Source organism: Mobula birostris, chromosome 17, assembly GCF_030028105.1.
Source record: "Mobula birostris isolate sMobBir1 chromosome 17, sMobBir1.hap1, whole genome shotgun sequence".
In the NCBI taxonomy this organism is placed as follows: domain Eukaryota; kingdom Metazoa; phylum Chordata; class Chondrichthyes; order Myliobatiformes; family Myliobatidae; genus Mobula; species Mobula birostris.
In genome coordinates, this window is record NC_092386.1 from 15,078,251 (window position 1) to 15,150,339 (window position 72,089).

At 42.6% G+C, this 72,089-nt stretch overlaps 1 long non-coding RNA gene across 2 annotated transcripts; it reads right to left on the reverse strand.

Moving 5' to 3' along the window:
- Nucleotides 1–1,030: 1,030 nt before the first annotated feature.
- LOC140211370 (uncharacterized) lies at nt 1,031–43,953 on the reverse strand. 2 transcript variants are annotated; one of them, XR_011889437.1, is made up of 4 exons: nt 43,899–43,953; nt 42,976–43,166; nt 38,306–38,390; nt 1,031–1,084 (listed from the first exon to the last, which is right to left on the reverse strand). It is a non-coding gene; the product is annotated as an uncharacterized lncRNA (long non-coding RNA). The 2 variants fall into 2 exon arrangements; XR_011889436.1 differs by lacking the exon at nt 1,031–1,084 and having other exon boundaries at nt 38,232–38,390.
- Nucleotides 43,954–72,089: the final 28,136 nt, after the last annotated feature.

Consider the following 72,089-nt stretch of genomic DNA (forward strand, 5'->3'; position numbering starts at 1 on the left):
TCAGCCAAGAGCCATTGAATGACAAGGATACAATACTTGTCCCGGCAGCAGTAGTAACTGAGAGTACCAGACGGGTGTGAATACTGTTTGGTTTGCTGCAGCACTGTCTCACAACATATGTGTGGAGATTTTTAATCTGTGCTAGAACTTTTTGTCCATTCCCAATTGCCCCTGAATCGATGGAGCTGTTAAAAATCAACTACACTGGGGAGTCCGATCGCTAAACAAGGACCAATAATTAGAATCAGGTTTAATATCATTGACATACTGTAAGTTGGGAATTTGTTGTTCTGCAGCAGCAGTACAGTGCAATACATAAATATGCCATTAATTACAATAAGATATACAGTATAGACACGTGTAGTGCAAAAAGACAGCAAAATAGTTGTGTAGTATTCATGGGTTGGTTCATTGCCCATTGTCATTGTCCATTCAGAAATTTGATGGCAGAGGGAAAGTAGCAGGAGATGGGATATTATGTTGAAGACATAAGACATTGGTGAGGTCTAGTTTGGAGTATTGTGTGCAGTTTTGGTCACCTACCTACATGAAAGAAGTAAATAAGTTTTGAAAGAGTACACAGAAAACTTACAAGGATGTTGCTGGGTCTGGAAGACCTGAGTTATATGGAAAGATTGAATAGGTTAGGACTTTATTCCCTAGAATGGAGAAGATTGAGAGGAGTTTTGATAGAGTATGCAAAATTATGAGGGGTATAGATAGGGTAAATGCAAGCAGGCTTTTTCCACCGAGGTTGGGTGGGACTATATGTGTCTTCAGTATCTGTACCTCCTTTCTGATGGTAGTAATGAGAAGAGGGCATGCCCTGGTCAATAGGGATCCTTAGTGGTGGACGCCACATTTCTGAGGCATCACCTTCTGAAGGTGTTCTTGATGATGGGGAGGCTAGTGCCCATGATGGAGCTGGCTGAGTTTACAACTCTCTGCAGCTTTTTCCGATCCTGTGCGGTGACCCCCTCAATAGCAGATGATGCAAGCAGTTAGAATCCTCCAGTTCATCAGTAGGGTCTTCTCCTAGATGTCATCTACCACTGGATTCCTCAATCATCATGCTCTTCTGAAACTACAAAGCGATTAATATTAACTTCAGAGGAAGTCGTACAACAGTCTTGGAACAATAAAGTAAATATAATGTCAGAATAGACATTTATAATCAATAATCAAGGGCACTGAGTAAATAAGATTTGTTATTTAAAGAGGTAAACATAACAAGGATTGTCTTTGAAGAGCTATTATCCAGCTTTGCTCAAGCAGTTTTTCAAATCACTCTCTGAAACATTTCTGTTTACTGGGAATGAATCCTAACAGAAAATCCACAGGCAAGCTGAAGCACTTTGCAAAGGGGATCTTATGAAATTAAATATTTGAAGAGTAATACTCTCAACACTGGAATACCTCTTAATGTAGTGAGCAACAATTTAATAGGACATTTTCGTTAGGAACATAGAGTAGAGCCCTTGTTTCAATTTAACAACAATGAGAGATCTCACAAGCTGGGGGTGAGCGAATTGGAGGGTGAGGTGAGGGTGCTCCAAGGGTCTTCCCTTTGTCCTTGGTTGTACAAGTTGTGGATTTGTTGGGCGTAGTTAGAGAAGCATGGACAAGTTAACGATGGCGCATTTTGCAGATGGTATCCTCTGCAGCCACTGCGCACTAGCGATGGTTGGGGAGTGGAATCCAATTAATCAAGATGTCCGTGTTGAATTATTTAATTTTAGTTAGTGATACAGCATGATACAAGGCCCTTCTGCCCCAACGAAACCACGCCACTCAATTAAACCCATGTTACCAATGACCTACTGATCCGTATGTCTTGGAACGTGGCAGGAAACAGGGGTGCTTGAAGGAGCACTATGTGGTTACAGGAGAACGTACAAACTCCTTACAGACAGTGGCAGGAATTGAACCTCACTCGCTGGTGCTGTAATAGCATTATGCCAACCAGTACGCTACTGTGCCTTATTTAATATTGATCCTCATGGGTGCTTTTGGAGCAGTGCACATGGAGTCTGTTCTGTCACAATCTTGGACTTTATCATGTAGATGGTGAAAACACTTTGGGAACTGAATTATTCACCTCAGTATATTCAGCCTTTGAGCCTTGATATTTAGCTGGCTAGTAGGTTAAGGGTGAAAGGTGAAAAGTTTAAGGGGAACATGAAGGGAAACTTCTTCATTTGGAGGGTCATGAGAGTGTGAAATGAGCTGCCAGCACAATTGAGCATGCGAGCTCGATTTCAACGTTTAAGAGAAGTTTGGAGAGGTATTTGGCTGGCAGGAGTATGGTCCCGGTACAGGTCAATGAGAATAGGCAGTTTAAATTGTTTGGTACGGACTAGATGGGCCCAAGGGCATGTTTCTGCCCTGTGCTTTTCTATGATTGCATGACTAACTCAATAACAACCACTATCTGCTCAGACATCTTGAGATAAGAAACAAGAGCAGGTGAGGAACCTTTAGTGAAAAGAAACTGAAAGAATAAAAAAAACACAAAGTCAAAAAATGAAAAAAGACATAAATTATGCTTTTATAGGGGAGCCATAAACGATGAATAAAAATTAATGATTTTATTCGACATTTGTTACCATTATAGCAATAATCTGGTAGTCTCATAACTACTATTACTGAGATAAGCTTTTTAAAAATATGTTCGAGATTTATCTAATTGCTTGAATATTAATTCCTGCTTGCCACAGTGAGATATAAACTCATGTCTCTGAATTCACCATCAAAAACTGCAGCTGGGCTCATTGATAACCATTGTGTAACTATGGGTGTGCTGATAAATGGTTACCTGAGGGAAACCATGTTGGCCCTTTTATAGAATAGATTTAATTCCTTGCCCCTCTTTACCTTCATCAGCTCCACTTTATCTGAAATAATGTGTTACTTCTCCGGGCACCAGGACTTGTAAAGGATTCCCATGGAAATGAACACATGAATAGTAACTTGCAAGGTTGAGCAAGGATACAAAGTTCAAAGGAATTTTACAACAGCTTTTAATTTCTTTTATTTTTTTAGAGATACAGCACAGTAACACGCCCTCCTGGCTCAATGAGCCTGCGCCATCCAAATACATCATGCGACCAATTAACATACTAACCCGTACATGTGGGAGGAAACCATGTGGTCACAGGGGATGGAACTGGACTCTCTCACGGTGGTGTCTGAAAAGAGGATGCTGTCTAAGTTGCATGCCATCTTGGTCAATGTCTCCCATCCACTACATAATGTACTGGGTGGGCACAGGAGTACATTCAGCCAGAGACTCATTCCACCGAGATGCAGCACTGAGCACTGAGTGTCATAGGAAGTCATTCCTGCCTGTAGCCATCAAACTTTACAACTCCTCCCTTGGAGGGTCAGACACCCTGAGCCAATAGGCTGGTCCTGGATTTATTTCATAATTTCCTGGCATAATTTACATATTACTATTTAACTATTTATGGTTCTATTACTATTTATTATTTATGGAGCAACTGTAACGAAAACCAATTTCCCCCGGGATTAATAAAGTATGACTATGACTATGACTATGACTACCAGAGCACCTGGAGGAAATCCATGTGGTCACAGGGGAATGTACAAACTCCTTACAGACAGTGGTGGGAATTGAACCTGGGTCGCTGTAACTGTAGTGGCATTACGCTAACCGCTATACTACCATGCCACTTTATGGAATATGACAGAAAATTTAGAGGTAAAAAACTATCACAAGTCAATTCATGGAAACATCAGCAGACAAAAATCAGTGCCAGGCTTTATGGAATAATATTAGTTATGTTTTCTAAAGCTTGGTCAAAGGTAGCCTTTAATGACCATCTTGTAGGAAAGAGAGTTAGAGAGATGTCAAGGTTGAGAAAATTAATTAAAGAATTTAGAGCCTTAGTGTACGAAAGCAGGACCCCCAGATAGCGCAATAATTAAATGTCACAATGATTAAGAGTTAAAATTGGGGGAAGTCAGAGATCTTGATGGATTATTCAATTCTGAGTGTTCTGTTACAGAAAGGACGTTGAATCTATTGGAATTTTTCAGGGCAGACTTACCAACTTGCTGCCAGAAAAAGGAGAAGTTGAATTCTGGACTGGAGAAAACAAAGCTATTCATGATACAGAAAAGAAAGCCAAGAAGATAGCAAGGCACTTGCCCACACATTGCTCTGCGACGACACCGGTGCCAAGCTGTATCAGCCCTAATGCCCTTCCCTTGGACAACATCGGTGGCGTGGAGAGGGGAGACTTGCAGTATGGGCAACTGCTGGTCTTCCATACAACTTTGCCCAGGCCTACGCCCTGGAAACCTTCCAAGGCGCAAATCCATGGTCTCATTATTATTATTATTATTAAACAGAAGGTATTACAATTATGATGTGTTTTCATGTAGAGAGTAGAGGAAAGTTATTTGTTAGAGATTTGGTGATGATCAGCCATTAAGTTAAAATCCTTAGGAGCATCAGAACTTTGGAGAAATTATTTACATTTAAAATGATATGCGTTACCAAAGGAAATATTTGAGGCTGAGAGCATTGCATTGAAGAATAACCAATTGACGTTCTGCGCTGAGACTGACGAAGGGTCTTAGCCTATAACGTCAACTGTGTATTCGTCTCTGTAGATGCTGCCTGACCTGCTGAGTTCCTCCAGCATTTTGTGTGTGTTGCTCTAAAGAAGTATTTGATGTCTCTTTAGAGATATTCTCTCTGCAGCTTTTTATAAACATCATTTCAACTTAGAAAGCATTTATTCACATGATACAACACTTGAAGAAGTAGCAGCCTTAAAACAGCAGTTTATTTTTTTAAAATTACATCATATTCCAGTTGATGCTTAGCCTTTAATTTGCATTGAGAATGCACAGTTGGAGGAAACAGACCAATGATCAATGACTTTGTATAGGTTTAGTTTTAGTTGACTAACAGCATATTTTATAGTGATCCTGGCCTATGCAGCTGCTAGAATGTGTTTGATCCAGGCAAAACCCTTTGCTCATGCTGATATCATTTTGTATGCAGTGCATGTTTGGACTGATAGGTCATTGTATGTAAGCATTGAAGAGCAAAAATGGAAATAAAATTCCCAAGATTAGGTTATTCAAATTTGAATATCAGCTCTGTTCTTTATTGTGAGTTCACTGCATCTGGATCATATGGACCAGCTAAGGGTTTCTCATCATGGCAAGGGACACAAGAGACACAGTAGGAGCAGCAATGTTATAACTTGGTCAAACTATCACCATGCATAAGGCTAAGTTAACTGAGGGAGGCTTGCTCTACTCTTGTAGACATAATGAATCGGTATGTTAGCTTCAACGTGAGAGTATACGCTAATTGAAAGAACGAAGATAGAAAGCACAAAATCATAAACACAAGAGATTCTGCAGATGCTGGAAATCTAGAGCAATGCACACAAACTGCCAGAGAAGTTTAGCAAGTCAGGCAGCTATGTAGAGGAGTAAACAGTCGACATTTCCTCTGAGACCGCAATAAGGACTGGAAAAGAAGGGAGTTGTGATGAGAGGCGTAGGCAAGGATGGTAAGGACCCAAGTGCTGGGGTATCTGAGACTAGAATCGAGACAGTGATGAGAACAGGGTTCTTCACTAAATGCTAGATGAGAACAGACAAGAATCCAAACAGGACAAACCCTAATTGAAATCGCAGACTGAACCCCCAAAATTGAGCTGAACCAAACCTGAGCTCAGGTGCTCCTTAAATATCCAAATCTTGACACCAAAACATGGTCACTAATTAGCAGAGCAGCCCAGGATCTTTAAAGGGACCACTGCAGCTATCCATACTCTGAGAAATGGAGGGGCTGAACTCCGCTAGCACAGTCGGATGTGCACCGCAGAAGGAGCAGAAGACACAAAAATTATGCTTTAGATTGCCAACTCTACTGACCTACATTACTGTTGCTGAAGTTACAGGGCATTATTTGCAGGGATGTAAAAGACCAGTTTTCAATCTTGATAGACTTCAGTTTCTCATTGGATCTAATTACTGTTGGTTCTATGATCCAATTTACGATCTGATTTGGCTTGTGGTTGTTGAAATTTTCCTCTAGTGTACTGAACTGCTGGGATAATAAATAAAAAGTGTAATTAGAAGGGCAGCACCATTAGCACAACACTCCACAGCGCCAGTAATCACCTATTGGTGGTAAACTCCCGCCTTTCACTGTAGACCGTATGTACGTTCTTCCCCGTGACCGCGTGGGATTCTTCCCGCATTCCAAAGACGTACTGTATGGTTGGGGTTGGTGAGTTGTGGGCATGCCATGTTGGCTCCAGAGGCTGTGCGACACTTGTGGGCTGCCCCCAGCCCAGTCCTCAGCCTTGGACGCAAAGTGGCGCACTTCACCGTATGCTTCAATGTTTTGAAGTACACACAACAAATAAAGCTAATCTGATATGAAGTTTGCAAGTGTAGTGAAAATCAGGTGTATATGTTAACAACATTGGGATTAATTAATCTGCTTGTAGTCCAGAAAAGCTGGAAGAAGACAGTTAACCTGTTGCTGGTTGCAGGTCAACGACCACTGCGTACCTTCAGCCAAGTATTCATTGTAATGTACGGTGATCTTCAACGTGCCAATGAACTGTGGGAAATATGTCAGCCGAGCATGATCCTGACCTTATCTAAAGTACACAACTGAATAACTGCTATTAATAATTTGAAATCAAGAGTAAGCATTAACGGAGAATTTTCCTTCGCCTCACCTTAGGATGTTATGGCCAGTGGCTTTACCGACTTGGCTAATGTTTATTAAAGATTAAAGATTTGCTTTATTTGTCACATGTACATGGAAACATACAGTGAATTTAACTGTACAGATAAGGCTTTTGTGTTTTATATTCTGTTTTCGATCTTTCTTTTGTTGCCGTTAGCGCAATTTTTTTTGCGCATGGGGGAGGGGGTTTGATGTTTTTCTTTGGACAGGTTGTTTCCATGGTTCTTCTTTGTTTCGTGACTGTCTTGTGGGGAAGACAAATTTCGGGGATGTATTCTGCACACATACTTTGATAATAAATGGACTTTGAACTTTGAAATGTATTGTCTTGTGACAATGTCCATTACAGTCGGTGGATCGTACAGGGGGCAGCCCACAAGTATCGGCATGCTTGCAGTGCCAACACAGCAAGCCCACAACTTACTATCTCTAACCAATATGTCTTCGGAATATAGGAGGAAACCGGAGCACCCAGAGGAAACCTATGTAGGCACGGGGATCGTGAACAAACTTGCTACAGACAGTGGCGGGAATTGAACCCAGATTGGCAATTTCTGGTCCTGTAAAGCAATTGTGCTGACTGCTATACTACTGTGCTACACTTATGCTCTGTTCAGTCCAGACACTGAAGCCTGTCATTTTTGTTTATTTTGCTTAAAACTACGTGATGAATTTACCTCCTGTGTCAAGCCCCAGCCTTAAGCTGAGGGAATGTTTGTTGACATTACATTGTCTTTAGTGGAAAGCGGAAAGAGAGAAAGAAGTTGCTATTATTTTACTAGGTCAGAACTGACAGCTGGTTTGTGACAAAGGCAAGATAGTGGACAAAATGTTTGAAGGTAGGCACGAGATTCTACAGATGCTGGAAATCTTGAGCAACACGCACAATATGGTGGAGGAACTCAACTGGTCAGGAAGCAGCTATGAAGAGAGGAATAGTTAACATTTTGGAAGACCCTTCCTTAGGACTGGAAAGAAAGGGGAAGAAGCCAGGATAGACGGTGGGGTGAGGGGAAGGAGTACAAAAGTACAAACTGGCAGGTGATAGGTGAAACCAGGTGAGGAGGAAAGTGGGTGGGTAGGGTAGATAAAGTAAGAAACTGGGAGGTGATAGGTAGAAGAGGTATAGGGCTGAAGAAGAAGAAATCTGACAGGAGAGGCTAGTGGACAATAGAAGAATGGGAAAGAGGAGGGGGACCAAATGGAGTGATGGGCAGGTGAAGAGAAGAGGAGTGAGGGAGTAACGAGAATGGAGAATGGAAAAAGAGAGAAGGGGGGAGAGAATAGAAATTACAGGACGTAATTGTGCATGATAACACTGTCATGGATGGTCCCAGGCCCAGCAGTGAAAGGAGGTAGGTTGGGCAAGGGTCTAACAATCCTATCCCATCAAAACCCAGAGCTACATAAATGCCAACAGAGGCTCCAGGGGCCTCATCCCTGGGTGAGGAAGTATCTATACCTAGAAGATGTATGAAGTCGTGTGGTGAAAGCAGAAGTCACAGGGCCGATTAACCTTCCACTGACCCAGGAGAGAGGACTCCGGCAGTCTATTCCCTAGTTGGCTAAAGGAGAAGAAGAAATGCACATGATTGTACATGATTGAAGATACATGTGCTACCTGGCTGAAGATTGGTTCACTTCTTCCTTAATTGTACAGATATTGTGTGGAGTATTCTAAAACTGAGATGGTGGAAGTGTGTAGGGAGAATTAAATAAAAAGGAACTTACCTGAACCAACCCCATATCCATTTTAACACCAAGACTCCATACTCACATCCAGACTTGTGCCGTCCTATTCAATCATCACCTCTGCACTCATGGACTTCTATTGGATTGTAGTGCGGCAGTGCCTTGACTTGTAAAGTTTCTCATGTGTATGTTCAAGTCTATGAACAGCCTTGCTCCATTACTATTCCCTGAGTACATACCTTACTGCAGAATTTCAACCCTTTGAGATCTTTCTAGCTTACTGCATATACCTGACTTCCAGTGCTCAGTTATGGATGGATGTTCATGCACCCACTCAAGACCTAGGTTCTGGGATTCCTCTTGAAATTACTTTGCATCTATCAATATCCTCAATCTGTTAAGATGTTCCCTATATCTTGTTGATCACCCTTTTGGTCATTAGGTATTCTGGCCCCCATGTGGCTCAGTGAATGATGTGATTTGATGATCACTCCTATGTGGCTGGGCACATCACAAATGCCATCTATAAATTTGATGACGACAAAACTATTATTGGCAGAACTTCAGATAGTGATGAGAAGGCACACAAGAGCGGGATAGATCAGCTGGTTGAGTGGTGTCATAACAACAACCTTACACTCAATGTCAGTAAGACCAAAGAATTGATTGTGGACTTCAGAAAGGGTAAGGCAAGGGAGAATGTGCCAGTTCTTATAGAGGGATCAGAAGTAGAAAGGGTGAGCAATTTCAGGTTCCTGGGTATCAACATCTCTGAGGATCTACCCTGGGCCCAACATATTGATGCAGTTACGAAGAAGGGTGGCAGTGGCTATGTTTCATTAGGAGTTTGAGTAGATTTGGTATGTCAAAGGCACTCACACATTTCTTCAGATGTACTGTGGGGAGCATTCTGACTGCATCACCATCTGGTACAGAGTGGAGTTGGGGGGTCCATTGCACAGGATCGAAGTAGGCTGCAGAAAGCTGTAAACTCAGTCACCTCCAATATGAGCACCAGCCTCCCCAGCATCCATGACATCTTCAAGGAGCGATGCCTCAGAAAGGCGGCTTCCATCATGAAGGATCCCTATCACTGAGGACGTGCCCTCTTCTCATTACTGTCATACTGTCATACAGGAGCCTGAAAGCACTGATTCAGGAACAGTTTCTTCCCCTCTGCAATGTTCTGATTCAGCACAACAACAAATTGTATGACCTATGCTAGTGATAGTAAGCCTGATTGATTCTGATTCTGAAGGGCCAGATCAGTTTGCTACAAACGACGCTTGTTTAGAACATTCTGACAAAGGAAGGATGCTAGGCTTCACGGGTGCTGATGCGAGAGCAAGTCAAGAACTAGAAGGAAACACGGTTTGGAACTGAAAGGTTTTAAGGTCACCATCACAATAAAGTGGGAAGGGATTATCAAACGAGTCTTGACATAAGCGAATGCAGATACTGGAATCTGGAGGAACACGCTGCTGGAAGAATCATTGGGTCAAACACCATGGACTGTTTATTTCTCTCCATTCACGCTGTTTTTTTTCCATCATCTATGGAGGGAAATGGGTACTTGATATTCAGATTGAGACCTGTCCACATGAAGGATCTCAACCTTAAACACCAACAATTCATTTCCCTCCACAGACACTGCTTTACCTGCTGAATTCCTTCAGCATCCTGTGTGTTGTAATAAATGGGTGCATCTTAAGTCCAATACTTCATAACATTTCCATACATTACCACCAAACGTTTTTGACTCTTAATCAACTTCAGTACAAGGAATCAGCTACCTTGTGTCCAGCACATCCAACCATTTCTTCGTCAGCCCATTACACTGCTTCACGAGGTTCTCATTGATACCAAGGTAGTAATGTAATGCACTCCGTCTAAATGCCTTCCATGGAATGGAACTGATTGCTTCATCTACTTGTAAGTGCACACGATGGATGGTCTGCGGGCAGGGATGTTTTATATCTCAGAGTTATTGATTACCATGGTAATCATTCTGCTTCTCTCCTCTCTGGACAAGATGCACACGAGGGACAGGTACTGAAGTCTTGAGGCCCTCCGTTGGTTGGGCCAACCATGGATGTTGTGTCCCAGCTGTCTACGTGGTACGCAGGCCAGGGGTTACGATATGGAGAGCAAGCTGTTGCCCATGCAGCAGGCTGCCTCCCCGCCCCCCCCTGCCCCTGCTCAGCTGATGAATCCAAAGGAATGGCAGAGACCTCAATGTAGGACTGCCTTTGGGACAGCTCCAAATTTTTCCTCTGGTTTTACTCCTGAGGCCTTCGCCATGAGGGGCTATAGCTGCAAGGGAGTGAAAGGTTTGAGATCAGAGCTTTCCTTCTCCTAGATGAGCTGCCAACCACAGCTGATGAGCCCCATCTGCCTGAAGTGACTGGTTTTAAGGCGCCGGTAACCTGCCTTTGCCCCTTCTATCAGTAGAAACGGTTCTACTGGACTTAGTAGCTAAGCCACATGTGGAGGCCAGGAGCTGGACTTGGTTGATAGGCTATTTGAAACGCTCGGCATTGGGAGCATAGGTAGTGGGAGCTTCTCCCCACTATCTCTCCCGGCTATAATAACAAGAAGGAACCTACTGAAGTCTAACTTCCTCATATTTCTCTACTAGAAAGTGATCATTGATTTTCCCAGAAGATAGATTTGGTTGATTAAAAACAGAAGTATGAAAGCAAAAGCTGTCTGTAGTTTATATGTAGCAGTCTGCTATACCCTCTTCAAATCCACACTCCAAAATACCTTCGAAAACTCAGTGCTGACGAAGGATCTCAGCCTGAAACATTGGCTGTTTATTCCCCAACATAAATGCTACCAGACTTGTTGGAGATCCCCCAGAATTTTGTGTGTGTTGCTTTAGAGAACTCATTTTTAAAGAGTAGTTTCGCGATCTCTGTTCCTGCAGTAACTTCCTGATCTCTTTCCAATGTGCCTGAGGGAAAATATATAATCATTCTGGCCTCTCAGCTAGTTAAAATGCAGAATAAGATGAAAATGATAGACTATGTCCAAAGCAGCTGACTTTGAAAAGAATGCTAACATTTGACAAATCAAGTTAACATTGTTCAGGGTTCTTAGCTTTTACCAAGTGCCACAGTAATGTAGTGATTAGCGTGATGCCATTACAGCTCAGGATGCGCTGGAGTTCGGAGTTCAGTTTTGGTGCCATTTTGTAAGGCGTCTCCGTGGAATGTCTGTGTTATCTCCGGGCCCTCCCGTTTCGTCCCACAATCCAAATGTGTACGGAGTAGGTTAATTGTTGTGTGATTAGGTTAGAGTTAATCGGGTTTGTCGGGGCTGGAAGGGCCGATCTGGCGCCGTATCACTAAATGAATAAATAAACATCTCTTGAGTTTTGTTTAAGAGTCTATTTTCTATCTTCTGATCACTTAATTCGTTCCTTGCACAAAATATGGTCAGCAATTTGAGAATAAGATTACTGCCAGTTCCTGAGATAATGAATCTTCATTTCTTCAGTTTAGGACAAAATAGTGTGCTTTTGAAAATAACTGTTTTAAAATATTGAATAATGATCCATTAACTACTTAAATGTTTTATTTTCTGGCACTTCAAGGCACTTGAATAAAATCAAGAAATTTGATAAATCTAATTAATCGATCAGTTATCTGTACCAGGATCAAACTGGACCTTTTAGCTTGTTACGTTGACACCAGAGTAACGTGATATCATATTGAGCAGTGCGGGGATTAATAGATGGCTCCTAGCAAGCCGTCACTCTCATTTTCAATACTTCAATGCAAAGAAGAGTGGTGGAAAAGGATTGATGGGGAGGAGCTCATTTTGCTGTCCTAAATTAATGGAAGCAAAATTAAAGAGGCCACAATTTTGCTGTCTACAGCTCTGCTATTAATTTTCTTACCTGTAACACACCAAGGCACTGTTTAAAGTTTAAAATCAAAATTCAGCTCTTTTTGCTAACATTTTGATTGGCTCGACAAATGAAAACGATTGCAATTTACAATGCTGCGGAACCTATTTTTGCTAGTCAGTTTCAACACGAGCAGGTTCCTCTTGGCTTTCTCTGCCATTTTCTAATAGTGGCCACATCAGCAGAAACAGGGTGTTTATTTAGAGTGGAGTTGCTGCTTACAAGTGTTAAAAATGATAAATAAACAACCTGGAAAGCTGAACTGGGCAGTTATAAAATCACACTTTATCTGAAGACTTGTTCCGTGCAGGTTGGTAACTGAGCAACTTGTTTTCTCTGAATTCAGGATCATTTTCCGGTGGATGAAGTGCACAGAGATTACACACCTGGGGCTCATCTTCCTGCTGGTTGCATCGCTCACTTCAGAAAGTTATATCATCAAATTTAACGAGGTGCTGGTGGACATGTGAGAGTTAGTTACAGGGATACAGAAGAAAAGCACCAATAGGGTTTGCTCTACTTGGACCTGCATGTATCTGAAGGGTCTAATATTCTCCACGATCCTCTCCATCCTGATTGAAAATCAAATTACTTCAGGTGCTGATAATCTGGAATAATAACAGCAGCACTAAAAATCCTCTCAGCCCTGTTCTAGATTCTCTATACCAGCACCCCCCCTCCCGCAGCTTTTCATAGAAAAACATCAAACAGAACAGGCCCCTCAGCTCATAATGTGACCTTTTAACCGACTCCAAGATCAATCTGTCTTTTTCCTGCCACTCAGCCCTCCTTCTGCCTATCTAAGTATTTTTTAAATTCCCTAATGTATCTGCCTCTACCATCACCCTGGCAGGATGTTCCACCCACCCACCACTCTCTGAGTAAAAAAACTTACCAATGACATTTACCCTATATTTTCCTTCAATCACCTTACAATTATGCCCGCTCGTATTAACCATTGCCTCCTCGGGGAAAAAGGCGCCATCTGTCCACTCTGTCTGTGCCTCGTATTATCTTATACACCTCTTTTCAAGTCATCGTTCATCCTTTTTCGCTCCAAGGGAAAACACCCAAGCTTGCTCAACCTCACCTCTTAAGTCTTGTTTTCTAATACAGACATCAACCTGGTGAAAAGCTTCTACGTCCTTCCTATAATGAAGCAACCATAGCTGAACACAATGCTGCAAGTGTGGTCTAACCAGAGTTTTATAGAGCTGCTCTGTGTGATGTTTTCTGTGTCCCTACTATTGCAATCGTTCCTTATATCCTGCAATTTTCCCAATGTCCTTGATCCTCTCTATTCTTTTCCTTTATGCCCTTCTATCCACCTTTAGGTCAATCCATTTCACCGCCGGTTCCCCACTACTTCCCTTCTTCCTGCAATCTTCTCTCTCACTTCTCCTGTAATCTTCTCTATTCACTCCTTCCATGAACCTCTTTGACATGTCCTCTGCTGTTCTCCTTATCTCCCTTCCTTCATTATCCTCTCTATTTTCCCCTGAGATCCTCTGTATCTGATTGATCTCTTTGATTTTCTCTCAACCCCAGACCAATATGGATTCCTCTCCCATTTCACCCACAATGCCCCTTTCCCCTTGAACTTCACTCAATCTCTTTCTCCTTAGATGCTCTCTATCCCAGACCCCAACCTCTTTTTCTCCTTCTTCATATTTATCTTCAGCCACCTCGCCCCCCCCGTACTCTCCTTTTCTTCACCATGATCCTCCCTTCCTGGGTTTATCTTTTTTTCTCCCATTCTAACCGTTGTAATCACCCCTTCATTTTTGTCCTTTTCATTCCCCCTTGCCCATTCCACTTTTCAGGGATCTGTTCTAACCCCTACACTCCTTCATTTCCTCACTCAGTCTTTCTTTTGTGATATTTCCAATTCTCCATCTCCATAAACCTCACAATTTCTATTATCCCAGTTCTCTATTCCCTTCTCTGTCTTTACAAAGTTTCAGCCCCTCCCTCTCTCTTTCCAACCATCATCTTATCCCCCCATCCTCCTCATGTGGTGCTCTCCACTTCCACAGCAACCCTCTTTATTTTCTTCTCCTGTAAATCTTTATTTTCTTCTTTCCCTATACTTGGAGTATTATGATCACCTCATTACCAGAAGGACATGGAAGTTTTAGAGATGGTGCACAGGAGGTTTACCAGGATGCTGCCTGGAATGGAGACCATGTCTTATGTTGAGTGAGCGAGAACGTTTCTCTTTGGAGTCAAGGAGGATGAGAAGTGAGTTATAAACATAAGAGATTCTGCAGAGGTTGGAAATCTGGAGCAACACACACAAAATGCTGGAGGAAATCAGCAAGTCGGGCAGCATCTATGGAGAGAAATAAACACTTGATGTTTCAAGCCAAGACCCTTCATTAGGACTTGATAGAGATGTACAAGGTGATAAAAAGCATAGATTGTGTGAACTTTTCCCCAACAAGAGAAACCATGCAGATGCTGGAAATCCAAGCAACGCACACAAAATGCTGGAGGAACTCGGCAGGCCAGGCAGCATCTATGGAAAAAAGTACAGTTGACGATATTTCCCCAAGGTGGAAATGCGGAATATGACAGGGCATGATTTTAAGATAATTGGAGGAAAGTTTGATGGGGGGGGGGGCGCAGTTAGATGTCAGAGGTAAGTGTTTTTACACAGAAAGTGGTAGATATGTGGGACATCCTGCCAGGGGTGGTGGCAGAGGCAGATACATTAGGGACAGTTAAGAGGCTCTTAGCTAGATACATGGATGATAGAAAAATGGCGGATTATGTGTGAGGGATGGGTTAGATTGATCTTAGAATAGGTTAAATGGTTGTCACAACATGGTGGGCCAGAGAGCCTGCACTGTGCTGTCATGTTCTCTGTTCTATGTTCTTTGTACTTCTCATCACCTCTTTCCAGATACAGCTGGGGAGCTTTGCAATATTAAGCAGGTTCAGGCTGTTCCTGTATATGGCAGGTTATGGACATCCTGTTTCATAAAGCAAGGATTTGCTTTTCATTTTGGCATGATTCCTTGCCAATGTCTTGGCAGAGCTGAACAAATTTAGAGTGTGTCTACCTTCCTCAAATTACAGTGTGATGTAAACGTGACCACCCATTTCTAAGTCTTTAGAAGTTCCTTAGCAGGAAGGTATTGTAACTCCCCAACGTTTGTCTGCTGACAAACAATGCATTTTCGAAGCAGGTATCTTCTTCATTGACACTAGTTTAATTCTCTGAGATATAGTAGTTCAGCTTGTCAGTTTTTGTGCACAGAAATGATGGGAGCAACACACATGAATTGCTGGGGAACTCAGCAGGCAAGGAAGCATCTACAGGGGAATAAACAGTTGACATCTGGCTATTGCCAGAGCTCTAGCACCTCGCTTGTAGCTGGAGAGGACTGTACCCTGTCCAAGGTTTTCTGGTCCTCTCCATAGTGTGGCAACCAGAACTGCAAACACCACTCCTGATGTTGCCCGACCAAACGATCGTGAGAAAGGATTGTGCAGGTTGGACCTGGGAAGAAGATACAATGGAGAGAATGTTTCCCATTGTGACTGCAAATGAGTGAAGTTCAGAGGAATCGAAGGGTTTGTCATGAGCCTTGCAGCATGCTGTAGAGCATTGAGCTTCAAGGGTTCTTGAGCACCTGTATTTACTAATCGTTATCTTAACCAGAGCCGTTAAGCCTTGTGCATTTGGTTTAATCTTGCCATGTTAATGGTGACTGGCATGGGTTTCCTGCAGTCTATGATTATTTCAAGAGGGCTCTCAGTTGGTGCCTGAGTGGAGTCATTGCGTTTGAGAGAATGAATTGTCTTGCAGCGTCACTCTGTTGCTTTCCTGAGGCTCTGTTGGTGTTCCTATGTCTAACCTCTTGTTTCCGTCTCCTCCTGTGGATCCTGCAGGCCTCTCATGGTTTGAGTCGATGTTCCCTCCCCTCCCACCCCCCCGTGGATCCTGCCATTCCTCGACTTCTGGGTTGAGCTGTGAGCCTGCCGTCCTCAGCTCCTGGGTTGAGTCAGTGCCAGTGACCTCCGTGAAAGAGAATGCCTGCTGTTCCTCCACACATGGAATCCTGTCCTCTGCAAGCACATCATGACTGTGTTCAAAGCAAGGGGCAGGTACAACAGGTAATTCAGAATGTAAACAGCATGTTGGCCTTCATTGCAAAGGGGTTGCAGTTTAAGGATGGCGAGGTTTTGTTATGGCTGTACAGGGTGTTGGTGAAGCCACACCTGCAATATGGTGTACAGTTTGGTCACCTTATCGAAATATGGATACAAAGGCATTAAAACAGCTAACAAGAAATTCACTTGGCTAGCTCTAGAATGAGAGCGACGTCCTATCAACAAACAAGAGAAAATCTGCAGATGCTGGAAGTCCTATGTGTTGCTTGAAGTCCTATCTTGAGGGGTTTGACAACTTAGGCTTGAAATTCCTTAGAGTATAGAAGAATGAAGGTTGGCTTTATTCAAACAAATAAGATCCTGAGGAGGGTGGATAGAGTAGATGCTGAGATGCTTTGACTAGTCAGTGAGTCACAAACGAGAGGACCTGCCTACAAAATAAGGGGCTGATCATTTAAAATAGATGCCTTGCAATTTCTTCTCCCACATGACGGCACGGTAGTGTAGTCGTTAGCACGCCGCTTTACAGTGCCGGTGACCTGGTTTCAACTCCCACCCGCTGCTATCGGTGAAGAGCTTGTACATTCTCCTCGTGACTGCGCGGGTTTCCTCCGGGTGCTCCGGTTTCCTCCCACAGTCCAAAGACGTACCAGATGGTAGATTAATTGGTCATTGTAAATTGTCCCGCGATTAGGCTCGGGATAAATCAGGGGATGGTTGGGCAGCACGGTTCAAAGGGCTGGAAGAGCCTGTTCTGAGCTATATGTCAATCAATAAATAAATAATCGGCAGTGAATCACAAGGATTCTCTGCCAGCCAAGATGGTGGAGGCCAAATCATTTGATATACTTAAGGTGGATAAATATTTGAAAGAGTTTGGATCTGAGGGTTTTGGGGAGTGACTACTTAGGAGTTGAGCCCAGCACAGATCCACTATTTTCATAAAGTATAGCAGGGCAGGCTTTAGGGGCTGAATATCCTACTCTGGTTCCTATTTGCTTATGCACTTCTGTCCTTGTGAGAGAATCTAATACGATGGACATAGTTTCAAAATAAGGACATACACAAATTTCTCTCAAGTTTGCTAACCAAAGACTTGGAAGAATGAAGGCCAAAGTAGCCATATTCTTGATCTGTTGTGGAAACATGTTTTATGGGGAACAGACAGCAAAGAACAACTGTGGCCAAGATCAGACAATTAGGATCTTATTGAATAGTTGTGCAGGCTCATAAGGTGTTCTACACTTAAGGACTACTCGTGTTGTGTTTTGGGAAAGCTACAAAACTTTGGAACAATAAGTCTGTTACTCAAGTGATTATGAAAAGGTTCGACAAAAGTCTGTGCTATGTTCCAGCTAAGGTTTTCTATATGATGCAAGTGTGCTATATATTTCACTCAAGAAAATGAATGGGAAGTATTGAAGTATTGGTATTGTGTCCGGTGCTCCTGATGCAGCCTCCTCTACTTTGGTGAGACCCGTCGTAAAGTGGGGGACTGCTTCGTTGAGCACTTCTGTTCCATCTGCCACAAGCAGGGTTTCCCGGTGGCCAAACATTTCAATCCATATTCCCATTCCTGTTCCGAAGAGGAGGTCAATGGTCTCCCCTTTTGCCAAGATGGCCACCCTCAGGGTAGAGGACCAACACCTTGTATTCTATCTGGGTAGCCTCCAACCTGATGGCATGAATATTGATTTCTCCTTCCGATAAACAAATTCCACCACCCTCACCTTACTCTATTCCCCACTCTGACTTTTCACTGCTTCTCACCTGCCTATTACTTCCCAGGGTCCCCTCCTCCTTCCCTTTCTCTTAAAATCCACTCTCTTCTCCTATCAGATTCCTTCTTCTCCATCCCTTGACCTTTCCCACCCACTTGGCTTCACCTATCACCTTCCAGCTAGCCTCCCTGCTTCTGGTAATGTGTGATTTCATGATGTGAGCTGGTTACAAGGAAGAGAGTTGCAGTTTCCTTTATCGATGGCTGCAGGAGTTTGGCAATCAATGAAAAGTACATAAAACTCTTTGAAATGACAGACAGGGTTGATAAATGAATGACAGCAGTGACCAAAAGTAAATGTTTGTGAATAAATGAATAATGGGAGTATTTATAATAAATATGAAAAGCCATAGAATAAAGTCAGAAAAGATCAGCACAGAAACCGGCCCTTTAGCTCATCTAGTCCATGCCGAAACCATTTAAACTGCCTGCTCCCATTGACCTGCATCAGGAACATAGCCCTCCATACCCCCTTTTATCCAAACTTTACATAAATGTTGAAATCGAGCCGGCCTGCACCACCTGTGCTGGCAGCTCGTTCCACACTCTCACCACACTCTGAGTGTAGAAGTTTCCCCTCATGTTCCCCTCAAACCTTTCACCTTTCACCTGTAATCCCTGACCTCTGATTATAGTCCCACCTAACCTCAGAGGAACCTCGGCCTACTAGAATTTCAAGAAATAAAGGAATAGAGAAAGAAATGGAAAGTGAAAAAGAAAGTCGCTTATGTTACTTTTACAAGACCTTGGCTAATTCTAAAAAGCTTTACAGCCAATCCATGGACACAAGGCTATTGATTTCCATAAAGGCAGCTCCCACAATCAGCAATATGACCAAATATACAATTTAAAGTGTTATCAATGGAGGGATAAATATTGGGTAATATCCTTTTTGAAGCTGACCCAAGCTTATTTTACATTCACCTGAGAGGGAAACATACAATAATTTTAAAATGGCACCTCCTTCAGCACAGAACTCTTTCAATGCTTTCTGGTTAGTTACATTTTAAAGTTCAAAATAAATTTATTATCAAGGTATATATGTATACGTCACCTTGGGATGCATTTTCTTGTGGGCATTCCCAGTAGATACAAAGAAATACAATAGAATCAATGAAAAACTACACACAAAGACTGACAAACAACCAATGTGCATGAGAAGACAAACAGTGCATTACAAAATTTATTAATAATAAATAAGTAATAAATAATATTGGGAAAATAAGTTAGAGTCCTTGAAAGTGAGTCCATTGGTTGTGGAATCAGTTCAGTGCTGAAGTGAGTGAAGTTATCCTCGATGGTTCAGGAATCTGACAGTTGATGGGTAATAACTGTTCCTGAACCTGGTCGTCGGAGAGCTAAGGCTCACGTACCTGCTTCTTATTGGCAGCAGCAAGAAGAAGAACAGGGCCTGGATGGTGGGGGGTCCTTGATGATGGATGCTGCTTTCTTGTGGCAACACTCCTTGTAAATGTGCAGTGTTCATTTAATTGTTATGCAATGTAGTTGTATAGATCTCAGGATTAGGATTGGACCAATGGATTTCTGACTCTGCAGCAAGAATGCAATCAATTATGACCCAGGTAACTGCAGATGCTGGAAATCTATATCAGGGTATGTTAGAAATACTCCTTCGGTCAAACAGGATACTTAGAGAGAGATACTGTCTGCTGCTGGGTATTTTGACCATTCTGTTTTTATTTGAGCCTGTTAATGATTTCTGTGAAACTTGCTGAGCTCTGCCACTTTATCAGGAACATAATGGAACAACACGAGTTCTCAATATTCCAACACACTACTGGAGAAGATATCACTGCTGAGCAGGTGTACTATTAAAAAAAAATCCCAGTATAATTTTCTCAAAGAGCAAGTGCAAACTGATAAAGCACAAGTAAACCAATAATGTAGGAAAGACAAATTATGAGTGATAAAGTTGTAAGATATATTGGTCAGGCCATATGACACCTGCAGAAGAACTTAATTCCTGCCTTTTAGGCTACAAGCTCTTTCTGTAATTGGCAACACATATATAGAGTCATAGAAAATTTATATTAAAGGATACCATTATACCAGCTATGATTATGACAGTTTTAAAGAACTGCCCAACCTAATCACACCTGATCAATTATCCTGAAGACTATGTGAATAATTATATTTCTCTTTTTTTTTTTTTCCATCAATAAATTTAAATTCTTGTGCCCTGAGCCAAGAGAGATGCATCTTTCCTATTATTAAGATCTCCATAACCTGATATAATTATTCAGGACAATAAGACATAGGAGCAGTATTAGGTCATTCAGCCCATCGAGTCTGCGCTGCCAGTTCATCATGGCTGATCCATTTTCCTCTCAACCCCATTCTCCTGCCTTCTCCCCATAACCTTTCACCCCCTGATTAATCAAGAACTTATCAACCTCCACTTTAAATGCATACAGTGACCTGGCCGCCAAAGCTGTTTGTGGCAACAAATTCCAAAGATTCACCTCTCTCTGGCTAAAGATATTTTTCCTCATCTCCATTCTAAATAGACGTCCCTCTGTTTTGAGGCTGTGCCCTCTGGCCCTAGACTCTCTCACCTGGGCAGGGCAGGCTCATTGAGATAGAAGGTATTGTTACTGTGCTGTATCTCGAAATAACTAACATCTCTAAATTTACATTCTAAATCTCTGGTAATAAGGAAAGCTTTCCATATTCCATTTGAGCCACCTGACTCTAAGATCCCTCTGTTCATTAATTGTAAATTTGCTTTTAAACTTCCTTCACAATTTTATGTACAAACATACAGTACTGTGCAAAAGTCTTAAGTACATATATATAGCTAAGGTGCCTAAGACTTCTACACAGTACTGTAGTAATTTTATGTATTGCACTGTACTGCTACAACAAAAAATAAATTTCATGACATATGTGAGTGATGATAAACCTGATTCTGATATAGAAACACAGAAAATAGGTGCAGGAGTAGGCCATTCGGCCCTTCGAGCCTGCACCGCCATTCAGTATGATCATGGCTGATCATCCAACTCAGAACCCTGTACTAGCCTTCCCTCCATACCCCCTGATCCCTTTAGCTACAAGGGCCATATCTAACTCCCTCTTAAATACAGCCAATGAACTGGCCTCAACTGTTTCCTGTGGCAGAGAATTCCACAGATTCACCACTCTCTGTGTGAAGAAGTTTTTCCTAATCTCGGTCCTAAAAGGCTTCCCCTTTATCCTCAATCTGTGACCCCTCGTTCTGGACTTCCCCAACATCGGAAACAATCTTCCTGCATCTAGCCTGTACAATCCCTTTAGAATTTTATACGTTTCAATCAGATCCCCCCTCAATCTTCTAAATTCCAACGAGTATAAGCCTAGTTCATCCAGTCTTTCATCATATGAAAGTCCTGCCATCCCAGGAATCAATCTGGTGAACCTTCTTTGTACTCCCTCTATGACAAGGATGTCTTTCCTCAGATTAGGGGACCAAAACTGCACACAATACTTCAGGTGTGGTCTCACCAAGGCCTTGTACAACTGCAGTAGTACCTCCCTGCTCCTGTACTCGAATCCTCTCGCTATAAATGCCAGCATACCATTCGCCTTTTTTTTGGGTCTCTATTGTGGACTGAGAGTGGGAGGGGACGGGGGGGAGGGGAATCATGGTTGGGAAAAGGGGAAGGGAGAAGGGAGCGAGTGGGAAGCACCAGAGAGACATGAGGAAATGATCAATAAACCAATTATTTGGAATCAAATAACCTTGCCTGGTGTCTCAGAGCTGGGTGTGTCTGCATTCATGCCACCCCGCCCACTGCCCCGGCACTCCTTTTCTGCCACCTATCCCATACCCTTCCTGAGGGTGCTACGCCCTTGCCATTCCCAACAACCTTTGCTCCCAAACACGAGAACATCTGCAGATGCTGGAAATCCAAAGCAACATGCACAAAATGCTGGAGGAACTCAGCAGCTCAGGCAGAGTCTTTGGAAATGAGTAAACAGTCAACATTTTAGGCTGAGACCTTTCACGAATTCCCAATGAAGGGTCTCGGCTGAAACATTGACAGTTACTCATTTCCATAGATGCTGCCTGGCCTGCTGAGTTCCTCCAGCATTTTGTGTGTGATCCTTCGTTCCTGTCAGATTTACAAACTCGCTCTCCGCTCCACTGTATACACGTGCTGAACACTTCTGCACGGTACTGTACAATTTATTATAAAGTTTCCTTTCAACAGTGACAAATACAAATCTAGCCTATTTCATCTTTTGTCAAAAGACATCCTGTGATTTCCAGGTATCAGTCCAGTGAAGTTTTTTCTGTACCACTTCAAGAACAATTACTTTAAATAAGGAGACCAATAATGTACCAGTACTCCAGCTCTTTTCCTACAAGAACACATAACTGAAACCTAACCTCTCTTCCTCCTCTTGCATTTGATTTTCCGAGAATGCAATAATTGATGCTATTCTGGTAGCTTGCCATATAACTTGCTATATCTGTACACCAGATTTCTGTGGATTATACACGAGGACACCCTCATCCATCTGTATCTCTGAGCACTACCCTCTATCACCATGTAGATCAAATTTCAGTGCTCTATTAACTTACATTTTTTGAAACTCAAATGTGTAAGAAAATAGGCTTTCAATAATTTACTAGTAGTTTTCACTCCACGCCCCTGAAGATAATTTAGTTGTAGATGGGATAAATTTCCTATTTTTAATCACCACAACAATTTAACTAACTTTAGAAAATTAATCTCAGACATTAGCAGCAAACTTCTTTCCAAAGTACTGCTTGCAACATGTAATTACTTCAAATTTAGTTGCATGCAATGGATGATTCTTAAACTATGCATCTCCTACATGTGGATTTTTATGCATGAAGTGGACCCAAAAGGCATTATTTTTAGCATTTCTGCATATTACATTGTAGAGAAAGCCTTTTTATAAGAACGTACAGTGTATCTCCCTAGAAGTTGCCACAGGTGGCTGTGGAGTCTACTCTTTAAATATATTTAAGGCAGGAGTTGATAGACCCTTGATTAGGGCATGAAGGAATACGGTGGGGTGGGGGGAGGGAAGGCAGGAGATTGGGACTGAGAGAGAAAATGGATCAACCACGATGAAATGCCAGAACAGATGCAATAGCACGAAAGTCCTAATTCTGCTCCTATATCTTATGGTCTTATGGTACTTGCTGATTAAATGTTTACTCCTGTTCTGGACTGGCAGGTTGAGCTCCTCATTCCAGCAGAAATCCCTTCAGTGAAAAAAATACAATTCTTCACATTAGCTTTTTTTTTAAGCTAGGAATTCTTTGGTGCTAGGAAAAGCACATTAAAGAGCTGGAAGTGCAGAGCTGGAAGAGTTTCATTGGTCTTGTGCGAGGTTCCCCATACTGGAGCAGAATTCTGTCATTTATATGGAAGCAAACCTAGCATACACTCGTGCATTGTCAGATTTAGGAGCTAGTTGTTTCCTATTTGGATGGTTTTATTTAAAAAAAACACTAGGTGGAGAGATTGTTAATTCAACAATGCAAAATAAAAGACCAGGAGACCATAAGATATAGGAACAGCATTGGGTCATTTGGTCCATCCAGTTTGCTCTGCCATTTCGTAATGGCTGATCCAATTTTCTTCGCAGCCCCAATTTCCTGCCTTCTCCCTGTATCCCTTCACGTCCTGACTAATCAAAAACCTATCATCCTCTGCCTTAGATATGTGTAAAGACTTAGCCTCTGCAGTTACCCGTGGCAACGAACTCCACAGATTCACCACCCTCAGGCTAAAGAAATTCCTTCTCATCTCTGTTCTAAAAGGACACTCCTCTATTCTAAGGCTGGGATTTCTGGTCTTAGATTCCCACATCATAGGAAACATCCCCTCCAGATCCACCCTATCGAGGCCTTTCAACAGTCAGTAGGTTTCAATGAGGTTACCCCTCATTCTTCTGAATTCCAGTGAGTAGAGGCTCAGAGCCATCAAACGTTCCTCATATGACAAGCCTTTCGATCCTGGAATCATTTTTGTGAAAATATGATTGTGTTACATCCTTTTTCTAGTCCTTGGCTGACCTAGACATTTAAAGTATGTTATTTTCCATTTGGCGGGTTGGTAGCATAGTGGCTAGCACAATGGGTTTACAGTGCCAGAGATCACTGATTGGGTTAAGGAGTTTGTTCGTTCTTTCCAGTCTCCTCCAACATTCCGAAGACATACTGTATGGTTAAGGTTAGGTTTAGTAAGTTGTGGACATGTTAGTTGGATGCTGGAAGTGTGCCGACACATGCAGGCTGCCCCCCAACACAATCTCAATTTGATGCAAGTGACAGATTTCTCTGTATCGATGTACATGTGACAAATAATTCACTTGGTTGGGTTAAATTGTTCTCTAATCTTGGCGAATTACTTGCAAACGGTTTGTCACCAAACGAGGAGACACTATTGGTGTGCTGTTGATTGTGGTGTGTCTTCTGAATGCTTGGTCAGCTGAATACTTAGCGATCAGCTGAATGGTTGCCATTTTGGAAACTCAAATAGGTGTGGGGAGGAAAACTTGTTGCTGATTGATTGTATGGTGAACTTCATGAGTTGTGGTCTGGAATTTTGCCCGCATTAGCTCATAAATAGTCTACGTGTCTGTTTACAGAATTGTTCTTGGAAACCCATGCTTCCAAATAGCTTAGAAAAGATTGCCCCAAGAACATAGAATTTCAGTCACACATAAGCCAACAGCAACGCTGAGGAGAGTACTTCGCAGGCCCAAAGAATGAACCAAGCTATTAGACAAGAGCAGTGTGGTCTGCAAAATCCAATGTGGGAACTGCAGCAAATACTACGTCGGCCAGACTGGAAGAAAACTATCTGTGAGGAACCATGAACATCAACTGGCTGCGAAGTGGCATGACCAACTCCCCCTGGTCTCTACCCATGAAGACTGAGAGGGGCACAAATTTGGCCAGGCATCAGTGAAAGTCATGGCACAAACAAACATGTGGCATGCAATGGAATTCCTGGAACCATGGTTTCTGTGGACAATTCTGTAAACAGATGCGTGGACCTCAGTTCTATTTATGAGCCAATGCGGGCAATATTCCAGACCAGGACGCATGAAGATCACCAAACATCTGGAGGACATCCCACAATCAGTAGCGCACTGATGCTGTCTTCTCGTTTGGTGATGAAACGCTTGCTAATAAATTGCCAAGATCAGAGAACAACTCAAACCAGCCATCCACCACCTGAGCTACATATTTTCCAAATTATTTCTTAATAATGCTACTCTTTAAACCTTTAAATTGTCCCAATAACAAATTTGTGTAAGAATACAATCAAGTGCAAATATTTCCAAATCAGAAACATTCATTTTGTACTTCACATGAGTTGCTCAAACCCTGAAATTCCTTAGGCAGCCAGCACAAGTGGTGGATGTGGGTTTGACTCCAGCATTGGGATAAGTACCTGGATGGAGGAGAATGAAGGGCTGTAGTCCAGGTGTGAATTGATGGGACTGGATAGAATAACAGTTTGGCACAGACTAGATGGGCTGAAGGGTCTGTTTCTGTGCTGTAGCGCTTAATAACTCTATGAGATAGCAGCCCGCTGATGATGGTGGTAGTCCAGTGCGTACACTGCTGATTCCCCTCTCATCGCATGAAAATTGGACTGAGTAATATTTCTATTCTGAAGAATTGTTTTTATTTCAAATATCTTTCCATTTATTTGGAGGAGAAGATGGCGGCACGCCGCGCATGCTCAGCTCTCCGCTGAAAATGATATTGTATCTGTTAAATAGGGGCCATGGACAATTCTGATTTGATGGAGAATGGACATGAAAGCACAGAGGAACATCTGGAAAAATTTCTGAAACGCCCGTTCGCTGCTGTTGTTACTGCATGGTCGTGAATCTTTCGGAGGGTAGGCCTCAAAATCCCCGGTCTTGCCTGCTTTTGGCGACCGAGAAGGAGGCCGAATCATTCGGACAGAGATGGCGCTCAGTACTCGGTGTCGGAGAGCTGATCAGAGCTCAAAGTTTTCGGATGACTCAGAGTCGGATTGTGGTTGGCATGGCAGGGAGAGTTTTTCTTCCTTCTTCTGTCTGCGTGAGATGTGGGACATTTGAGAAACTTTGAACTTTACTGTGCTCACGGACTTCTTCATCAAGTTATGGTATTGTTGCACTGTTGTAACTATATGTTATAATTATGTGGTTTTGTCAGTTTTTTTCAGTCTTGGTTTGTCCTGTGTTTTGTGATATCACACCGGAGGAAATAATGTATCATTTCTTAATGCATGTATTACTAAATGACAATAAAAGAGGACTACGTGTCTTCATAATCATAATATTCTTTTCAAATTTATAGTTCCTTGCCTTAACCACTAGATTAAAGGCTTGCTCATCTTCAGTGAAGTACTGCCTGTGATGAAAACATTCGGGTTTTTCATGGGAACCCTTATGGGCACCTGAGCTCATTCAATGACAGCTGATACTGGACAGAAGCTAATGGTGCTAGCAAGTCCCAGCAGAAGTAGTAGATGTGGGTTCAATTTCAACATTTAAGAGAAGTTTGGATAAGTCCATAGATCAGAGAGGCATGGAGGGCTATGGTCCGGGTGCAGGTTGATGGGACGAAGTAGAATTATAGTTCGTCATGGACTAGATGGGCTGAAGGGCCTGGTTATGTGCTCTGGTGCTCCATAACTCTGACTTGGGTGGTACAGAAAGCAGCAATATGGACCCACGTAGCATGAAAAAATATTTCTGGGTTCAATTCTCCAATGAGCGCCAAGTAATGAGACTCTGCAGAGAGGTGGTGTAGTCACTTGCAATGGTCTTCTGAGAGGAAGCTGAGGGCCTTGGTGGCCTTGATGACTTTAAAGAGAGTGCAGTCCATGTACAACAGTGTAGCTGAGCATCTTCCCACACCATTTTACATATCACAGTGAACGCAGTCATGGAAGGTCTGAACCTGCAAGACAATCCAACTAACAAGATGCTCAGTGGGTCAGGTAGCTTCTGTGGTGGGAAATGGACAGTAGCGTTTTGGGACAAGTCACTCCACCCTACCCCCCTACAACCTCCTTCCCCATCCCCATGTTTTCTGGTTTCATCTGCCATTCACCTCTCCCCTAATGGTTCCTATAATAACCTCCTTTGCTGATCAGAGTGTAGTGTTGGTAGCCCTACATTCCTCCTTATCACCCTCCGGCAGACATCTCAAACTTCCACCCTCCCCTCACCCCCACTTCATTCCATCTGCCTCTCACGTCGTTTTTCTCTTACTTAGCCTCCATCTTTCATCTGCCCGTGTAGCTATTGTTCAAACCTTGTGTTGTCCCACTTTTCACCAGCACGGACAGTGTGAGTTCTGGGAGGCAGAAAGAAATGCTACCAATGTATAAGAGTTGCTCTTTAGATACGCGGCTTATTAATGGAGTGGTCTTTAAGAGCGCATTTGGTACAGCATTACAGCAGAGAGCCCAATTAAAAAATGTCCATGATCTTAAAAAAAACCTCATTGAAAAGGAGTCAGGTAGTTACTTTATCTTCCAGTTTGACCATTTTACTGCAGCCAGTGTTTAAACTTGCCATTCCAAATACCCCTTGATGCTTTTCACTGCAAACCATGTCGGAGAATCACAGGGCTATAGAACAGTACCCTTTGACCCAGCATGCTGAGCTGATCATAGGACATAGAATGTAGAATATTTGGCCCACAATGTTGCGCTGAACCAGTTAAAAAGCAAATCAAGAACACTAATCCGTCCTACCTACATAATGTCTAAATGTTTCGTCTTTTATATATCCATGTGTCCATCCAAATGTCTCTTAACAGCCTCTAATGTATTTGCCTCTACCACCATTCCAGGCATCCACAACTCTGAGTAAAAAAACTTGCCCCTCACATCCCCCTTGAACCTACCCTTTCTCTCCTTCTGCTATTAGATTTTTCAACCCTGGGAAACAGATACTCTCTGTCCACTCTGTCTATGCCTCTCATAATCTTGTAAACCTCAATCAGATCTCCCCTCAGCCTCCAGTGCTCTGGAGAAAGCAACCTAAGTTTATTCACCCTTTCATAATAGCACATGCTCCCTAAACAAGGCAGTGTCCTGGTAAACCCCTTCTGCAACCTCTCCAAAGCCTCAACATTCTTCCTACAGTGGGGCAACCAGAACTGTACACGTACTCCAGATGTGACCTAACTAGAGTTTTACCAAGTTGCAGTATAACCTCTTGACTTTTGAACTCAATGCCTCAACTAATAAAAGCAAGCATTCCACAAGCCTTCATAACCACCTTATCAACCTGTGCAACCACTTTCAAGGAGTTTTGAAATTGGTTCTCAAGATCTCTTTGCTCAGTGATCTTGCCCTTATTCATGTACAGTACCCATGCATTTTCCTGACCGAGGTGCAATATCTCATATTTATCTGGGTTAAACTCCATCTGCCACTCCTCTGCCCATATCTGCTACTGATCTATACCGTTCCATATTCTCTGCTAATCTTCTATACTATCTTCGACTCCACCAGTCTTGGTATCATCTGCAAACCTACTAACCCACCCATCTACATTTTCATCCATGTCATTTATATACATCACAAACAACAGAGGTTCCAGCACAGATCCTTGTGGAGCACCTCTGATTACAGACCTCCAGCTTGAGTAAGTTCCTTCAAACAGTACCCTCTATCTTCTATGTGCAAGCCAGTTCTGTATCCAAACAAACAAGTTGTTGCAGACCCCATGCATCTTTAACTTCTGGATTAGCCTCCCATGAGGGATTTCGCCAAACGCTTTACTAAAATCTATGTAGACAACATCCACTGCCCTACCCTCATCAATCTCTCTCGTCATCTTGTGATAAAAATCAATCAAGCTGGTAAGGCATGACCTGCCCAGCACAATGCCATGTTGGCTCTTCCTAATTAGGCCATGGATTTCCAAATGCTCATATATCCTATCTCTGAGAGTTTCTCCCGAATTTTCCCTACATCTGACATGAGACTGGTGGTCTATAGTTCCCAGGATTTTCCCCTGTTCCCTTCTTAAATTGGAGGTACAACATTAGCCCCTCTACAGTTCTCTAGGACCTCGCCTGTGGCTAAAGAGGACATGAAGATACTGGCCAAGGGCCCAGCGATCTTGTCTCTTGCCTCCTTCAATAACTTGGGTAAATCCCATCAGGTCCTGGGGAATTATCCACCTGAATACTTACTAGGAGACACAACATTTCCTCCTCATTGACCTCCAAACCCCCTAATGCATTTGTACACTCCACACTGATTTCCTGGTCTCCCATATCCTTTTCCTCGGTAAATACTGCAGCAAAGCACTTACGAAGTACCTCACTCACTTTCCCCGCATCCAAGCAAATGTTCCCCCCTTTATCGTTGAGTGGTCCCGCCCTCTCCCTGGTTATCCTCTTGCACTTGATGTATGTATAGAATGCCTTGGGATTCACCTTAATCCTACCTGCCAAGGACTTTGCATGGCCCCTCCTGGCTTTCCTCATTTCCTTCTTTAGTTCTATTCTGGCTTCATTATAATCCTCATGTTCTTCAGTTGATTCTGATTTCTGAAGTTCAACATACTTTTTCTTTTTCTTCTCCACTCAATTCATCACCTCTCCGGACATTCATGGTTCTCTCGTCTTTCCATCCCCATTCTTCCTTCTAACAGGAACATACCTTTCCTGTACTCTGTTCAATTGATCTTCAAAAACCTATCTAAGATTCAATTATCAAAGTACGTACGCAGTATACAACTCTGAGATTTGTCTTCCCACGGACATCCACAAAACAAAGAAACACCTTAGAACACATTCTAAAAAATCATTAAATACCCATTGCGCAAAAAAAAGAACAATTTGCGCTAATGGCAAAAAACGAGCAAAAACCACAGAGTATCAAACCACAGAGTCATTGTAACAGTTCAGGGATGTTCAGTTTAGTTTAATTTAGTGCTGCATCGTTCAGGCACTTCAGACCGCAGATCCGCTCCACCCCAATCAAAATTGCACAAGATAGCAATAAAAAAACAAGTAACCAGAAACATGTACACCATGATTTGTAGAGCCAACCCACAAACCATTTCAATTAAACATTGCCCAAGACCCAAGACTCTGGCACCATCCTCTGGCAGCACCTAGAGAGGGGGAGGGAGGCCGGTCAAATGCAGAGACCTTCCTCCAGGATCTACCACACATATCCCATTTCCCAGTATTGAGCCATTGTGTTCTATGCTCTGCCTGTTTAAATGCCTTAAGCATAACAATTGCATCTGTCTCCACCACCTTACCTGACAGTTCATTCCAGATGTCAACCGTAATCTGTGTGAATGAAGAAATTTCACCTCAGATCCCGTTTATAACTCCTCCCTGTCATTTTAGGCCTATGCTCTTTAATTTTAACATCCCTACTTTAGGTGTGGCATATTTCTCTACCAAAGGGGGTGTAAGGTGCTCCTTCCCTCTACTAGCCTGCAGGTCATCCTTGGGCAAGGTGTCGTTCCTGCTTAGCCGCCCAGTCGGGGTTGCGTGAAGCCATGGGAGCAGGTGGTGGATAGTCATATGAGTTGCTGGTGCATGTCACAAGTACTGGTTATGCGACCACTGACACCAGGCAGACAATCTCTGAAGACTATTGATAATGGCTGGGGTCACCCGTTTTGGACAGACACTGCCCAGAAGAAGGCAATGGCAAACCACTTCTGTAGAAAAATTTTCCAAGAACAATTATTGTCATGGAAAGACCACGATTGTCTATTTGCAAGACATAGGCGATTGTGGTCTTTCCAAGAGGATAATTGTTCTTGGCAATTTTTTTGACAGAAATGATTTGCCATTGCCTTCTTCTGGGCAGTGACTTTACAAGACGGGTGACCCCAGCCATTATCAATACTCTTCAGAGATTGTCTTAGGAAAAAGGTTCTGACCATCTATTCTATCAATGCTTCTCATAATTTTATATGTCCTTATTACGTCATCTTTCAGCCTCCGTTGCCCTAGGGCAGCAAGCACATTTTATCCAATCTCTCTTTTAAACTAGAGTCCTTCAATCCAGCCAGCATCCTGATGTATCTCTTCTGTACCTTCTCCAATGTAATTGTTTACTTTCTATAAGATGGCAAACTGAATTGTATACAATACTTCAAATTCAGCCTAACCAGTGCTTGTAAAGTTGTAACATAGGATTCCAGCTCTCATTTCTTTTCTGTGAAAGCCAGCCTGCCAGATGCCTGCCTAACCACTCTTTCTACTTTCAGGGAATTATAGAGTTGCATTCCAAGATCTCTTGGTTCATCAAAATTCCTGAGCACCCTACAATTTATTGTGCATGGCCTACCTGATCAGATGTGCCAAAATCTATCATCTGACTCTTGCCAGGATTAAATTCCATCCAGCAACCTTCTGCCTGAATCTCCAGCTGCTCTAGATTCTGCAGCTGCCATAAACTACTTCCTTTGCTCTCCACGACACCACTTTTTTTGTGCCAGAAAACTCGGTCCTGAGATTGGAGTCCCCCCCCCCCCCACTTATGCTGACTATCCCTAATCAGCCCCGCCTTTCCATAAATCCTTTCTCTCCATTAATTACTCTAACACTGATATATGGCTCACCAGCATCTATCGACCTGGCCTTCTTAAATAAAGGAACGACATTAGCTCCCCTCATATTAGCCTTTTGAAACTAACAACAGAACACCTTTGGGAAGGGTAAGTTCATAGCCATCTTAAAAGTATATTAAAATCTACTTCCCCCTTGCTGTCAGTTCTTTGAATGGTCCATGACCCATTAAACCTCACTATTGCTCTTCGCTCTATTTATTTGTTATTGAAACATAGTAATTTTTTTATATCTTGCACTGCACTGTGCCACAAAACAACTAATGTCATGATATATGATACGCCAGTGATAATACACCTGCTTCTGACATCCATGCTGATCATTAAGCATCCAATTCTACACTAACCTCATTTACCATTTCTTGGTCAGTAGCCTCCTTTGCCTTGCTGTGTCAAGTGCTTGACCGAATACTTATTAAGTGTTATGAGAGTACCTCCATTCACCCCCACTGTCAGTGTGTTCTAGATTCCAAACACTACATAAAAGAAACTCCCCTACAGCTCACCTCTTATCTTAAAGGCATGTCTTTAATTTTACACAATTATACCATGAGGAACTGTTTCTTGTTATCTACCATATCGGTGGCTCTTATAATCTTGTACATCTGTTAGGTCTACAGTACTGTGCATAAGTCTTAGGTACATATATTACATTATTGTATTTGTGGAGCGGAGGGTGAGTTTGTAAATCTGGCAGGAGCAAAGGATGTTGGAAATGGTGAGGGTGTATCACAGTGGGAAGGGCGTAGGTCAGGTGACAGAGAAGGGGGGCCGGGCGGTGTTGGGGGTGCAAACACACCCACCCCTCAGACACCGAGCAAGATCATTTGGTTCCAAACAATTTTTTTTGATCATTGCAGAAAGTCTCTCTGGTGCTTCCCACTCCCTCCCCTCTCCCTTCCCCTTTTCCCAACCATGATTGCCCTCTCCCTGCCCCCTTCCCACTCTCAGCCCACAATAGAGACCCATAATAGAATCAGGTTTATCATGGCAAATGTTGTTATGAAATACGTTATTTTTAGCAGCAGCAGTACAGTGCAGTACATACAATTGCTACAGTACTGTGCAAACATCTTAGGTACCCTTGCGAGAGATATATATATAAGACTTTTGCTTAGTACAGTACCTTGAGCCTCTTCTGCTCCATGCAAACTCAGCCTATTCAGTCTCCCCTCTGAACTAAATCAAACAGTGATAAAGTTATAGAACAATGGAACACGGTTACAGGCCCTTTACCGAACAGTCTAAACTGACTATGGCACCCACCCAGCTGGTCCCAGTTTTCTGTTTTCAGCCCATCTTCCTCGAAGCCCCACCCCTCCATCTATGCATCCAAGTATTTCTAAAGGTATCTGAGTAGCCAGGGCATCAAAGTTTATGGTGAGAAGGCTGGGGAGTGGGACTAAATGGGAGAATGGATCAGCTCATGATAAAATGGCGGAGCAGACTCGATGGGCCAAATGGTCGGCTTCTGCTCCTTTGTCTTATGGTCTTATGGTAAAATGACACTATTGTACCTGCCTCAACCACTTCCGCTCGCAGCTCTTTCCATATACTCACCACCCTTTGCTTGAAAACATTACTTTTCAGATCCATGTTAAATCTTTTCCCTCCCTCTCTAAATCTATTCCCCCTAGTTTTGGACTCCCCTAATTACTAATGCAATTACAACCCACTTGAGAAAATATATGTTCATATCACAGACATAAAAATCTTTCTTAATACCACGAGGAATATTACAGTTGGATTGGATTCAATCCAAAATAGTCTGTAAAATTATTATTTCATCCTCTGGAGGCAAATTAGTTCTTCAGTAAGACAAATATAGGTCAAGTGATCATCCAAGTTTTCAGATGCTCATGCCCATGAAAAGAAGCCAAGGCAACATGCTAAATCAAATTGTTGATTGTTGATAGCTGTTAAAATAATTTTGTTATTTATCGATACAGTGTAGAATAGGCCCCTTGAGCCGTGCCACTCAGCAACCCCCGATTTAACCCTGGCCTAAATAGGGGACAATTTATAATGACCAATTAACCTACTAACTAGTATGTCCTTGGACTGTAGGAGGAAACTGGACCACTCGGAGGAAACCCGCGCATTCCACGGGGAGAATGTACAAACTGCTTACAAAGGATTCTGGGATTGAACTCTGAACTCCGACACCCTTCCGAGCTGTAATGACGCCATGCTAACTACCACGTTATCATGGCGCCCCACTGAGGACGTATTGTGCTTATTATCACTTTCTTGTAAGGGGTAAATTTTATTGCTTTTCATCAGCAATATGGTAGATTAAATTTCTATAAATTACAAAATAAATACATAGTGCAGAAAAAGGAATAATGAGGAATGTTCACGGACTGTTGAGAAATCTGATGGATAAGGGGAAGAAGCTGTTTCTGAATCACTGAGTGTGGGTCTTCAGGTTCCCGTACCTGATGGTTGTAATGAGAAGTGGGGATGTCTTGGAGGGTGAGGGTCCCTAATGATGGATGCTGCCTTCTTAAGTCTTGAAGATGTCCTTGATGTAGGAGAAGGGTATGCTGGTGATGGAGCTGGTTAAGTCTACAACCCTCTGCATCCTCTTGTGTTCCAGTGCAGTGGAGCCTCCATACCAGACTGTGATGCAACCAGTCAGAATGATCTCCACTGTACGTCTATAGAAGTTTGCAAGAGTCTTTGTAGAAATACCAAGCTCCTCACAAAGTGGAACCATTAGCATGCCTTTTCATGATAGCATCAATGCATTGGGCCCAGGACAGAACATCCAAGATGTTTGAAACCCAGAAATTTAAAGTATACTTCCAAGTGAATGAAATAGTCATCCAAAATGGGACGGAAAATTCGCCATTTTTCAACAGTATCTATTTTCTTAATGATTCTTGTGAAATTGCAGTTTCCTTTTTAGCAACATGAACACTAAATTATAGTCACTAAAAGCAGTGGGAATCTCTGACAAAATTGTAAGTTGGATTTGCCATGCCTATTGAAATATATAAGTACCTTCTGGCAGATAGAAAACCCCACGAATAAAAAGTCCAAAACAGACAGAGTTAAGGAAGGGTATTCACAAAAGCTAAGATGAAATCCAAAGGAACACTAGTGAGTTTGATTCTTCTCTGCATTCTGCAACTTTTCATTGTTTCTTCAGTTGACTTATGTAAGTCAAAGGCGTTACATAACAACATTTTAACATTCACTCTGTAATAAAACCACAAAAAAACATGTATCGCATAAAAATTGCGCCATGCTGACAAATCCTTTCCTTAGCCAAGAAACATGGGCTACAGTTTGCTCTTTATTGACAACTTTCTCTACAGAGGGAATGGTTCATTAGAATAAAGCTGTGGTATGTGAAGGAGAAGTTGGATCCTATTTAATGACATCCAGATGTTTAACACAGACAGAAGGTATCTTAGCTGAAAGCTGTACTCTTCTAAAATGTTGTTTGACATATTGATACGTCTGGCATTAAAACTGATATGATTTCAATTTACAATCTGTTAAGTGAACAGCTATTTATAAAAGTATCTGACCTCACCACATTTACAAATGTTTTTATGTCCGGTGGACGGCTCAACGTTTTCCAGCACCGACTGAATACCTCTAAGATGTGGTGCTGGATCTACATGTCCTTATTTTGGGCATAGAGAATTGGCAGGTACAGCACTAAATGGAAAATCTGATGGCAAGGATTGTAATTTGAATGGATGGAAAATCAGATGACTAATAGTTCCGTTATGCATTTTGTCGGTGACGTACACACTCAAAACTTGTGAAAGAGTTAAATTGTCTATCGTGTGGAATGAACCCTTAACCTTGTGATCTCAAGGCAACGGTATAACACGAAGTAATGGCTGACATTTTTGGAAATTTACTAAGCCAATATTTGGCCAAGAGAGAAAGAATCATCCAGCCCCAAACCTCTTATCTGCATATTTCCACTGTCCAACAAGGTCTGCTTGGCAACAAGAGAGAATAGAAACACTCAATAATGCTTATTTTTTCACCCTTTAGCTGTGGACTACTGACGTCAATTGTTGTATTTCAAATGGTAAGCTCATCTTTAATTTGTCTTACAGTTCAGATTTTCACAGAGAAATACAACATAATCTACTAATGCAGGCAGCATCTGGGTTACATAAAGTTTCTGTGGCTGAGAACTGTCCATAAGCTGATTTTTCAATTAGTCAGAACTAATAGAATATACACTCAGTGGCCACTTTATCAGGTACACCTGTACATCTGCTCATTAATATGAAAACCTAAGCAGCCAATCATGTGGTAGCAACTCAACGCATAAAAGCATATAGACATTGTCACAAGGTTCAGTTGTTGTTCAGACCAAACATCAGAATGGGGAGGGAATGTGATCTAAGTGACTTTGATCCTGAAATGATTGTTGGTTCCAGTAGGGTAGTTTGAGTATTTCAGAAATTACTGATCTCCTGTGATTTTCATGCACAACAGCCTCCAGAGTTTAGAGACAGTGGTGCAAAGAACAAAAAAACATCCAGTGAGTGGCAGTTCTGTGAGCGAAAACTTCTTGATAATGAGAGAGTCAGAGGAGAATGGCCAGACTGGTTCCAGCTGACAGGAAAGCGACAGTAACTCGAATAACCATGTATTACAACAGTGGTGTGCAGAAGAGCAGCTCTGAATGCACAATGCATTGAACTTCGAAGTGGATGGGCTACAGTCACAGAAGACTATGAACAACCTGGATGAAGTCTTGACCCAAAATGTTAACTGCGCATATCTCTCTACAGACCAAAGAACTGATTATGGACTTCAGAAAGGGTAACAGGAGGGGACACACACCAGCCTTCATAAAGGGATCTGAAGTGGAAAGAGTGAGCATTTCCAAGTTCCTGGTTGTCAACATCTCCGAGGACCTGAGGACCCGATGTATTGATGCAGTTACAAAGAAGGCATGACAGCGGCTATATTTCATAAGGAGTTTGAGGAGATTTGGTATGTCACCAAAGGCACTCACAAATTTCTATAGATGTATTATGGAGAGCATTCCAACTGGCTACATCACTGTCTGGTACAGGGAAGGACAGGGGTGGGGCTACGGCACAGGAACAAAATAAGCTGCAGAGAATTGTGAACTCAGTCAGCTCCATCATGAGCACTAGCCTTTTTAGCATCCAAAACATCTTCAAGGAGCGATGCTTAAAAAAGGAGGCATCCGTCATTAAGAACCCCCATCACCCAGGACACAACCCTGTTCTCATTGCTACCATCAGGAAGGTGGTACAGAAACCTGAAGGCACACACACAATGATTCAGGAACAGCTTCTTCCCCTCTGCCGTCCAATTTCTGAATGAACATTGAGATATGCCAGTGACATTACCTACTGAATGTTGAAAGGACCAGGTAGATGGGATGTGGAGCGTACGTTTCCTATGGTGGGGGTATCCAGAAGTAGAGGGCACAGCCTCAAAACTGAGGCGAAACCCTTTAGAACAGAGGTAAGAAGGAATTTTTTTAGCCAGTGGGTAGTGAATCTGTGGAATGCTCTGCCACAGACTGTGGTGGAGGCCAAGTCCGCAGGTATACTTAAGGTAGAAGTTGATGGTTTTCTGATCGGTCAGGGCATTAAAGGATATGGTGAGAAGGCAGGTGTATGGGGTTGAGTGGGATCTGGGGTTAGCCATGATGGAATGGCAGAGCAGACTCGATGGGCTGAATGGCCTAACTGTGCTCCTGTCTTATGGTCTTATATGTTAAACATGATTCTGATTCTGGTTCTGCAATGCTGCGTGACCCACTGAGTTCTCAAAGTAGTTATTGTTATTTCTCCATATACCAATGTCGGCAGTCTTTTGTGTCTCCAATTATCCGGTGTTCATCAGAACTTCGAGGTGTCCCAAAGGAATTTAAACTCAGTAGCAGCAGAACATTATCCAAATGTCAAAACGCTTCCGTTAAGGACTCCCTTCTAATTTGGTAAGCAGCTTCAACTACATTATTAAACATTTAATACAGCCACATGGTGGAACGTGGAAGAATGGCAGCTGGGATTTTAATTCCCTTTCTGTGTTTCTGCAGTTACCGTTTATCAGAGACAGTGCCCTTTCCAGCATCCCTGTACTTCAATGTGAGACGACATATTTAGTGCATACACAATACATTAATAATAATACCTTTATTTATACTGCATAGCATCTATCATATATTAAAATGCAGGCTCAAAGCCCTTTACGTAGATTGTAAGGATAAATCAACATAGTCATAAAAATGAGACAAAATTAAAAATCATAAATAAATACTAACATTATATAGAATAAAATGTAATTGAATATACCAAATTGTATAAATACAATCAACATTAACAAGCATTAAGTAATCCTATAAATAGGCTAAATTAAAAAAGCAGGTTTTTAGAAATGCTTCGAAACGTTCCACAGTACTAGCCTGAGGTACCTCAGTCTGTAGAGTATTCCAGATTCTTGGTGCAGAAGAACAAAAGGCCACATCACCGGTTCTTATGTGCTGGGCTCTAGGAACACTGTTGAGACAAAAGAAATTACAAATAAAAATATGGTGTTCCCCCAGTTTGTACAAGGTAACATTTAAAAGAGACGAGTGCTCTATTCTACAAATAGTGACCTTCTCAGCAAGACGATAACAGGCATAAACAGCACGGACAGCCAGTGCCTTTCTCCCAGAGGGGTGATACCCAGTACCAGAGGAGGTCCTTTAAAGGTGAGTGGAGGAAAGTTTAGGGGGGATGTCAGTGGTAGGTTTCTTACACAGAGGCTGGTAAGTGCTTGGAGTTCACCAGCAAGGCTGTGGTGGAAGCTGATAAACTCAGGGATGTTTGAGTGACTCTTAGATAGGCATATGGATGAAAGAAAAATGGAGGACAATATGGGAGGGGAAGGGTTAGACTGGTTTTAGTGTAGGGTAAAACATTGGCATAAAATTGTAGGCTGAAGGGCTGTACCGTGCAGTACTGTCCTATGATGTTGGGAATCCAAATCAAAACCAGAAACTGCTGGAAATACTCAGCAGATCAGACCAAATGTACAGAAAGAGAAAAAGAAATAATTTTTATCTGAATTGATTTTATCTTGTATGTTGAAAGAGCAGAACTGGAGAGCCATCAGCATCCACTCCCTGCATCAATTTCTCAATATCAACGTTAATTTTGTAGTGCACACAGTTCCCTGATAACCTACAGAGCCCATTCACGGAAACATCCAAATGCTCAAAGGATTGAAAATGAATAGAATCGGAGCTGGAGAATTTTTCCTGAACAACTGTAAATAACGTTTTAATTTATTAATGCGAAAAGTCAGAACCTTGCACAGATGGAAAGAAATATTGTATTTTAAAGGGCAAAAGTTTAGGGGTAACATTAGGAGGAGCTTCTTTACTCAGAGAGTGGTAGCTGTGTGGAATGAGCTTCCAGCAGAAGTGGTTGAGGCAGGTTTGATGTTGTCATTTAAAGTTAAATTGGATAGCTATATGGACAGGAAAGGAATGGAGGATTATGGGCTGAGTGCAGGTCAGTTGAACTAGGTGAGAGTAAGAGTTTGGAATGGACTAGTAGGGCCGAGGTGGCCTGTTTCCGTGCTGTAATTGTTATATGGTTATATGGTTATATTTGCCACTTTCTTGCCCATTCTCCTAATCTAAATCCTTCTGCAGCCCTCCTGTTTCCTCAACACTACCTGTCCCTCCACCAATCTTTGTATCATCTGCAAACTTAGCAACAAAGCCATCTGTTCCATCATCAAAATCATTGATATACAGCATAAAAAAGAAGTGGTCCCACCACAGACCCCTATGGAACAGCACTAGTCACTGGCAGCCAACCAGTAAAGGATCCTTTTATTCCCACTCACTACCTCCTACCAATCAGCCAATGCTCTAACCATGCCAGTAACTTCCTTGTAGTACCATGGACTCTCAACTTTGTAAGCAGCCTATGTGTGGCCCCTTGTCAAAGGCCTTCTGAAAGTCCAAATATACAACATCAACTGCATCCCCTTTATCTATCCTACTTGTAATCTCCTCAGAGAATTCCAACAGGTTTGTCAGGCAAGATTTTGCCTTAAGGAAACCATGCTGACTTTGTCTAATCTTGTCCTGTGTCAACAAGGGCTCTATAACCTCATCCTTAACAATTGATTCTAACATCTTCCCAACCACTGAGGTCAGGCTAACCGGTCTATAATTTCCTTCCTGCTTCCTTCCTCCTTTCTTAAAAGGTGGAGTGACATTTGCAATATTCTAGTCCTCTAGTACCATTCTAGAGTCCAATGATTTTTGAAAGATCATTTCTAATGCCTCCGCAATCTCTAACGCTACCTCTTTCAGAACCCTAGGTTGTAGTTCCTCTGGTCTGGGTGACTTATATACCCTTAGTTCTTTCAGCTTTTGGAGCACCTTCTCCCTTGTAATAGTAACTGCACTCACGTATCTTCCCTCGCAGCCTTCAACATCTTGCACACTGCAAGTGTCTTCCACAATGAAGACTGATGCAAAATACTTAGTCCATCTGCCATCTCCTTGTCCACTATGACTACTTCTCTGGCCTCATCTTCTAATGGTCCTATATCCACTCTCATCTCTCTTTTATTTTTTTCGTACTCGAAAAAGCTTTTATTATCCACTGTAATGTTGTTTGCTAGCTTGCTTGCATATTTCATCTTTTCCTTCCTAATGATTCATTTTGTTTCTTTCTGTAGGTTTTTAAAAGCTTCCCAATCCTTTCTCTTCCCACCAATTTTTGTTTTGTTGTATGCCCTCTCTTTTGCTTTTACATTAGCTTTGACTTCCCTTGACAGCCACAGTTGTCCTATTTGGCCAGTTGAGTATTTCTTCATTTTTGGAATACATCTATCCTGCACCTTCCTCATTTTTTCCCAGAAACTCAAGCTATTGCTGATCTGCTGACATCCCTGCCAGCATCTCCTTCCAATTTACTTTGGCCAGCTCCCCTCTCATACCACTGTAATCTCCTTTACTTGACTGAAATACTGCTACATCAGACTTTACTTTCTCCCTAACAAATTTCAAGTTGAACTCAATCATATTGTGATCACTGCCTCCTAAGGGTGCTTTGGATTAAGCTCCCTAATCACATCTGGTTCAACACTCAATCCAGTATAGCTGATCCTCTAGTAGACTCAATGACAAATAGCTCTAAAAAGCCATCTTATAGGCATTCAACAAATTCATTCTCTTGAGATCCATTACCAACCTGATTTTCCCAATCTCCGATGACTATTATAACATTGTCCTTTTGACACACCTTTCTATTTCCTGTGGTAATCTGTGGTCCATATCCAGCTACTGTTGGGAGGCCTGTATATAACTGCCATCAGGCCTTTTTACCATTGCGATTTCTTAACTCATCCCACAAGGATTCAACTTCTATGTCATATCTTTCTACCGATTTCATGCCATTCCTTATCAGCAGATCCACGTCACCGTCCCTGCTTAACTTCCTATCCCTCAGGTGTAACATGTAACCTTGGACATTCAGCTCCCAACTACAAATGACCTTCAGCCACGATTCAATAATGGCCATAACGTCATACCTGACAATCCGTAACAGTGCAACAAGATCATCCACCTTATTTCTTATACTCTACGCATTGAGATATAAAACTTTGAGTACTGTATTCACTACCCTTTTTGATTCTGCATCCCGAATGCACTGATACTCACCCTGCTGGCTGCAGTTTTGTCCTATCATCGGCCTGCCCTTCCTGACAGTCTGATTGCATGCTATCTTTGCTTTTTTTACCATCCGTCCTATCCTGAGTCCCTTCACTCCGATTCCCCCCTGCCCCCTGCCAAATTAGGTTAAACCCTTCCCAACAGCTCCAACAAACCTACCTGCGAGAATATTGGTCCCCTACAGTTTCAGGTACAACCTGTCACTTTTGTGCACAGCGCATCTGTGGATGTGAACTTCACTCCATTGAGGACATTTACAGCAGCAGGTGCATAAAAAAAGCTTGGAAAATCATCAGGGACACCAGTCACCCCAACCATAAACTGTTTCAGCTGCTTCTGTCTGGCAAATGGCACCACAGCCTTAAAGCCAGGACCAACTGGCTATGGGGCAGTGTCTTCCTACAAACCTTTTGACTTATAAATTCTCCTGTCTGTACATAATGCCAAGATTTTTACTTGCTCACGTTGTGGGACAGATCTAAGATTTAAATAAATAAATAAATTCAATCTCGTCCCAGGAGACATCCCAATGATCTAAGAACCTGAAGCCCTGCCCCCTGCACCAGATTCTTAGCCATGCATTTATCTGCCAAATCATCCGGTTTCTACCCTCACAGGCGTGTGGCAATCCAGAAATTACTATCCTGGGGATCCTGCTTCTCAGCTTTCTGCCTAGCTTTCTAAATTCTCTTTTCAGATCCTTTTTGCTTTTCCTCCCTATGTCATTGGTACCAATATGAACCAAGACATCTGGCTGCTCTCCTTCTCCCTCCCCCCCCCCAAAAAAGCTGTGGTTGCGATCCGAGACATTCCTGTCTCTGGCAGCTGTGAGGCAACATACCATCCAGGTGTCCCATACAAGTCCACAGAATCTCCTGTCTGTTCCTTTGACTATTGTGTCCCCTATCACTGCTGTTCCCCTCGTCTCTCTTTCTCTTCTGCACCATGGACCCATGCTCTGTGCCAGTAATGTGGTCTCCATGGCAATCCTTGGGAGGTCATTCCCCCATAGTTGTATCCAAAATGGTGTACTTATTATTGAGAGGAATGGCCACAGGATGCACAGAATGCACTAACTGCCTGTTCACATTTCCATGTCTCTTGACAGTCGCCCAGCCACTCGCCTCCTGCAGCTTAGGGCTAACTACTTCCCTGTAACTCTGATTGATGATCTCCTCACTCTCCCGTACAAACTGAAGGTCATCCAGCTGCTGCTCCAGATCCCTAATGCGGTCTTCAAGGAGCTGCAGCTGGATGCACTCCATGCAGATGTGGTTCTCTGGGAGACTCAGGGTCTCCCAGGAATCCAACATCTGGCATGAAGAATATACAATTGCCAATTACTATACTAGGTACAGTAAGAGAGTTTCAAAAAAAGGGGAACCTTGATGGAAACTTACCAAGAGCCATCACCTCTTCCGAGCCCAAGCCTGACGCTCCTACTCCCAAGAATGGTGGCCCCAGCAATGGCCACCCTGCTTCTCCCTTCTGTCCTTTTAAAGCAGCGTCGCCAACCTACGAGAAACCTCGTGGCTGTGGCCTGCTCCTGCCACTGATTGGGCCGCCGAAATGAGCCCGAACGCCCGCAGAGCTGTGCAATTAAAATAAATGAATAAATAAATAGATAAAACAGATAGATAAATAAATAATGGATAGATAGATAACACTGAGAATGTGAGTTGTAGAATCCATAGTTTGTGGGATCAGTTGATAGCTGAGGAGAGTGAAGTTATCTGTGCTGGTCCAGGATCCTCGTCATTGACTGTTCCTGAACATGGTGGCGTGTGACCTAAAGCTCCTCTATCATGTCAGGCTTAAATTCATGAAATATGCAGCTATATGGTGGAGGTTTTTGACAGTGATATATTTTAATTGATCTTAGTTAATAGACTTTAATGTTAAAGCTTTCATTTGTCGTGATACATTGACATTTAAGAAGCACAATTTTCTTCTCTCATATTTCAAGTGCCTTTAATTGACGGTTGTTAACAGGCAGTTATGTCGATCTGAAATTGCAGATAGCCATAATCTGATCAAAGTTATTTCGGCACAGTAACTGCATTTTATCTCCGCCTTGCTTCCTGTGCTCAGTGTTTTAAAATTTGTAATCGCCAGTTGGTTACGCAATGCACCCTGTTTCGAGTACTGCGTTGAGTTCTGGCTTACAACACATCAGTGTCACCTAATCAGCTGCTCTTTAGAAATACAACTGCCAGAATTCACAAAGGCCTTTTCTTCTGGTCTTCCTGATCTGTATCTTAAACTGAAACATCAATCAGTTAAGCATATTCATAATATTCACACAACTGGGAGCCATACAGACCACACGCAGAATAGATGAGCCCAAGATAGCCACAGAAACAGTCCCTTATTTCGAGTCATAGTTCAGTGACATTGTGGGAATTCACCATGCAGCTCATGATGTAACTTCCGGATGCTATTTTGGAAATTTTGTGCAAATTCCCCATAGTGACATCATGAAGTCCATCAGTAATGCGAAAAAAAAGGAAATGCTTCATGTGCTGAATACTCAAAAGCAAAGTGTTGGAATAAACCCGGCAAGATGCCAGTGGAGAAAGTCTAGATCACTCAGGTGACCTTAGGGGGTCATTTTGATTTTGAATAATATTGACCACTTGTAGTACGTGGAGTCACAGAGATACGGAAACAGGCCCTTTAGTCCAACTCATCCATTCTGCCTGACGTGCCTTCCTAAGCCTAACCTCTGCCAATCAACCTCTGCAAGTTAAAGACGTAATGCTGGGATGAGGAGCAGCAAACAGTGTGCTGGAGGAACTCGATGGGTCGAGCAGCATCTCGAGGAGGTGGGCTGCGAAAGTGTTGCCGATGTTTCGGGTTGAGGCCCTGCATCAGAACATTTGCAAGTTCCTGTTCAAGGTCATCAGAATTAGCCTTGCCCTAATTTAGACCTTTATCAGGTGAATTCCTCCCATCTTTTTCCATATCTACTCAAAAAATAATAGAATCAACATCGTTGGTCCCAAAGTCCATCCCCTACCCCACTGACACTTAATTAATATCTCTCTCAGTATTCATTTCAGTAGTGAAGGTTAGGAGATGTGTGTAAGATGTGGCAAAACCACCGCCCATTTTAATGTATCATCCAAACTGAAATTGATCCCTATCCATTGTCTGCATCATTGTCAAAATGAGTTAGAAGGGAGCTACTTTCTTTTGGCATAGAGCCACAAAAGACTGCTGGGGCAGGATAGTGGTCATAATATGTTGGCGCCAGAATGCGTGGCGACACTTGCCGGCTCCCCACAGCACATCCTTGGGTGTGCTGGTTGTTAAATGGAAACGGCGCGTTTCTCCGTACATGTGATCGATAACAAATCTGAATCTGAGCTCAGCAGGGCAAGCAGGTTCCGTGGTGGTAAATACTGTAGACCAGGGGGTTCCCAGCCTGGGTAAATACCGCAGATCAGGGGGTTCCCAACCTGGGTAAATACCACAGATCAGGGGGTTCCCAACCTGGGTAATTACTGCAGATCAGGGGTTCCCAGCCTGGGTAAATATTGTAAATCAGGGGTTCCCAACCTGGGTAAATACTGCAGATCAGGGGTTCCCAACCTGGGTAAATACTGCAGATCAGGGGTCCATGGACCCCTTGCTTAATGATAAAGGCTGGGAAGTCCTGCAAAGTTGTCATTCCGATTATTCAGAAGAAATGCCTCCACCTGAAAGAGCCGGCAGAAACCCAAATTGCTGACTGGCAGAGTTCCTTCAGCTGTCTGCTTTTCTTTCCTGCCTCCGCCATCCCTTTTGCCTTATTGATCTAAGAATGCAGTTTTATTCATATAACATGGAACAGCTTATCCCAGCCCAGGAACCGGTCCTTTGGCCCCAACGCAGCCCCCAAATGACAAGACACATGAAATAAACATTGAAGATAAGCATGTCCTCTATGATTAAACCAATTTTGATCACTGAGAATGACTTAACAATTCTGCTGAAGCATTCAATAGATTCATTGCTGTAGATTGATGACTCCAAATGTCAAACCACCTCAGAAATGAATGCAATTTAAAGAGCCTTCCACCTGCTGAGGAATGAGCAGTGTTTCCTCGTTTTAGTCTGCTGGTGGAGTAAGTTTGTGGGATTAAACAACTTGTGGGTTTATTGAAACTTAACCAGAAAACGGAAATATATGTGATTTTATTAATGTTTTAAGGATTTTCCTTGTTTGGAGATACAGCGTGCTAACGGGTGCTACAGACCCAACGAGCCTGCGTCACCCAGTTACACTCGTGATCAATTAACCTGTTAACCGGTCCGTCTTTGCAATGACGAAAGAAACCGAAAAACCCGGAAGAAAGCCACGCGGTCACGGGGAGAATGTACAAACCCCTTTCAAATAGTGGCGGGAATTGAACTCGGGTCGCTGGCACTGTAAAGCAGTGTGCTAAATTCCAGTTGGATCGCACTTTAACCTGGGATCGAAACTAATGGAAACAAGAAAAATAATAAAATTTACCAGCAATATCAGAAATAATTTTTAGAATAAAAATCAAATAAAAAGTGATGTACTGTATTTAATTGCTATCTATTTGTCTCATAATAAAATTATTATTATCATTAAAATATCAAACACTTGAAGGCATAGCTTTAAGCGCAGGAGGAAAGTTTAAAGATGTGCAAGCAATGTTCCCTCTATGTTTTTATAGCTGTGTGGACCAACCATGGTTCTGAGCGGGCAGTTTTTACACGACCTGAAAACTGGATGGTACTTTAAGTGTGTTTCTTTTTTGTAATATGCATTCTATGAATATTTAGAATGGAAATTGAAAAATCACATACTTTTGCTTTTATTTACAGTACTGCGCAGAAGTCATAGACACATATACATAGCTGGGATGACTATGCCTTTTGCACAGTACTGTAGCAATTTTATGTATTGCACTGTACTGCTGCCACAAACTTCATGACATATGTGAGTGATAATAAACCTGATTCTGATGTGGGTCTCTGTTGTGGACTGAGAGTGGGAAGGGGGCAGGGAGAGGGGAATCATGGCTGGGAAAAGGGGAAGGGCGAGGGGAGGGAGCAGGAAGCACCAAAGAGACATTCTGTAATGATCAATAAACCAATTGTTTGGGATCAAATAACATTGCCTGGTGTCTCAGGGCTGGGTGTGCCTGCACCTGCATCACCCCGCCCCTGGAATTCCTGCTTTCCCACACCCCTCCCACGGTACTTCACCCTCAGCATTCCCAGCATCTTTCTCTCCCGCCAGATTTACAAACTCTCTCTCTACTCCACATTGATAAACACAAAAGCCTTGGGCTCCCTACCTATATATCTCCTTTAAACTTTTTCTAGTCCAATCCAATTCCAGTTGGCGGCAATCAAGGCTATGTGCATGGGACCATTTCAGTTACTACGCAGCCGCCAGATGGGGTGGAAGCCACTGATTTGTTGGGAATTTCACACACGTCATTCTCTAGAGTTTACAGAGAATGGTGTGAGAAACAGAAAACATTCAGTGAGTGGCAGCTGAGCAGGCGAAAATACCTTCTTACTAAGAGGGGTTGGAGGAGAACAGTTCCAGCTGACAGGAAGGCAACAGTAACCCAAGTAACCATGCGTTACAACAGTGGTGTGCAGAAGGATATCTCTGGGCGCATAACACATCGGACCTTGAGAGGATGGGCTACAGTAGCAGAAGACCATGAGCGTACACCTAGTGGACACTTTATTAGGTACAGGGGGACTTAGTAATGTGGCCACTGAGTGTAAAGTGATGATTAGGAGACAGACAGATGCACCCGGACAAGCAGGAAAATGGAGGAACACATGCAGGCAGATGGCTGAGTTTAATATGGCATCTTGGTTATTACATAGTGTTAGAAGCTGATCTAACAGGGAAATTTACAAGACTCTTGGGTAAGCACAAGGATGTAAGAAAAATGGAGGGTTATGGGCTATGTAGGAGTGAAGTGTTAGATTGATTGTGGAGTATGTCTATAGGTCAAACTATATAGACTTACATATATACTATATAGGTCTATATTCAGTATAACATGGTTCCTTAAGTTTGTCTTAGCCGCGGGTGGTAGTCGGGAAAAGCTCCCTCTGCCTGTTAAATGCTCCCCAATGGTGTGCATCACAAACAGCCTCTGACAACCAAGTCCAGCTCCTGGCCTTCACGTGTGGCTTAGTTACAAAGCCCAGAGGAACAGTTTCTATTGACAGGAGAAGGGGTTACTGGCGCCTTAAAACCAGTCACTTCCAGCAGGGCTGCCGTAGTTAGCAGCTCATCTCGAAAGAAAAGTCAGATGTAAAACCTCCACTGCCTTGTGGCCGTACCCAGTCATGGGGAAGGCTTTGGGAGTAAACCCTGAGGGAGAAGTCTGGAGCTGGTTTCCCTAAGGAGTCCTGCATTGTGTTCAACACTGACTGGCAACTCCAGCGATGCTGTGGGTGCCAAACTGTTCAGTCTCTGCTGTCCTTTTGGGTTCATCAGATGCGTGGCGACGGGAAGCCTGCTACGTGGTCAAAAGCTTGCTCTCCTCTCCATATCGTACTGCCCTTGCTTGCATATCTAGATCCATGGCTGACCCTGACCAACGGAGGCCTCACAGTACAATATATACAACATTATAAGCCAAGTGGCCTGTACTGTGCTGTAGTGTTCGGTGCTCTGTGTGAAATTTTAAATTATTTTCTTCAGATTCTGTGATTAGATGTGTGCACCTGCTTGTAGCATGTTACACAAGCACACACAAATCTGAGATGTGGGAACTCGGTGATGGATGAACTATTGCTGTGAGCAACAGCAGCGCATGATTAATTCGTTCTGAGGCAGCTCCTTTCTTTTATTTAAAATGGCGTTATTCATGTTAAACTATTCCCATCTTTAGCAACATACACAAAATGCAAGTCAGGCAGCATCCACTGAGGGAATAACCAGTTAATGTTCCAGGCTGAGAGCCTTCATCAGGACTGGAAAGGAAGGGGGCAGAATCCTGAATAAGGAGATGGGAGGAGAGGAAGGAGGACAATCTAGAAGGTGATAGATAAAACCACATGATGGGGAAAGTAGGTGGGGGGGGGATTGAAATAAGAAGCTGGGATGTGATGGGCTGAAGACAAAGGAATCTGACAGGAGAAGACAGTGGGCCATGGAAGAAAGAGAAGGAGGAGAGGCTTCAAAGGGAGGTGATGGGCAGGTGAAGAGAAGAGAAGGGGTAACAGGGGAGTCAGAATGGAGAAATGGAAAAAAATCCCAGCTTTGCTTTTTTAAAAATTTCTTATGAAAGTCTGGAATCATTCTGCAAGAATAGCTGATTTGTATAGTTTCTCCAAGTACAGGTAGTTGGCAATTCTGAAACTGCCTGAGCTGATGTGCAAATTGAATGTAGCATTTCCTGATAATTACACTTCAGAAAATGTCAGTCGCTGTAAAGTTCATTTGAATCCTGTAAGGTCACAAATGCTGCCTCACAGATGTAATTTCCTTCTTTTTGAGCAAATTATAACAAATGTCTTAATGATGCTGCCTTACTTTACTGATGTCAATTTAAAAAAATGTTGAAATCTAGAAGACTCAAATAAAATTGACAAAAACGGACCATGATTCTGCCATTTCTATTGCTATCTAAGCCCTTTTGTCTTTTCATTGTCTAATCTTAACTCCCCTTTGCCTTTGCCAATACTAACTTTTAGTCATTTTATTGTTTTGATGATTTTCCATTCCTTCTTCTTTCATGAATCCCAAACTCTACCCTTGTTGTAAGACCAAAAAACCATCAAACTTCAGAGAAGAATTAGGCCATTCGGCCCATCAAATCTGCTCCACCATTCCATCATGGTCGATTTATTATCCTCTCTTCCCACTCTCCTGCCTTCTCCTCATTACCTTTGACACTCTTACTAATCAAGAACGTATTAACCTCTGCCTTAAATAGACTCAATGACTTGGCCTTCATAGCCATTTGTGGCAATGAATTCCACAATTTACCACCGTCTGGTTAGAGAAATTCTTTGTCATCTTTGTTCTAAAGGGACATCCTTGTTTTCTGAGGCTGTGCCATCTGGTTCTAAACTTCCACAGTATAAGAAACATCCTCTCCACTTTCACTCTGTCTAGTCCTTCATGTACTTACCCAAACTTCTCTAAAATGTTGAAATTGAACCCACATCCACTGGCAGCTCGTTCCACCCTCTCACCGCATTCTGAGTGAAGAAGTCCCCCCTCATGTTCTCTTAACCACTTTGCCTCTCACCCTTGACCAGTGACACCTAGTTTTAGTCTCACCCAGCCTTGGTGGAAAAAGCCTTCTGCATTTACTCTATCACCTCATATTTCTGTATCTAATAGTTTTGCAAATCTAAGAATCGCATACTTTTCCTTTGTCTCAGCTGACATGTTTATGTTGTTTTGTGAATTTAACAAGCTTGATGCACATCCTTGGACACAACTTTGACCAGCGATTCTGATAAAAGAAAATTTGATAGAGTGAATGTGGAAAGGATGTTTCCTATGGGGGGGGGGGAGGAGTCTAAGATCAGAGAAGTAGTCTCAGAATAGAAGGACATTATTTTATAATGGAGATGAGGAGGAAGTTCTTTAGCCAGAGAGTGGTGAATCTGTGGAATTCGCTGCCACAGGCAGCTATGAAATCCAAGTCTTTGGGTATATTTAAGGCAGAGGTTGATAGATGCTTGATTAGTCAGGGTATGAAGGGAAAAGGCAGGAGAATGAGTGGAAGAGGTAAGGGGCTGAGGATGTAGGAATCTGACAGGAGAGCACGGTGGACCATAGGAGAAAAGGGAAGAGGAGCGAACCAGAGGGAGATGAGAAGAGATGGGATGAGAGGGTAATCAGAATGGGGAATGGGAAAAGAGAGAGGGAGAGAGGTGGGAGAAATCATTGGGAGTTACAGAAATCGATGTTCATGCCATCAGGTTGGACGCCACCCAGATAGAATATGAGATATCACTAGGTTATTTGGCCTTTTGAGCCTAGTCTGTCATTCAATATGATCTTGACATCAAATTTAGTAGCCTGTGTTCAAAATGTATTTACTTAGCTGTGAACTGCTTTACAACATTTTGAGTATGTGGAAAGTACAAAGAAGCATCTATGGAAGGAAATAAAGAGTCGATGTTTCAGGCCAAGATCCTTCATCAAGACTGGAAAAGAAGGGGGAAGAAGCCAGCATTGGGGGGGTGGGGAAGAGGAAAGGATTAGAAGCTGGCATAGGACGCTACCTGACCTGCTGAGTTTTTTAAGCATTTTGTATGCGTTGCCCTGGATTTCCAGCATCTGCAGAATCGCTTATGTTCCTAACCTATTCAAAAAATCTGCTACGTCCAAGTTCAGCTCCAAACGGTAGAACACCCTATATCCTGATAAATATTTTGTTAAAGTTATTGGAAAGCAGAAGCCTAATAGTTGATGCTGTGCTGGATCTGTGGTTTCAAAAGTAAATTGAAACCACATGACTCAAACAGCAGTACATACAGAAATAGCATATTCTTCATCAGTAGCACTGAAATCTATGGGAACAGGCCATTTAAAAGAGTTAGTTACCTGTTCTCAATTCTGAGTAGTACTGTCATTTAGGATATAGTTAGGTCTATTTCACTGCCTTGTATTTGCACAAATATAAACTCAATTACAGTAATGTGCAGAAGTCTTAGGCATATATGTATATAACTAGGGTGCTTAAGACTTTTGCACGGTACTGTATTTGTCAATATGGGGAGAGAGCAAGTTTGTAAGTCTGGTGGGAGCAAAGGATGCTGGGAATGGTGAGGGAGGAGCGCCGTGGGAGGGGTGTGGGATAGGCAGCAGAGAAGGAGTGTCAGGGGTGGGGGTGGTGTGGGTGCAGACACACCCAGCCCTGAGACACTAGGCAAGATCATTTGTTCCAAACAATTGGTTGATTGATCATTACAGACTGTCTCTCTGGTGCTTCCCACTTCCTCCCCTCTCCCTTCCCCTTTTCCCAACCACGATTCCCCTCTCCCTGTCCCCTTCCCACTCTCAGTCCACAATAGAGACCTGTATCAGAATCAGGTTTATCATCACTCATAAAAATTGTATTTTTTTGCAATAGCAGTAGAGTGCAATACATAAAATTACTATAGTCAAGTCCAGTCAAGTCACTTTTTATTGTCATTTCGACCATAACTGCTGGTACAGTACACAGTAAAAATGAGATGTTTTTCAGGACCATGGTGCTACATGAAACAATATAAAAACTACACTGAACTACGTAAAACAACACAAAAACTACACTAGACTACAGACCTACCCAGGACTGCATGAAGTGCACAAAACAGTGCAGGCATTACAATAAATAATAAACAAGACAATAGGCACAGTAGAGGGCAGTAGGTTGGTGTCAATCCAGGCTCTGGGTATTGAGGAGTCTGATGGCTTGGGGGAAGAAACTGATACATAGTCTGGTTGTGAGAGCCCGTATGCTTCAGTGCCTTTTGCCAGATGGCGGGAGGGAGAAGAGTTTGTATGAGGGGTGCGTGGGATCCTTCATAATGCTGTTTGCTTTGCGGATGCAGAGTGTGGTGTAAATATCTGTAATGGTGGGAAGAGAGACCCCGATGATCTTTTCAGCTGACCTCACTATCCGCTGCAGGGTCCTGCGATCCAAGATGGTGCAATTTCTGAACCAGGCAGTGATGCAGCTGCTCAGGATGCTCTTGATACATCCTCTGTAGAATGCGGTGAGGATGGGGGGGGTGGGAGATGGACTTTTCTCAGCCTTTGCAGGAAGTAGAGATGCTGCTGGGCTTTCTTTGCTATGGAGCTGGTGTTGAGGGACCAGGTGAGATTCTCCACCAGCTGCTCTTAACAATCTCTGTGGAGGAGTCGTCAATGTTCAGCAGAGAGTGGTCGCTCCGTGTCGTTCTGAAGTCAACAACCATCTCTTTTGTTTTGTTCACATTCAGAGACAGGTTGGTGGCTCTGCACCAGTCCCTTAGCCGCAGCACCTCCTCCCTGTATGCTGACTTATCGTTCTTGCTGATGAGACCCACCACGGTCGTGTCATCGGCGAACTTGATGATGTGGTTCGAGCTGTGTGTTGCAGCACAGTCGTGGGTCAGCAGAGTGAACAGTGGTGGACTGAGCACACAGCCCTGGGGGCCCCCTGCTCAGTGTGATGGTGTTGGAGATGTTGCTTCCCTTTTCATCTAAAACTTTTGCACTGAACTGTATTTCTGATAACTTGATGAGAAATAGGCCAAAATTCCTGAAGTTAAGAAATAGTATCAACAAAGGCAGAAGGCTAAGGATCAAGGATCAGCTTGATTCATTAAATACATTTACATGTATCAGGAATTTGCTCTCGTGTGTTATAGAGTCTTAGAGTCACAGAGAAGCACTGCACAGAAATAAGCCCTTTGGCCTACCTGATCATGCTGGAACCATGTAAACTGCCTACTCCCATTGACCCGCACCGGGACCATAGCCTTCCATATCCCTACTATCCGTGTACCTATCCAAACTTCGTTGAAACGTTGAAATCGGCCTCGCATGCACCACTTGTGCTGGCAGCTCGTTCCACACTCTCACCACCCTCTGAGTAAATCAGAATCAGGTTTATTATCACCAGCGTGTGATGGAAAATTTGTTAACTTAGCAGCAGCAGTTCAATGCAATACATAACATAGGAGAGAAAAAAATAATAAATAAAATAAAAAATAATAAATAATTAAATCAATTACAGTATACGTATATTGAATAGATTAAAACACATGCAAAAGACAGAAACACTGCATATTAAAAAAAAGTGAGGCCAGCGTCCAAGGGTTCAATGTCCATCTAGGAACCGGATGGCAGAGGGGAGGAAGCTGTTCCTGAATCGTTGAGTGTGTGCCTTCAAGCTTCTGAAGTTTCCCCTCATGTTCCCCTTAAACTTTTCACCTTTCGCCATTAACTCATGACCTCTTGTTGTAGTCCCACCCAACTTCAGTGGAAAAAGCCTGCATTTGATTTACCCTATCTATAACCCTCATAATTTTGTATACCTCTATCAAATCTCCTCTCAATCTTCTATGTTCTAAGGAATACAATCCTAACCTATTCCGTTTTTCCTTCTAACTCAGGTCCTCCAGACCCAACAAATCCTTGTAAATTTTCTCTGCACTCTTTCAACCTTACTTATATCTTTCCTGTAGATAGGTGACCAAATCTACACACAAAACTCCAAATTAGGCCTCACCAATGTCTTATACAACTTCAACTTCACATCCCATCGCCTGTACACAATATATTGATTTATGGAGGCCAATGTGCCACAAGCTTTCTTTACCACCCTATCTAACTGTGACACCACTTTCAATGGATTATGGACTTGCATTCCCAGATCACTTTGTTCTACACATTCTTCAGTGTCCTACCATTCATTATGTAAGACCTACCCGGGATGGTCCGAACGAAGTGCAACACCTTGCACTTGTCCGCACTCAATTCCATCTGCCATTATTCAACCCATTTTTTCCAGCTGATGCAGATCCCTCTGCAAGGCATGATAGCCTTCTCACTGTCCAATACATTCCCAATCTCGGCGTCATCCGCAAATCTGCTGATCCAGTTAACTACATTATTATCTAGATCATTGATAAAGATGATGAACAACAAAGGACCCAGCATCGATCCCTGTGGTACTCCACTAGTCACAGGACTCCAGTCAGAGAGGTAGCCATTTGCTACCACTCTCTGGCTTCTCCCACAAAGCCGATGTCTCATCCAATTTACTACCTCATCTTGAATGCCAAGCGACTCAACCTTCTTGACCAATCTCCCATGCGGGACCTTGTCAACTGCCTTGCTAAAGTCCATGTAGACAACATCCACTGCCTTACCTTCATCTACTTTCCTGGTAACTTCCTTGAAAACTCTACAAGAGTGGTTAGACATGATTTACCATGCACAAAGCCATACTGATTATCCTTAATCAGTCCATGTCTATCCAAATACTTATATATCCAGTCCCTTGGAATGCCTTCCAATAACTTTCCCACAACTGATGTCAGACTCACTGGCCTATAATTTCCTGGTTTCTGTTTAGAGCCTTCCTTAAACAACAGAACAACACTGGTTACCCTACAGTCCTCTGGTATCTCTCCTGTCATTAAAGATGATTTAATTATCTCCGCTCGGGCCCCAGCAATTTCTGTATTTGCCTCCCATGAGGTCTGAGGAAACACCTTCTCAGGCTCTGGGGATTTATCTATCCTGATTTACCACAGGATAGAAAACACCTCCTCCTCTGTAATCTGTAGAGCATCCATGAAGTAGATGCCTCTTTGCTTCACCTTTATAGACTCTGTATCCGTCTCCTGAGTAAATACAGATGCAAAAAAAAATTTAAGATCTCCCCATCTGTTTTTTGGCTCCACACATGAATTAACATTCTGATCTTCCAGAAGACCAATTTTGTCTCAAGTAATCCTTTTGCTCTTAATATATCTGTAGAATCCCTTAAGATTCTCCTTCACCTTGCCTGCTAGAACAACTTCATGTGTTTCTTTGGCCCTCCTGATTCATTTCTTAAGTGTTCACTTGCATTTCTTATACTGCATAAACACCTCATTTGTTCCTACCTGTCTATACCTGCAACGCACCTCCTCTTTTCTCTTCACTAGGGCTTCAATATCTCTTGAAAACCAAGGTTCCCTACATTTGTTATCCTTATCTTTTATTCTGACAGGCACCTACAAGCTTTTGAAAGCCTCCACTTACCAAGTACACCTTTGCCAGAAAACAGCCTGTCCCAACCCACACTTGCCCGACCATCTCTGATACCATCAGAATTGGTCATCTTTCAATTTAGAATCTCAACCTGTGGACCAAAGCTATCTTTTTGCATAGTTATTTCAAAAGTAATGGCATTGTGGTCACTAGATGCAAAACGTTCCTCCACACAAACTTCCGTCACCTGCTCTGTCTCATTCCCTAATAGCAGATCCAGTAACACACACTCTCTTGTTCAGACTGCTATGTACTGATGAAGGAAACTTTTCTGAACACAGTTGACAAACTCATCTCATCCAGTGCTTTTACAGTATAGGAATCCCAGTCAATAGTAAATGTGTGGATTATTTTGTAAACGGGGAGAAATCCAGGAATTTGAGATGCAGAGGGACTTGGGAGTCCTTGTGCAGAACGCCCTGAAGGTTAACTTGCAGGTTGAGTCGGTGGTGAGGAAGGCAAATGCCATGTTAGCATTCCTGTCAAGGGTCTAGAATACAAGAGCAAGGATGTGATGCTGAGGCTTTATAAGGCACTGGTGAGGCCTCACCTTGAGTATTGTGAAGAGTTTTGAGCTCCTCATCTCAGAAAGGATGTGCTGGCGTTGGAGAGGGTCCGGAGGAGGTTCACAAGGATGATTCCAGGAATGAAAGGGTTATCATACGAGGAACATTTGATGGCTCTGGGTCTGTATTCGCTGGAATTCAGAAGGATGGGGGGGAGGGGATCTCATTGAAACCTTTCAACTGTTGAAAGGCCTAGGCAGAGTAGATGTGGAAAGGACGTTTCCCATGGTGGGAGAGTCTAGGACAAGAGGGCACAGCCTCAGGATAGAGGGGTGCCCTTTCAAAACAAGTGTGGAGAAATGTCTTTAGCCAAAGGGTGGTGAATTTGTGGAATTTGTTACCTCAGGCAGCTGTGGAGGCCAGGTCATTGGGTGTATTTAAGGCAGAGTTTGATAAGTTCTTGATTGGACATGGCATCAAAGGTTATGGGAAGAAGGCAGGAACTGAGGTTGAGGAAGAAATTTTAAAAAGGATCAGCCATGATTGAATTGCGGAGTAGGCTTGATGGGCCAGATGGCCTAATTCTGCTCCTATGTCTAATGGTCTTAATTTTAACATTAAACTCACCTCCTAAATCAACCTTATGTTTCTTGCAACAGTTTACGATCTCTCTACAAATTTGTTCCTCTAGATCCCTCAGACTGGTGGGTGGCCAGTAATATAATCCTATTAATCTGGTCATAGCTTTCTTATTTCTCAATTCCACCCATCATGCCTCACTTGACCAGTTATCCATCCTGTTCTGACTGAGCACTGCTGTGAAATTTTCCCTGACTAGTAATGCCACCCCTCCTATTTTAGTCCCTCCCACTCTGTCATGTCTAAAACAACAGAACCCCAGAATATTGAGCTACCAGTCCTGCCTTCCTACAACCAAGTCTCACTAATGACAACAAAATCATAATCACAAGTGCTGATCCATACTCTGAGCTCATCTGTCTTTGTTACGATACTTATTGCATTGAAATCTAATTGAAACCTATCAAATGGTATGGGCAAACAACAGGAATTCTGCAGATGCTGGAAATTCAAGCAACACACATCAAAGTTGCTGGTGAACGTAGCAGGCCAGGCAGCATCTCTAGGAAGAGGTACAAATTTTGGATCTCCCCCTCCCCCTCTCAAATCTCTTACTAACTCTTCCTTCAGTTAGTCCTGACGAAGGGTCTCGGCCTGAAACGTCGACTGTACCTCTTCCTAGAGATGCTGCCTGGCCTGCTGCGTTCACCAGCAACTTTGAAATGGTATAGGCCTTGATAGGGTGGATGTGGAAAGGATTTTTCCTATGGTGGGAGAGGCTAAGACCAGAGGACACCACCTCAAAATATGAGGGCACCATATTAGAACAGAGATGAGGAGGAATTTCTCTAGCCAGTGGATGGTGAATCTGTGGAATTCTTTGCCACAGGCAGTTGTGGAGTCCAAGTCTATATGTAGATTTAAGGCAGAGGCTGATAGATTCTTGATTGGTTAGGGTGTGAAGGGAGTACAGGGTGAACACAGGAGATTGGGGCTGAGAAGAAAATTGGATCAACCATGATGAAATGGTGGAGCAGACTCGATGGGCTAAATGGCCTAATTCTGCTCCTATATCTTAAGTCTTATGGAAATATACACAGCTCAGGACACTAGTCACATCATGCTCAATCTTGTGATTCCTGACTCTGTCTGAGATCTTACCAGCATCTGTCTTCACAACCTCTCCACTAACTCTTTTGGCATTCTAGTAAATATTAAAAATTTAAATTTTAAATCATAAATAGAAAATAGAAAAATGGAAAGTGAGGTAGTGCAAAAAACCAAGAGGCAGGTCTGAATATTTGGAGGGTACGGCCCAGATCCGGGTCAGGATCCGTTCAGCAGTCTTATCACAGTTGGAAAGAACCTTGTTCCCAAATCTGGCCGTATGATTCTTCAAGCTCCTGAACCTCCTCCCGGAGGGAAGAGGGACGAAAAGTCTGTTGGCTGGGTGGGTCGTGTCCTTGATTATCCTGGCAGCATTGCTCCGACAGCGTGCGGTGTAAAGTGAGTCCATGGACAGAAGACTTTTTTGTGTGATGTGCTGCGCCGTGTTCACGATCTTCTGCAACAGAAAACAACATTCAACAATTATAATGAATATAGAATTATATAAAAATAAAGTTGGAGGCTAAAGTATGCATATGGAATAAAATGTGTATGAATACATAAATACCAACATATATATTCTTACTCCGGGGATAGTCAGAAAGAACTCTGTTGCATTGAATATCCACTCAGTGGCCACTATATCGGGTTCCTCCTATATGTAATAAATTGGCCACTGAGTGTTGATTCATTGTCTTCTGTTGCTGTAGCAAATCCACTTCAGGGTTCGATGTGCCGTGCACTCAGAGATGCTCTTCTGCACACCACTGTTCTCAAGCATGGTTATTTGTGTCACTGTTGCCTTCCTGTCAGCTTGAACCAGTCTGGCCATTCTCCTCTGACCTCTTTCATTAACAAGGTGTTTTCACTAACAGAACTGCCTCTCACTGTATGTTTTTTTTTCGTTTATCGCACCATTCTCTATAAACTCAGACTGCTGTGTGTGTGAAAATTGCAGGAGAGCAGGCGCTAACAAACATTCCACAGTCAAAGTCACTTAGATCTCATTTTTCTCCCCCAGTCCGATATTCTATCTGAACAACAACTGAACCACTTTGTCATGTCTGCATGCTTTTATACATTGAGTGTCTGCTACATGATTGGCTGATTGGATATTTGCATTAACAAGCAGGTGTACATAATAAAGCAACCACTGAGAGTCGAGGGAAAGGAATTCTGCAGTGCCTTTTAAGTAAGAAGGTTGGACTTCTCCCATTGGTTTGGCCTCATGGTGAACCTATTACAACTGCTGATGGTAAAACAGTAACTATAATAAACTCTGTGTGTGCACATGTATTGACACAACAGGGACAGAACCTTGGTGAGGCCGATCAAGGTCAGACTCTTAAGTCAGGAAGTTGAAGTCCAGTGGCTGAAACCTGGAGACCGGAGACCTGCCCTGGAATTGGATAGCTGTCCATGTGTACGATGGGAGGAAGGAATTAAGGTTTGTTTTGCTGTTGTTGCTTGTTGTGTTCTGTGTTGTTCTGCTGAACATCGTAGGTACACTATGTTGGCACTGGAATGTGTGGCCACACTTACGAGCTGTCCCAGCACAAATGGAAATCATGTTGCTTTTTAATGCAAACAATACATTTCATAAGACCCTAAGATATAGGAGCAGAAACAGGCTTTTCGGCCCATTGAGTCTGCTCCGCCATTCAATCATGGGCTGATCCAATTCTTCCGGTCATCCCCACTCCCCTGCCTTCTCCCCATACCCTTTGATGCCCTGGCTAATCAAGAACCTACCTATCTCTGCCTTAAATGCACCCAATGACTTGGCCTCCACAGCCGCTCGTGGCAACAATTCCACAGATTTACCATCCTCTCACTAATGTCATTTCTCTGCATCTCTGTTCTAAATGTACGTCCTTCAATCCTGCAGTCGTGCCCTCTTGTCCTAGACTCCCCTACCATGGGAAATACTTCGCCATATCTAATCTGTTCAGGCCTTTCACTCCATGTATATGCGGTAAAAAAAATCTGAAACTGAATGTGAATCCGAATAAACTCCTGTCATTCAGAAGGAAAGAGCCTCAGGCTCGGACTGGACTGTTGAAGAACTTAAAATTATTTTTGAAGTGATATTTAATCTCTAAACTTCCAGGATTCAAGCCTTCTGAGGAGTGCTATCTAATGTAATTTTAAATTCCTGGGTGTCACTGTCTCAGAGGACCTGTCCTGAACCTTTTCCGCAAAGAAAGTATGACAGTGCCTCATTGTCCTCAGGATTCTGCAGAGGTTCAATGTGTGATCAAAAACCTTGGCAAACTTCTATAGATGTGTGGTGAGAAGTGTTCTGAAGCATTCATTTCAAGAGGTCTAGAATACAAGAACAAGGAGGTGATGCTGAGGTTTTATAAGGCATTGGTGAGGCCTCACCTTGAACAGTTTTGGTCCCCTCATTTTACAAAGGATGTGCTGGCATTGGAGAGGGTCCAGAGGAGGTTCACAAAGATGATTCCGGGATGAAAGGGTTATCATATGAGGAATGTTTGATGACTCTGGCTCTGTCCTTGCTGGAATTCAGAAGGATGAAGGGGTATCTCATTGAAGCCTTTTGAATGTTGAAAGACCTAGACAGAGTAGATCTGGAAAGGATGTTTCCAGTGATGGGTGGGTCTAGGGCAAGAGGGCACAGCCTCAGGATGGAGGGGCACCATTTCAAAACAGAGATGTGGAGAAATTTCTTTAGCCAAAGGTTGGTGAATTTGCAGAATATGTTGCTGCATGCAGCTGTGGAGGCCACGTTGCTGGGTGTATTTAAAGCAGGGATTGATAGGTTCTTGATTGGACACGGCATCAAAGGTTACGGGAAAAGGCTGGAACTGGGGTTGAGGAGGAGATTAAGAAAGAAAGGATCAGGCATGATTAAATTGCGGAGCAGACTTGACGGGCCAGATGACCTAATTCTGCTCCTAGGTCTTATGGTCTTATTACGGCCTGGATTGGGAACACCAATGCCTTTGAGTGGAAAGTCTGACAAAATGTAGTGGATTCGGCCCAGTACATCATGGGTAAAGCCCTCCCAATCATTATGTGCACCTACATGAAATGGTGCTGTAGAAAAGCAGCTACCAACATTAAAGATTCTGATCACCCAGACCATGCTCCTTTCTCACTGCTACCATCAGGAAGAAGGTACAGGAGCCTCAGGACTCACACCACCAGGTTCAGGAACAGGATGGTTACCCCCAACCATCAGGCTCTTGAACATTCATTCTTTATCTGGTGTTCGCACAACCAATGGTCTCACTTTAAGGGCCCTTTATCTTGTTATTTCATGTATTATTCATCGCTATTTATTATATTTGCACTTGCACAGTTTGTTGTTCATTGATCCTGTTTAGAGTTGCTGTTTTATAGATTTGTTGAGTATTCCTACAGGAGAAAGAAACTCACGGGTGCATGTGGTGACATGTATCTACTCTGATAATAAAATTTACTTTGAACTTTTGAACTTTAATGTATTTGAAGAAACATCCATTGCACAGGAGATGCAGGAGACTTAGATCCCATCCCAACAGTAGGAGCAGTTATTACCCTTCAACTATACTAGATCTAGTACTAGGTGACGAACCGGTTCAGGTCACAGATCTCTCACTGGGTGAGCATCTGGGGGACAGTGACCACTGCTCCCTGGCCTTTAGCATTATCATGGAAAAGGATAGAATCAGAGAGGACAAGAAAATTTTTAATTGGCGAAGGGCAAATTATGAGGCTATAAGGTTAGAACTTGCGGGTGTGAATTGGGATGATGTTTTTTCAGGGAAATGTACTATGGACATGTGGTCGATGTTTAGGGATCTCTTGCAGGATGTCAGGGATAAATTTGTCCCGGTGAGGAAGATAAAGAATGGTAGGGTGAAGGAACCATGGGTGACAAGTGAGGTGGAAAATCTAGTCAGGTGGAAGAAGGCAGCATACATGAGGTTTAGGAAGCAAGGATCAGATGGGTCTATTGAGGAATATAGGGTAGCAAGAAAGGAGATTAAGAAGGGGCTGAGGAGAGCAAGAAGGGAGCATGAGAAGGCCTTGGCGATTAGGGTAAAGGAAAACCCCAAGGCATTCTTCAATTATGTGAAGGATGACAGGAGTGAAGGTAGGACTGATTAGAGAAAAAGGTGGGAAGATGTGCCTGGAGGCTGTGGAAGTGAGTGAGGTCCTCAATGAATACTTCTCTTTGGTATTCACCAGTGAGAGGGAACTTGATGTTGGTGAGGACAATGTGAGTGAGGTTGATGTTCTGGAGCATGTTAATATTAAAAGAGAGGAGATGTTGGAGTTGTTAAAATACATTAGGATGGATAAGTCCCCGGGGCCTGACGGAATATTCCCCAGGCTGCTCCACGAGGCGAGGGAAGAGATTGCCAAGCCTCTGGCTAGGATCTTTATGTCCTCGTTGTCCACGGGAATGGTACCAGAGGACTGGAGGGAGGCAAATGTTGTTCCCTTGTTCAAAAAAGGTAGTAGGGATAGTCCGGGTAATTATAGACCAGTGAGCCTTACGTCTGTGGTGGGAAAGCTGTTGGAAAAGATTCTTAGAGATAGGATCTGTGGGCACTTAGAGAATCATGGTCTGATCAGGAACAGTCAGCATGGCTTTGTGAAGAGCAGATCGTGTCTAACAAGCCTGATAGAGTTCTTTGAGGAGGTGACCAGGCATATAGATGAGGGTAGTGCAGTGGATGTGATCTATATGGATTTTATTAAGACATTTGACAAGGTTCCACATGGTAGGCTTATTCAGAAAGTCAGAAGGCATGGGATCCAGGGAAGTTTGGCCAGGTGGATTCAGAAATGGCTTGCCTGCAGAAGGCAGAGGGTGATGGTGGAGGGAGTACATTCGGATTGGAGGGTTGTGACTAGTGGTGTCCCAGAAGGATTGGTTCTGGGACCTCTACTTTTTGTGATTTTTATTAACGACCTGGATGTGGGGGTAGAAGGGTGGGTTGGCAAGTTTGCAGACGACACAAAGTTTGGTGGTGTTGTAGATAGTGTAGAGGATTGTCGAAGATTGCAGAGAGACATTGATAGGATGCAGAAGTGGGCTGAGAAGTGGCAGATGGAGTTCAACCCAGAGAAGTGTGAGGTGGTACACTTTGGAAGGACAAACTGCAAGGCAGAGTACAAAGTAAATGGCAGGATACTTGGTAGTGTGGAGGAGCAGAGGGATCTGGGGGTACATGTCCACAGATCCCTGAAAGTTGCCTCACAGATAGATAGGGTAGTTAAGAAAATTTATGGGATGTTAGCTTTCATAAGTTGAGGGGTAGAGTTTAAGAGTCGCGAGGTAATGATGCAGCTCTATAAAACTTTTGGAGTACTGTGTCCAATTTTGGTCGCCTCACTATCAGAAAGATGTGGAAGCATTGGAAAGGGTACAGAGGAGATTTACCAGGATGCCGCCTGGTTTAGAGAGTATGCATTATGATCAGAGATTAAGGGAGCTAGGGCTTTACTCTTTGGAGAGAAGGAGGATGAAAGGAGACATGACAAAGGTATACAAGATATTAAGAGGAATAGATAGAGTGGACAGCCAGTGCCTCTTCCAAGGGCACCACTGCTCAATACAAGAGGACATGGCTTTAAGGTAAGGGGTGAGAGTGGTTGGTGTGTGGAATGCACTGCCTGAGTCAGTGGTGGAGGCAGATACACTAGTGAAATTTAAGAGACCACTGGACAGGTATATGGAGGAATTTAAGGTGGAGGGGGGTGTTATATGGGAGGCAGGGTTTGAGGGTTGGCACAACATTGTGGGCTGAAGGGCCTGTACTGTGCTGTACTATTCTATGTTCTATCTTCTATGTAACTATCAAGTTCCTGAACCAGTGTGGATAACCACTCACCACAACATTGAACTAATTCCACAATCTGTATACTCACTTTCAAGGGCTCCACAACTCATGTTCTCAGTAATAAGCAAACAAATAAATAAATAGTTATTACTTGCTTGCACAATTTGTCTTCTTTTGCACATTGATTGCTTGTCAGACTTGTCTAGTTTTTAATTGGTTGTATTGTATTTCTTTGTTCTACTGTGAATTTGTGCAAGAAAATGAATCTCTGCGATGCGGTGACATGTGTATTTTGATAAAAAAATTTACTTTGAACATGGCATTATTCACAGAATACAGCTTACAACTCTGAATGTACACACAGTGGCCATTTTACACCTATACGACTGCTTGTCAATGCGAGTATTGAATCGGCCAACCAACTCAAAGCATAAAAGCATGCAGAGGAAGTCAAGAGGTTTAGTTGTTGCTCAGACCAAACATCAGAATAGGGAAGAAAAGTGACTTTGACCATGGATTGATTGTTGGTGCCAAATGGGGTGGTTTGATTATCTCAAAAACTGCTGACCTCCTGGGATTTTCACACACAGCATTCTCTGGAGTTGCAGGGAATGTGCAAAAGTCACGAAGTATCCCTTTAGTGGCAGCTCTGTGGGTGAAAACGCCTTGTTGATGAGAGAGGTCAGGGGAGAATGGCTGACAGGAAGGCAACACCACATCTTACAACAGTAAACACGAGGAATTACAACAGTGGTGTGCAGAAGAGCATCTCTGAGCGCACACGCCATCAAACCTTGAAGTGGATGGGCGACAGCAGCAGAAGACCACAAACATACATTCAGTGGCAACTTTAGAAGGTACATAATGAAGTGGCCACTGATTGTAGATTCTAATAATCCATGGCATGATTTTTTGGACTCTGAAAGTTGTCTATGCTTTTATTCCACGATCTCTGAGAATTCTTAGTTATGTGATACCTACACCTGTAAAGACAGCCAGTGATCTGGAGAGACACTGGCAATTTCTGTTCAAGTCTTTGTAAACCCTTGGGATTTGTATGTCCTAAATTTGCAGCCAGTCTTCTGCTGTGACAGATGTGCTGTAACGCCATTCATGGGTATTCCAGTGAGGGAGTGTACAGTTATAAAAACTGTCTACAACTCACAGAGAGGAATTTATTTCAACAACCTGTGCCCAGTTGGACCTGAGTAAGAGACAACTTCCACTCATTTTAAATGAGCCGGACAGCTCTTGGAATTAACTCAGTCAGAGTTGATTTGATTTTTTTTTACTTTGCTGAATTCATAAAAATGGTTTTGAGAATTTATTTTCATTTTAATTTTTGAGGAGTTTAATAGATTTTAGTAATTTTTGTATGCTGCAGAATATTGAAAATATATTGAAACATTTAAAAAAAGTGACAACCAGTGAGCTAAACCAGGGAATGTGGAAGCCTGGCAGTCAACGTTTTTCATTCACATAAGAGATTCTGCAGATGCTGGAAATCTAGAGCAACACACACAAAATGTTGGAGGAATTCTGTGGGTCAGGCAGCATCTATGGAAATTAATAAGCAGTCGATATTTTGGGCTGAGACCCATCTTCAGGACTGGAAGGAAAGGGGCAAGATGGCAGAATGAAAAGGTTGGGGGAGGGGAAGGAGGGCAAGCTAGAAGATGATAGGTGAAGCCAGTCGGCTGGGAAAGGTAAAAGGATTGAGAAGAAGAATCTGATAGGTGAGGAGAGTGGACCGTAGGAGAAAGGGAAGAAGGAGGGGCACCAAGGGGAGGTGATAGACAAATGAGCAGAAGAGGTACAAGTCCAGTGTGGGCAATAGAAGAGAGAAGGGGGTAGGGAAAAATTACTGAAAGCAGAAATTGATGTTCATGCCATCAGCTTGGAAGCTACCTAGATTAGAGGTTTTCAACCTCGTTTTTATGCCTTGGAGCCTTACTATTAACCAAGGGGTCTGTGGCCCCTGACCTAGAGGGAATATGAGATGTTCCTCCTTCCCCCTGAGAGTGGCTTCGTCATGGCTGAAGAGGAGGCTATGGACTGACAGGTTGGAACAGGAATGGGGATAGGAATTAAAATGTTTGGCCATAGGGAAACTTTTGGCAGATGGAGCGGAGGTGCTCAACAAAGCGAACCCCCAATTTGCAACAGATCTCACCAATAAAAGGGAGGTCGCATTGGGAGCACTGAATATCATAGACAAACCCAAAAGAGTAACAGGTGAAGTTTTGCCTCAGCTGGAAGGAGTGAGGCTTCTGTGCCAAGAGGGAGATGAGTGGGAAGGGAATCATGGAGGGAGTGAACCGGCAGAAAGCCAAGAGTGAGGGGGAGGTAAAGATGTGTGTGGTGGTAGGATCTTGTTGAAGAAGGCAGTTGGATGGGGAGGTTCATGGGGTCGTAGGTGAGGACAAGAAGAAATTTATTTCTATTAAGGCGGCAGGAAGATGTGGTGAGCGCAGGTGTCTGCAGAATGGAGAGGATCTGGGAAGGGAAGCATCAATGGTGGAGGAAGGGAAACCCTATTCTTTGAAGGAGGACGACAACTCTGAAGTCCTGGGAAAGGACAGCCTCATCCTGTGAACAAATGTGGTGGAGATGAAGAACCTGAGAAAGGGAATAGAGGAAACAGGGTGGGAAGATTTATAGTCAAGATAACCATAGGAATAGACAAGTTTCTTTGAAGAAGGGGGACATCTTGGAGAAGTACTTTGAGGAAGGAGCAACATTTTTCATTGCTACATTGGTAAGGTTTATGGTAATCTTCTTATTCATAGAAGATGCTACCACTGGACAGAGACCCATCTTTGCATGAATAAACTACTTCCTTTCTGCAAGTTCCTGCTGGAAGAGCTGGAAAAAATAAATCCAATGCAAGCTGAGTGCAGCAATTGGAACAATATGTAATTTTTAAATCACAGTAATACCTTCTTTTTAACCCATTCTTTGTTTTGAAGTTTGAAAACTCAGTACTATGGCTGCCTTACCCTATTATAATTTCTGTCCAACTTCAACATAATTTGGGCAGAAGTGATCATGTTGTAGAAATTAACTGGGTAATAGTTAAGTGTTTTTTTTAAACTTTATCATTGAAATTATAAATTTCAAGTGGAATCAAATTTAGGATTAGAGTTAGAGTTATAAATGCAAGCAGACATTGCCAAAGGAATATACTTGCTTGGTTTCCAATGTATACAGATGTTTCAATACTTTCAAATTTACAAACTTTAACATAATAAATAACTGGCAAGACTTTTCTAATATTGGTGAACAGAACGAATTGAAATTTCACCAATTTAAAGAAGTGTTTTTACATTATATTTTATGGCAATCTCTTGTAATTAGGCTGAATGTAGATTTAGATGAAGAGGGTGTGGCTTTCAGGAAATTTTCTATGAATATCCTTGGTGAAACTTGTTCTATAGGCCACCAGTCAGTGGTAGCTCCTTACCACTGATGTGGACACATACAGTACTTCTTTTTGCCAATTATAATTTACAAACAGAGCTGAAATATTTACTCCTATCATTGTACTGTGCAGCTAGAACAGAAATCATAACTATTTTCCATACTAAAATTGCATGCCTTTCTCTTGGCAAAGCCTGAACTGTTTAGCTTTAGGACAATTGAGGTATATTTTATTTAAAGTTCAACATAGCTTACTCTTGGCTGCTGAACCTCATATTTCTTTCTCTCCTGTCAACTAGCTGTGGAATACACGTAAGGTATTCCAATGTTGGAATGCCAGTATTGATTATGTTTTCTTAAAGAAATATAAGCTTCAGGTGGAAATAAATTCAAAAGGGCAAAAAGTTTAACTTTTGTAAACCAACATGAAAGTTTTAGAAAACTTTGCAGAAGAGCTAAAGAAAGTGCAAAAAAAATTATGTGGATGATACCGGAATTTAGAAGATCCAAATATTGTGAACGACTGAACCCACCAGGGCTCTCCACAAGCAAAATTGTGGAGAGGTTTGAAATCTAAGAAAGGTGTTTCCGTATGTGAGGACATCCAAAGCTCAGACACATGAATCGTAAGTGAATCCAACAGAGAAATGAGAAGAACATCTTTATTCTGAAAGTAATCATTTTGTGGGACATGCTTCCATGTGGCTCTGTTGCAGAGAATAGAACAGATGCATTAGAGGAAATCAGAACTGGTGCATTTAAAGAGAAGCATGCTAGGTCTAGTGGGGAAGAAAATAATATTTTTCCAAATTATTTGTGACATCTAGATACCACGTACAAAATGCTGGAGGAACTCAGCCAGTCAGGCAGCTTCTATGGAAAGGAATAAAGAAGCAACGTTCTGGGCTGAGACCCTTCAGGATTCATTCCTCTTTTTTTTTGTGTTTTGCTCTGGATTCCCAGCATCTACTGAAACGCTTGTGTTTGTAACATCCTGAAGTGCCTATTAAATGTTACTTTTCCTTCCTCAATTTTAAAATAATTATTTTTACATGATCTTTTGAAGTTTAAAGTAGAGGAAGACATGCGTAGTTTCCAGAAGTAAAACTCAATTTAGGAACTGAAGCTCAAAATGGAGCCACCCCTAAGTCATGTTTCCCCAGAGCTTATTTTCCACTTCAAACAATTTCTATAATGAAATGTTGCTGATTTGTTTTTGCATTATTGACACTGCCAAGCCAGCAGGTGTGACTTTTGTATGTCATTCCACACCCAAAACAACTGGTTGAATAATGGAAGGTTCTTTAATAATAATCTGCTCAAATTGTGTGAGCTCACTCCCTCCTCTTCCCCTCCAACAGTCTATGAATACTACCACACTATTTTTTTCTTTTTCTCTGTATATTTATTATATTTCTTATTGTGATCTATCGTAACTTTATATGTGTAACGGGGTGATCGTCAGATCTTATTCAGTATCGTTAAAAGTATACTTAGGCAGCCATCTGGGTAATGCTAGAATAGTTGTCTGTGCCTTTAAGGGAGATGGTGATGTCATTACGCACGCGCGGGATAGTGGGGAGACCATTTTGCTTTCTGCTGAAGACGTGGTAAGGTGTTGGGATTTGGGCTCCTCCCGAGGCTGGGCATGGTGAGGAAAGGTGAACATTAATTGACAATATCCATGTGAATTCGTTCATGGTTGTTGGCGGATTGAGAATATTGGTAATTTGACATGTTTTACATGTGGATGCTTTAGATTTCCGCGAGTGAAGAAATCAACGCTGGGTAGCGTGGCTTACACCGAGTTCCTCACCATCCAAGTAGGTCAGTCTTCCTGTAATTTAACTACCAGGTAATACCTTGTAAAAGTTGTGCCAAAGTGAACCCTTTGTCTAACTTTATTGTATCAAGACTGATTGTGCTTGTAACCGCGTAACGTGAATGTTTAGTCTCTGTTCGGAAGTTCAGCACGTGTGTACGTCTTAGATGAGATGTATTCGCTTACATTTTTCACTGTTATGTATAAGATGCAGGGTGGGTGGGATTCTAATGTTGTTTGTATTGTGTTCCTCCAGGATTGCCACTACCGTATTTGTACCGTATTAGTTCTGGTATTCTTACACTGCAAACGCAATTCGGTCCATACACAAGGGTGTGGATCGAAAGTTAAACTGAGATTGTAACGGCAAGAACTGGTTGTAAATTTGTTCATTTTGTTTCGTGACCCTCTACTGGCACTTAAACATCGAAAACCGATAAAGGAATTAAAACCCAAATAAGTCTTTGTTGTCCTGAGCGTGTTCTTTTCCCCAGGCTACATATGTGCTGCACGGTATTGCTGCTGCATAACAACAAATTTCACAACATACTGTGGGCCAGTGATAATAAACTGGACTCTGATTCCGAGTCAGTTTATCTCATCAAGATTTGAGTGGATTCCTATACGGTTTTATTCGACTAGTGAGATGAATGGGTTCATTTGCGATGAGCCTTGCCGTTTAGGAAGCGTTTTTCTGTTAACAGTTCTCAAAGGTGAAGAAATATACAGTGCTGTGCAAAATTCTTTGCCACACGTAAAAAAAATTCTGTAAAGCAAAGATGCTTTCAAAATTAATGAAACTTAAAGTTTCTAAATATCAAAGAATACTATAAAGTGCAGTGAACAGTAAAAAAACTAAATCAAATCAATATTTGGTATGACCACCCTTTGCCTTTAAAACTGCATCAATTTTCTTAGGTACGCTGTTGTGTAGTTTTATAAGAAAATCGGCTGGTAGGTTGTTTCACGCATCTTGGAGAACTTGCCCCAGTTCTTCTGCAGACTTTGGTTGCCTTGCCTGCGTCTTTGTCACCAGGTAATCCCAGGCAGCCTTGATGTTGAGATCAGGGCTCTGAGGAGGCCATACTATCTGAAACCCTATGAAAAACCTAGAGTGCACAGTACTGTGTGCATTTCATTTGTTTTTTAATTAGTCATAATTTTTTCTGTGAGTTTATCAAGTTTCTCATCCCATAACCAAAAAGTATCAAAGGTGTGCCAATAAAACACTTAATGGATGCTTTCCTCAAGTAGGAAAACAGTTCAATGTTATTTGATATTTACACTTTATTATTGTGATGTTAACATAATGTTACTGTTGTTTTAAGGTTGGTAGAGTGGCAATTACCTTAATAAACTGTGTCATGTTCTTGTTCAGTATTTCAGCTTTGTAAGTGTCATATCTCAGATTTTCTTGAACGTTTTCTGAAACAGCAAACAAATGCTTTACCTTGGTTGTTCCAGTCCAACTGGTGTAATATTCCACAGTACAGTACACAAAGAAACTGCAGGCATCAAGTCTAAAACATCCTATGATGAAGGTTAAATAAACAATAAGAATCTGTCATGTTTATTTAGTCATCCCTGGAGTTCTTTTCACTGGCACCAGAATATCAACATGGCACTTCCACACATGCAGTCTCTGCTCTCTGTGGCTTTATTGCTGCGGCACAACCATTCTAAAGGATATATTTATGAATCTCAAAAGCATGAAATTGTTGGATGGTGCAGGGGCAGGATGTGTGGTTTTGCTGTAGAATCTGTTTCTGCACCATTGTCAAATGAACAGCTCAGTGGAGATGCCACAGCGATATGCCACTCAAGGACCAGCTGACCCCCAAGTCCTGCTGCCACGCACTAGGCAGTGGAAGTTAGTGATGAGCTGGAGTTCAGTGGCCTCTGCACGTGGGCAGCACAAATGTGTCGCGAGTAGCGTAAAGCCATTACAGTGCCTGTGACGCGGGTTAAATTCCCACCGCTATCCTGTAAGGAGTCCAGGCATTCTCTGTGAACGCATGGGCTTCCTCCCACCATCCAAAGACATACAGGTTAGTAGGTTAATTGATGTGATTGGACTGCATGGGCTGTATAGCCCGGAATGGCTTGTTACTGTGCTGTAAAGTTCAAGTTCAAAGTAAAACTTATTATCAGAGTACATTCATGTCACCACATACAACCCTGAGATTCTTTTTCTGCGGGCACACTTAACAACTCTATAGAATAGTAACTCTAAACAATGGACAACAAACTATGAAAATGCAGATATAAATAATTAGCAATAAATAACAAGCATGAAATAACAAGATAAGAGTCCCAATTGAGTGTAGTTATCCCCTTTTGTTCAACAGCCTGATGTTGAGGGGTAGTAATTGTTCCTGAACCTGGTGGTGAGAGTCCTGAGGCTCCTGTACCTTCTACCTGATGGCAGCAGTGAGAAGAGAGCATGTCCTGGGTAGTGAGGATCTTTGATGATGGATGTTGCTTTCCTATGGCGACGTTTCATGTAGATGTGCTTAATGGTTGGGAGGGTTTTACCCATGATGCACTGGGCCGAATCCACTGCCTTTAGTGGAATTTTCCGCTCAAAGACTTGGGTGTTCCCATACCAGGCCATAATGCAGCCGGTCAAGCACACTTGCCACCACACATTTATAGAAGTCTGCCAAATCTCTAAATAAAGTAAGTAAAATGTTTTCTCATTTGACCACTTACCCCAATGATAGAACCATGTATGACAGATCCTTATTTAATTCAATGGGAACACTAACAATGATAGAAACAATAAATATAGTGAATATATGTTTTTATTTATTTGACTTGGTCTCAATGTTTTAATTATTGATATAGATATGGGGGCATTTATTTATCACATTATTATTAATAATCATTTTCTGAATATCTTCTATATTTTAATTTATCTACAACATATTGATGAGGCAACAAAGAAGGCATGACAGTGGCTGTATTCTCTCTGTGACTAGACTGGAATCAACGAGGGATGCTCGACAGCTCTGGCAGGGTTTGATTGCCATAACCTCCTACAAAGTTAAATCTTATGACATAAGGGACAGCAGAGCTTCACTTCCAGATGAGCTCAATGCCTTCTATGCTCACTTTGACCACCAGAACAGGTAGGAACCATCGCGCAACCCCACGTCTCCTGGTGACCCTTTGGTCTCAGTATCTGAAGATGATGTGCAGGTTGCCTTCTAGTCTGGATGGAGTACCAGGCTGAGTACTGAAGCCCTGTGCCGACAAAGTAGCTGGTGTATTCGCGGATATCTTCAACCCCTCGCTCCTGTAGTGTGTGGTACCCACCTGCATCAAGCAGGCTTCAATCATACCGGTGGCCAAGAAGAGCCTGGTAACCTGTCTAAATGACTATCACCCAGTGGCACTTAAATGTCCACAGTGGTGAAGTGTTTTGAGAGTCTGGTGTTGAAGCATGTCAGCTCCTGTCTGAATGGTGACTTGGATCCACTCCAATTCTCCTACCAAAGCAACAGGTCTACAGCAGATGCTACCTTGTTTG